At 39.9% G+C, this 72,089-nt stretch overlaps 1 protein-coding gene across 1 annotated transcript; it reads right to left on the reverse strand.

Moving 5' to 3' along the window:
• Positions 1-4,159: 4,159 nt before the first annotated feature.
• On the reverse strand, positions 4,160-56,738 carry LOC139713725 (beta-galactosidase-1-like protein 2). Its single transcript, XM_071625430.1, has 18 exons — positions 55,205-56,738; positions 54,197-54,265; positions 33,965-34,060; positions 33,010-33,118; positions 30,225-30,317; positions 28,998-29,082; positions 27,718-27,782; positions 21,187-21,274; positions 19,939-20,076; positions 19,346-19,438; positions 17,683-17,789; positions 17,137-17,289; positions 16,091-16,165; positions 14,825-14,915; positions 10,613-10,700; positions 9,398-9,515; positions 7,641-7,757; positions 4,160-4,993 (listed from the first exon to the last, which is right to left on the reverse strand). The coding sequence occupies exons 1-18, from the start codon at positions 55,489-55,491 to the stop codon at positions 4,880-4,882; spliced, it is 1,986 nt and encodes a 661-aa protein (XP_071481531.1). The 5' UTR covers positions 55,492-56,738; the 3' UTR covers positions 4,160-4,879.
• Positions 56,739-72,089: the final 15,351 nt, after the last annotated feature.

The following is a 72,089-nucleotide window of genomic DNA, read 5'->3' on the forward strand; positions in this document are numbered from 1 at the left end:
AGAAAAAAAAAAATTGCTAGATAATAATGGCATAAACCAATGGCATGGCTGAACATATATTAACTTTGGTACAGGGGCAAATACCAATTGCAATTAAAGATGAATATGCATCAAGTTGACATACATATTTTCTAAGTACTGTATACAACTGTATCTGACCTTTGTTTTTTTCCGGTTTCTTTTCAGTATTCATGGCAGTTCAACAGATTGTAACTGTCAAAATATTGGTTTTCGTCGCTTTCAATGTGAAAAGCATTACCTGTGGACATGCCGTCATGTCAAAAAGCTTCATATATTAATCTGTTCGCAAATCTTTAGCACCTTTTACTTGTATGAACTTCAAGACAACTGTACCTTAACCCTAACTTACCTGGGCTATTTAGCGAGCTTGAATTCCTGGGGGGGGGGGCATTATGGCCCCCCCCCCCCCCTTCAGATCTCGGCCGTTGATCGCGCGATCGCCGCAAAATTGTGCATGAACATAAAGCCGGATGTAATCTACAAGACTGCTCAGTTAAATTTTCAAAAAATTTGCACTTTCTATTTTAAATCAATTAATTATGCAAATATATGCAAAAAACCTCATTTTCGTCTGTAATTGGCTTATAAAAGCTTATGGAATGCTGATTTTTGGTGTAAATATTCCTAGTGACATTCCAAACATTTGTGTGTAAAAAAAAATTCAGTATCAAAATTAATTTCTTATGTTTTTTATTGTTTTATCAATTATTTATGTATTTCTTTGTTTTTCCAAACTTTTGTTTTTGTTGTTTTTTTCAACGGAATTTGTCATACACATTTTTTGAAGCATAATTATACTAAAATAAATTGATTTCAGCCATTAAAATTAAAAATACGAATCTTTATATGAATTAATTGAAAAAACACAATTTGTATTGACTTTGTACACAAAATCACGTTTTTGAGCAATTTTGGGGTTGACGAAAATTTTTTAAAGGGGCGTGGCTTCGGAACGGTACGCCCGGGCGCAACAAATTTGGTCTCAAAAGTTGCGCGAGACTTGAAAGTAAAAAGTCAATGAGCGGCGCGGTCAAAAAATTTTGCGCGCTGGAATGGTCGCAGAATTTGTCGAGGGGGGGGGGCCATTATGGCCCCCCCCCCCCCCCCCCCCCCCAGGTAAGTTAGGGTTAAGATAATACACTTTCCTAACCACAGCACCTTAAAGTTGCCACACACGGCCAAAGTTGGGATGACACATCACTTTTCAAAATGCAAATTCTCACCTACATTGTATCATTTAACATTTTTACTGGACCGTCCGAATGCATGCGAAAATCTGAAGACTTGAAACCCTTGGATGACTACAGTATCAATAAACCTACATGTATTATATAAACTCGGTACAGGTTGTATATCAGATCAGTAAGAAAACATTTCATGAACTGAAAAGATACTGGATGATATGGCCAATGTGTACACAGCATCTATAAAAGAAGTTTTTTTGGTTTTTTTTCTAGTCTGCACCTCATTTGGACACCTCACTTTAATAGCACAAGTCAGTTGTTGCCTCCTTTGATATGAGAATCACAGGAATAGAATAGTGAGGCAGCGATGTATTTTGATGGGTTCCAACCACTTTTCTCCAGCTCCAGATATTAAAGCAAAAGATGGTTCCCAGCACTGTTTGTTGAATGTCCAATTTATGTACACACAATGAAGGCACTTTTCCGCATGGGAAAGCAAAGCATTACTCTGATTGCCATGCGCAGGACAAATCCAGCAAAAAGACATCCGCAAACATCACTAATCACTTGGCATTAGTTAATCTTGTTTCAACACTGTCAAAAGGTCAACCTTGTGTAAGTAAAACATTGTTTAGCCAATTTGGTATCACTAAATTTGGTTGGTGAGTTTGAACCCTGCAGCTAAATCATAGTAAAAAGTCCCAAAACAGAATGCAAGGACTCCAACTCCCCCACTTTGAGGCAATTTTTGCAAAATACCTTGCTCCCTCACTTGAGTTTCATTTTGGCCTGCTTTAGCTGTGTTTCCTTATGCAAAACTAGCTTTCTCTTGCCAAACTTTTTCATACATGTTACAGAAATAAGGCTAAGACAGCACCAGTGTGCTACAAGTAGCTTCCAGGGCCTTAAAGCAGAACCTGAACGCTAGCTGCACGGGACATCACCCTCATAATTTGTCAAATTGTGCATGGGGAGAGTCTCAAGGTTGCTATTAAGAGGTCTGCGTGGGAGAGTCTCCCATTTAGATGCAAGAAACCTACACCTCCTTCATCAACATGATTTCTCGGTTTAGCTCAAATCACGACATGGTCAAAGAAAGGAATACAAAATAAGTGCCACGAGGAAAGTACTTGGTGAAGTTTACTCCCAGCATATCTCTTGAAGTACCAAAAACAAGAGCTACATGTACTACTGACGTGTGAGCTTGCAAACAACCTGCGAGCCTCCTTTTAATGTGTCTACACAATGTGCACAAAGGGAAGTTTACTGTACAGTTGTTCCTTCAACAACATCCAACTTCTCTAAGAGCTGGGGCCCGCTCATAAAACTTGTCATCAGTGACAAGTTGTCATAGATGTGACAAGCTACTGAAATCCTTGCATCTCATTGGCTGAGAGCAAATTTGTCAAAGAAATGTGGCAGTTGTCACTGATGACAAGCTTTATGAAACGGGCCCCTGGTTTACTTCATATTGTATTACACGCAATTTACAAACAGAGAGCTTGTCACTCGAGTTGAAGGAATGATAATTGGCAAATTTGATTTGTGAGGAATAACAATATAAAATTAACACAATAATAATAATAATTAACATTTTTACCGCACTTGATACAAAGTTTCTAAACAATGAAACAAAAGCAAAACTAAGATGGCTTTTGCATTATAAAAGCAGCTAAAGTTTAATAGCATTTCTGGGAGTGCTTCACAAGTTTTAGCCACTAATGAACATACGAAAGACATAACTCTCAGCAACAAAGATTTAATGACCCCAACTCTGTGAGTACTGAATGCATAAGTTAAAATAATCAATCTTATGTTTAGCCTGCTTTCAAGGCTGAGAGCTGCTTTCCTCTCACATCACGCTGCCAGTCTACTCCATGTGTCACTAAACTAATTCAGTCAAGGGAATAGCTTTCCTGGTAGGCCTATAAAGCAATTTGCTATGCATTATTTTCTTTTTTATACCATTGCTACATAATCTATTATGCAGCAGTTTTCTTCCGTAGAAGTGTACAGGATATCATACGTATGAAATGCATGTATTACTCATCAGCTGAAATTGCTAATCAAATTTGAGCTTACAAATTATTCGACACGGTCTGACACAACCTGGATACAAAGAATCTTCAGGGTTGATTTCACTGCTGACTTTGCAGCTCTACTAAAATATGGCAGTGTAATACCTCGAGAGAAAACGATCCATTATGTCACAGACTAAAGATTGATTCAAGATCAGAGTAACTTTCACATCATGAACTTCACACATTAAACTTGATGAGAAGAAATGATGCCTTACGCCGTACACTTACACTCAAAATCAAAAAGCTATGAAAACCTGCTACAAATGATTTTGTTTCCCACTTCATAAGGTTTATGTGTATACTCCTGAGAATAATGATTGCAGATATTTGCATTTCTTTCGCTGTACATCAGTTTTCAAACTTTATAAACTACTCAAGGCACTTTAATAACATAATCTCATGTGGCTCCTCGTTAGAGACATCAGACTTAACTAGACCTTCTTAAATATAACAAGGTGATTTTGCAGGTCCAAACTCATTTGTCTGTTTCTGGAATCTCAATGTAGTGAGAAACCTGACATAGCTAATGAAAATATCATCTTGTTCAGGTACGTCTTCTTAAAGGGGATGGCTAGTAACTGATCAGTGGGAATCAGAGGGAATGCTGAGGGATGATTGTTCCAATCCTTGTGGGATTCATTTAAGAGTACATTATATATCTATTGTTGAGTGAAAATGATTTGCTTCAGAACGGTCTCATATTCAAGTAATGTGCAGATTAATGCCCCGTCACTGACCAGGCATGCTAACCTGGAAACATTAATCTGCACATTACTTGAATATGAGACAGTTCTGAAGCAAATAATTTTCACACAACAATAGATATATAATGTACTCTTAAATGAATCCCACAAGGATTGAAACAATCATCCCTCAACATTCCCACTGATTCCCACTGATCGGTTACTAGCCATCCCCTTTAATGAGGTTCCCCAGCATTTGAAATCTCGCCCATGTTGTAACATTCAAATTCCTACCAGGTATCTATTCCTACCAATGGAACGTGAAGATTATCATAGAGGTGTCTTGCTGAATGTCTTGGGCTCAAACCTTGAACCCTCTAGGAGACTAAGCTATTCACACCCTTTAGACTGCGAGAGGTACATTGAGCAGAGATTTGACTCACGGCAGTTCAATGCCTAATTACAAAGCAATACTGTAAACCCAGATATTTTAGCGTAGCACGAAACTTTTCATAAATTTTGTCAGGCACAGATTTGCAAAAGTAAAATGCACCCCAAAAAGTTTTGGTCTACACAATGCATGGTATGCCAGTGGCAAGATCTGCAAATGTTTCACACCACGAATGATTCTGATTTTAGAGTAAATAAAAATAATTATATTGGAAAAAATGTTCATAAAATAACGGGATGTTCTATGAGAGGACAGTCCTGGCTTTTGAAGACAAAAAGCCAAAGAAGGCAAAGAGGTGAAGGGAGCAGATGTGAGGAAAGGCAGCCCAAAGCCTGGAAACCAGACTAATGCTTACATTGAATGATTGTCATTCACTCACAAAGAACACATAAGGAAGGCATGTTATTAGGCTACATTTCAGTCCCTCTCTGCTAGAGCAGAGGCCGCCTCTGTGCGGGGTCACAGCGCTGCTTCGATGTCATCATCGTTGTTGATGTGAACCGTTTCACCAAGATCTGCTCTGTCATCGAAGCGAATGGTGTCTGCAGCCTGGTGGAGCTCAAAGATGATAATCTAGGAGGGGGAGAGTAGTTAGTAAATACTGGAAACACTTGACCATCAAAGGAAAATATAGTCTATTTAGCAAAATACTGATTAAAATCACATCTTTGTGAAGACCTTTTGCAAAAGGTCCTACACTATGTTCTTTTTAATTTTGATCCTATTTCTGTAGAGCTGTACAGACAATCTGGGGAAGTCTTTAAAACATTAATCATAACTGCATAATTAACAAAAAAAAAAACCCACATACAAGTTTTGTATTGCAAGTTTTGCAGATACTTCCATTTCATTTTATATTCCACAGGACATCATATACTAGCAACTAAAATTTCACAGCAAAATCTTTAAAATTTTCACAATCAAATCACAGACTCACAATAAAAGCATGGCACATTCTGTACAACAAAATAAAACTAGAAATGTCGCTATGGCGACTGGTAAGCCTCCGCCATAATGCATGGTTCTCCTATAAATGGGTCTATAGTACAATGTCTTGACAATGTATTTCACATAACAGTTTCACATAATTGGCAAAAAATCAAAATGACAGGCGATGAATGTTCACTTTCCGTGAACTAGGTTTTGCTATATTGTCTAAGAGTGCAGGTACATGTATTTGGGGATTTGAGGATTTTTACTTGACTTTTAACCCATTTATAAGTTTGTGCATTGAGTAATTTTCAAGGTATGAAGAAAAAGAGTAATTTCAGTATTAAAGAGAAAAATTTTTACATTTTAGCCTGGCCTTTGACCCTGACCTTTGACCGTATTACCTTAAAATTCCCAAGAGAATCACTGTCAGGAAGAACATATATTAATATGGACTAAGTTTCACGATACCTTAGGCGCGGTCAGACTGGCAAAAGATTGAGAAGTTTAAGATCGCGAAGTTTGGGCCTTTGGTACTCGCACAAGAAAGAGTGCGCCGTCCGATGGCTAGTGATTGTGACGTAACAATGCACATCTGTACATGACAATGGCCTCGCGCTTCAGAGACACCGCCCGCAAACAGATCGAGAAGTTTCGTAGGAAGTTTGCGGTCACACTGGCAAAAGTTTGAGATCTGAAAGATCGCGATCTTAACCCTTAACGTGCCATGGTCACCGAACGGCGACATTAGTCCTGACGTGCCGTGGTCGCCGATCGGCGACTAAGAAGAGCGAGAAAAGCACTGATCATTTAACTTCTTTTGGTACCGTAATGCGTTACACCAAGAAACTGCCAATGATATGTACTGGTAGCTAATTAGCATAGCCATCGTTTCCACTAAAAATATGAGCATGCTTACATTGGAAAATTTTGAGTAAATACATGATTTTTCAGCTAGATGTATTTTTTTCGCGTCGGGAAAATCCGCAGTGAGCGCACCCTCTGCGAGATGTGTATGGATCAAAAGTCTCATTGCTAAACCACGCGTGTGTATGCTATTGAATCTGCGTGTATTATCTATGCGGTTCCACTCGCATTGTTCTGCTTGGACGCTGTCCCGCGGGAAGCTGCTTTGATTTTGTCCCTCAAAGAGGGTAAGTTTAGGTTCAGCTTAGGTCAGCTAAGGTTCGTCGGTCAAGTCTTTCATCCTTTTGTTTTGGTGAACTTCACTAATTGTCCCCACGCTAGCCTATAAGTAATTGCACGCGGACAAAGGCCTGCCGATTTCAATAGAGTATCCCCGCCCGCGGTTCGGTTAGACAAAAGGAGGATTAGTAGGTTCTTCCTTTTCAAGTGGACAAAAGACACTCTTGAAGGGCCCGGGACAATTACTTTAGTTTCAAATACAGGATCCGGGACTAAAGGACTCAGATTTGGGAATGTATTACTGAATCAGAAAGAGAAATTGCTAAGACAAAATAAACTGCTAGAATCTTTAAAAACATACAATTCTAGAAGGCAATTTTGTTATCATTTTAAAGAGGAGATGTTGCTCTAAAACTTTCTCACAGAGTCAAGGGAGCGTTCTATTGAAGAAAAAACATGACTGACTCTTTTTTTTTCCATAATGCATAAAAATTTACAATAATTTTTTTATGTATCAATTATTTCTGCAATATTTCAGGTTCAGATAGATATTATGGCAAACTGACTACATGACACGAAAGAACAAACATTTCTTGATACATGTTGTGTAGAACTCGATTCAAAACAGTCAATAGTTTCAGAAATATGGCGGCTTTAAATGTCATTGTCAGTCCAGTTTCGAAACGTTCTGACGTTAGATAAAAACCTCTGGCACGTTAGGGGTTTTGGGCCTTGCACATTAAGAGTCAAACTTCTCGATCTTTTGTCAGTCTGACCGCGCCTCTTGAGTCACCTTTCAAGATATGGAGGAAAAAGTGAAATATATTATTCGGCTATGACAAAATTCTGGGGCCCGTTGCATAAAAGTTACATTCAATGGTAACTTTGTCATCCAATGGTAACTACCATGGCAACAATACTCAACAGTCAATCAAAATCAAGAATTCCATGGTAGTTACCATTGGATGGCAAAGTTACCATAATAGTAACTTTTATGCAACAGGCCCCTGATATAATGAAAGAAAACTGCTGGTCAAGAGTACTTTGTTGTAACGGGAACTGCCTGTAGTAACTATCAAGCGTGTTTACTCGGTGCATTGTAATGTGGACATTCCAAGAGACCCTTCACAATCCTGCATCTTACCTCATTCTTGCCCTGCTGAAGGAGGGGACCAGGCAGGTAATAGTTACGCTGAGGTCCAATATTCCAGTACCTCCCGAGGTTAAATCCATTGACGAAGATCACTCCTTTTTCCCATCCCTGCCATCCACAAGAGAGTGAAAATAAGTAATCACATCCAAGGTGAAGTCATTAAGAAAAGAGGGCATATCATGGCACATTATAAAATGATGAAGCAAATCCTAATCAAATGAATGGTTGAAAGCATGTATGTGACCATACATGTACTTTGCCTATCACATAATGACTGATATCTGATGACCCCCAGCGTCTCAGATAAATTATCTTCAAGTAACAAGTTTCATATCTCGTTTTGCTTCTGATTGGTCATTACAATTAAAGTAAATCACATCACGATGGCGAGCGGGCGAGATTTCATTATCTTATTTACTCTGGAAATTGGCTGCCACTTCATCGTGTCATAAAACAGATAATGCAACTCATTTTGTTCAGGCATTAGTACATTTACCTATAAAACTCAGTACTCCTGAAACAGTCCAGATGCCTGTGGCTACCGCCTCAGGCATGTTAGACTGTTCCAAAGGTACCTTGTGAGGGTAGTTCTTACTACAGCCCTCACTGATGGATGTGGATCTGTATAATAAAAAATACATAATGGGTAGCAAGAATCCTGCGCTCTCATTGGTTGAGAACTGTGTGGAGATTTTCTACTGGCCACATGCTGCCTCACAGTGGTAAACATGTCATCGCGCACTCGTAACAAAGGTTCGCGCAAAAAGCAAGCATTCGTGTACTCAGTACGAGATGCCTATAGGCTGAAAAATCATGCATCCAGTACTTTTGCCATGCATTCAGTTATGGCTGAATGCATGGTTTTGAAGTGCAGGATGCATGACTTTTGGGCTTTCGTCTATGGCAAGCCAAAAGGAAATGCATCCAGTAAATTTGCCATTGGGTAATATGACCGAAAAATAGATTTTAAGCAAGAAAATTGTCCCCATTCTATAACACAGATGATGCACATGTCTTTTTGCACGTCAGTCAGAATAGTGTACATGTGGTAACTATGAAATTTAGCCTAAACCCACTCGGCTTCCCCTCGGGGGTTAAGCATTCCATAGTTACCTCGTGCACACAATTCCAACTGACACACTCAGACCTGTGCGTCACTTGCATACTACCAAAGGTTCTTCTCTATCTCCATACATCTTTCTATCTATCCATCTTTTTATTTATCCAACTTTCTATCAATCCATCTATTTACCTATCTATCTACTAGTACATTGTATTCCTCTCTCTCTCTCTCTCTCTCTCTCTCTCTCTCTCTCTCTCTCTCCTGCACAAAATCATATGTGACAGAACAGCTTGCAAAACTCCAGAGACTCCAACCCCAAGCACCTTCTGATCTGGAGATTCTCCCGCCTGAAACCTCTAGCAAATGGAGACTCCAACTTGATGTGCACGAAGCGCCAAGTTCCTAGGGTTCTACATGCTCTCTTGTGCTATCTAAGGCTTATTTTTTAAACATACAATAGCAATAAGTAAGAAATCCTTTCCAACGGGAGACACAGAGCCAGGGCGGGAGAAATTAAATCTCAAGCGGGAGAATGGGAGATTTTGCAAAAATGGGTTTTTGGCGGGAGATCTCCCATCGAAAACGGGAGAGTTGGAGTCTCTGAAACTCTTCAAAACCCACTGCACCAAATATGAAATTCCCCTAATGCATTGAACTCCATGGGATGAAGAGAGCTCTGGTGTACCTTCATGTTGATGAATGTGTCCTTTGGCTGGCTGTCTTGAATTTCCAGAGTTGCCCTGTAGAGGGCAGGCTGCTTTTCATGACCACTGTAAGGGGCCCATTTTGGCGATGAAGAAACACTACGAACCACACAAAGGGAAATAAAACAAAACAAACCAAACAAAAAGTTGTGAATAAGATTAGAAGTGGGAAGTATTGACCAGGAGGGGACCATAGTCATTATGCTTGCTGCTCTGTAGTTTTCTTGCCAGAGTCCCACTACTGAGGCTTCATCAAACCAGCTAAATGGGACAATTCTAGCTGGTGTAAACTAAAGATACCATTTCTGGGTGAAACCAAAGATCCTACACACTACGTAAGATGGTCAACTCTCAGTCAAAAAGTGAAATGCTGCCGCTTGGAATTGTGGGATTTTTAAGGAGTGCGTCAACTAGCGTTGAGCGGGAAAAGTTTCCAGGTGAGCTGAACTTTCTTGATACGTTTGTGTAGGACCAAGACAAGCTAAGACGAGAAAGAAGGAATTTTCTGTAAAGAATCACGAGTAAATCTAGGAATTGGTGCAGTGCATTAAACTGCATCACTAGCTACACCAAGCCATCATCAGGTTTATCATTATTTCGATTTTCAAAAGACTGTGCACACCGCATTTTCGTCTCACCTCCCTGGTCACAGCGAGCGGTAGACTCGCACACGGCTCACCTCGCAAGTCGCTACACTCACTCTGACTGTGCACATCCAAATTATTGCGAGCTGCCTTTGCAAAAGGCTAATGCTTGTTCCATCTTTACCCGCTCAAAGCTAGCTGGCAGCAGCCACTTCCGTTTCACCAGCAGCCGTGTAAAATCGGAAGAGTTGAGCATCTTATATAGTGTGTAGGATCTTTGGTGAAACTAGTAATATACACAGTTGTACATGTACTGTGTACATACCCTCTCTCTTATAACACTTTTCTTTCTTTCTTTTTATTTTTACGCAATAGAAACAAACAGTCACAGAAGAACAAATAGATAAAGCAGGGACTTGGTTTTAAGGATTAAAATGTGATACAAAGACGAGAAGCAGAAAAGAAAATACATAGCTGCTGAACCCTGTTCATTTGCTTTTACAAATAACATCCCTCTTCAACATATGTACACAGGGCCAGATCAAACCTCTTATTGTATACAATGCTATGATACTTTCAAACTCATTTGTTTATCAGTATTCTCTTCCTTACGCCTCCATGAAGTGGGTCTTGAATTCCAGTGGGTACATCTCCCATTTCTCCTGCTTTTTCCCATCGAGCAGAACATCGCCCACCAGTCCTGTCAATGCAATAAACACAAATTCCATCACAGTGAAACATATCCATAGACGTTTACTTTGCTTTACATTTGAGGAACTGCCTCTAATGCAGAACAGTCACATTGCATATCAAAATGCCATGTGAAATTTTCATCCCTTTTTTATAACCTATTTCTTATTCTTATGGGGACATGGCATACCAGGTCCCCAAAATGTAGATAAGAGTTCTGCATTCTGGCCTAAATTCATGTTTGTTTGCATAACGCTGACCAGAAAAAACAAACAAACAAACAAACAAACAAACAGAACCAAAAAACTCTGATAAAAAGACTAGGACGCTTCTTCTATCAAAATCTATTAAGTTTTGGTATCAAAACTGAGTACATTGTTGTCCAATTTACCTTCTTCCAGGGTAGTAAAGCACTTGTACAGCTATCAAAATTTTGTAAAGATGTATGTAGCCATCAAGGCTGAGCTCACTCAATTTTGACTGTCACTGACCCCATTTTGGTACCCATGTAGTGTATGAAAAAAAAAAAGTTTGCGAGCCCATCAGTGCATGCTCTACAATTTGCTATTCACAATCTACAAAGAATATGGCAAATTTTGTGCTTTACTGGGCATTTCATTTAGCTGTCAGAACTTATTTACACAATTAACTGCATCTAGACAAGTCAAATTACACATTGTATGCAATGGTATACTTGCCACCCAAATAGGACCACAGCAAAAAAAAAAAGATACCAACATTCTTGTTGGTATCTATTACTCAACATATAATAATACACTGTCATTGGATCATGGAAGGAACTCCCCCATGGAATAAAAGAACTAGAAATGTCGCTAAGGCGACTGCTATGCCTCCGCCATAATGCATGATTCTCCTAATAGGTCTATAGTACATGTGGACAATGCATACACTAATTACATTTTCACAATATTGGCAAAATATCAAAATTACATGTTTGTCACAAATGTGTTGAATGTTCACCTTCCTTTACCTAGGTTTAATTAGATGAATAGGAGAGCATGTATTTGGGGATTCAAGGACTTTAATTTGACTTTGACCCATTCATAAGTGTATGAATACTGTAATTTTCAAGGTATGGAGAAAAAGTGTAATTTCTGTATTGAAAAGTACACTGTTATCATTTCCTTTTGGCCTTTGACCCTAAAATTCATAGGATAATCACTGTCAGGCAGAACATGCATAAATATGTAGTACATGTAAGTTTCAAGATAACTTGAGCCACTTCTGAGATATGAAGGAAAAAGTTAGTTTAGCACTTTCCCTTGATCTTTTGATCTTGATCTTGATCTTTCCTAAATCATCACCCATTTCTCCCAATACCATAAAGGTTGATGATGCAGAAGTATCGGACGACGCAAGTATTGCTGAAGCATTCAACAATTTTTTCATATCTAATGCTACTAAAATTACAAAAGACCTGCAGAGGAATACTTCGCAAATGATATTTGATGAGGACAAAGGCTTTGTTCCATCTCATTCTCAATTTAATTTAAGTATGATAACGAGAGATTTTGTATTGAGACAGATCGAGCTTCTTGGCATAGATAAAGCAACCGGAGAAGATCACATCGGCTGCAAACTTTTAAAGATGACAAAGAATGTTATTGCAGAATCTCTTTGCGATATTATCAACAAATCCCTGTCTACGGGAGTTGTTCCACGTGAATGGAAAAAGGCTCGGGTAGTACCGATATTTAAAGCAGGAGATATTTCTTCGTTGAATAACTACCGCCCCATCTCAATCTTACCAACAGTGAGTAAAATTATCGAAAGGGCCGTACATCAACAACTGAGCGAATTCATGAATGCGAATGATTTACTACACCCTAATCAATCTGGTTTTAGACCATTTCATTCCACATCAACTGCTCTTGCAAAACTTGTGAATCAGTGGTCTTTGAATATAGATAATAATCAAATTTCTGGAGTTGCCTTCATAGATCTTCGGAAGGCATTCGACACTGTAGATCATGACCTACTTTTACATAAATTAAAGTATATAGGGTGTAGTAAGACGACTGTAGATTGGTTTAAATCCTATTTAAGTGACAGACAGCAAGTGACGCAATTCAAAGGAGCCAAGTCCCACCCTTCAACTATTAAATTGGGTGTACCTCAAGGGTCAATTCTTGGTCCCCTTTTATTTTCAATATATGTCAACAGTCTACCCGAGTGTACTTCAGAAGGTGTTATAGATATGTACGCTGACGATACGACCCTCACTGTCAGTGCTAATGACGCAACAGTTTTAGAAGAAAAGATAACTGTTGCACTAAATAAAGTAATGGGGTGGATTAAGAAAAATCGGCTCGTCCTTAACACTGACAAAACTTCTGTCATGATTATCGGCTCCCGTGCTAATCTCGGGAAAATTGAAAATTTCAGTATTTCATTAGATGGTAGTCGGATTAAAAGAGTTCAGTTCACTAAATGTTTAGGTGTTTTAATAGATGAAGAACTGAAATGGTCTAAACAAATCGAAAATGTATGTAAACGTACCCAAAAAAGTGTCTGCATGATAAAGAGAGCGAAGGCCTTTTTGCCCCAACAATCCCTAAAATTACTTTATAATAGTCTAGTGTTACCACAATTTGATTACTGTTCTGTTGTTTGGTCAAACAGATTTCAATACCATACAACTAAGCTAGAAAAAATTCAAAAGAGGGCAGCAAGAATAATTTTGGACAAAACATATGACACACCGTCGGCTGATTTATTCAAAAGTCTTAAATGGATGACACTAGACAAACGTTTTGATTTCAGCCGCGTTATGATGATATATAAATGCGTCCATAACTTAGCACCTTCGTACCTTCAGGTGCACTTAGTTAAGCCTAGTGATGTACATGAACATCATACAAGGCTAATAGACAGTGGAAATCTATGTGTGCCAAGATTTCGCTCTGATTGTCACAAGTGCAGCCCAATCGTATCCTCTGTACTTGAATGGAACAGGCTAGATCATTCAATTAGATCAGCTTCTTCCATATATTCATTTAAGAGATTGTTTAAGCAAAGTTGCTATTTGTAAGTAACACACGAAATTCATTCTGGGCTTTATCATTCCTGTATAATAGCGTTTTTAATTGTTATTTCGGCATTCTGGTGAACTCTTGCTGTGGCATGTACTTTTTATGTTACTTTGCAATGTACAGTATGCTGGTATGTATCTACACTGTATTATGTCATCTTCTGTATATACGTTTTGCTATTTAATGTACATATGTTCATCAATATTATTCAGGGCTCCATGGAAGACCACTATTTATTGGTGAATGGACTACCCTGACAAAAGATTAGAAATAAATAAATAAATAAATAAATAAAATCTTTGACCTTTTGACCTTTGAGGCAAACCCCCCCCCCCCCCCCCAAAAAAAAAAAAAAAGAGAAAAAGAAACTTTCCAGATAATCTAGGTTATACATGCATACACCAAGTGTAAAAAAAAAAAAAAAAAAATTGCTGGCTTTACCCTAGATTCTCTAGATAATAACTGCCAGTCAGTACATGTTTATATACTATGTTCCATGAAGATACCTTGAACAATTTCCAAGGTACGGAGAAAAAAAGCGAAGTTTTAATATTTTAACTTGACCTTTTGACCTTTGACCTTTGACCTCATGACCCAAAACTTTCACCAGAGAATCTTAATTGGGTAATACATGTATACACTAAGTTTCAAGAAAATATCTTCAGGCATTGCATAGATATGGAGGAAATAGTGAAATTTTACGTATTTGACCTTGACCTTTTGACCTTTGACCTTGACCATGTGCACCCAAAAGTTAATAGGCACAACTTCACCCCCTAATACACATACATGCCAAGTTTCATTAGGATACCTGAAAAGGTTTTGATAGTTACCCTGTCCACAAAATTTATTACGGACGGACGGAAGGACGGACGGACGGAAGGACGCTACGACGGAAGGACGGACGGACGGACGGAAGGACGGACGGACGGACGGAAGGACGGACGGACGGACGGACAACCCGAAAACACAATGCCTCCGGCACCACTTCGTGGCGGAGGCATAAAAAAAAGCACATGAAAAACACAGACAGGGCAAATATTTATACCTGATTAAAAAAAGTGTGTATTAGCTGACATACCTTTACGCTCATGCTGCAGAGTTTGATCGTAGTTTATTCTGCCAAGATTTTCAACGAGAATATCGAGAACATTGTCGGATCCTTTTCCCTCCTGTTGATGCAAGAGAAGGCGTTGAAGAAAGAAAAAATTATACATGCTACAGGTTACATGCAGGAATACATTCTGTCATACATTGAACTCCGCTTATGCAGATCGTGTCTATGTCAAATAATCGGCTAAAACTCAATGAAAATATAAAACGTCCCTTCCCACATTCATGGCCTTTCACATTATTCCTCTGTACCTGCAGAAGTGAATTCAGTGGAAACTCAGTATTACGAGATCCCTAGGACCAAGACAGTTTCTTTTTTATCTAATTTCAGATATTTTGTCATACCAGTAGTCAATAGAAATATAAAACAAAGGAAATAAATTCAATATCATTATTCATAAATTAGTTTTATCAGATCTCTTAATATCGAGTTTCCACTGTATTGTCAAAGACAATTTGTTTTCCATCGTCTCATCGATATCAATTTAGGCAGAGTTGACTGTACAAAACAAAAAAGGAACCAATAACAACTATTTATATTAAATTAGTCCCTTGTGATTAATGACTGTGGAAGGAGATATATCTCAACATGAGACTTTTAATTTATGATTTCAATGTCTGACAAGATAGACATAGGCAGACATTGCTCCCACAGCCCCCAGAAGACAAGACGTAAATCAAAGACTACACTAGGGAAATGTTTCTGTTTACAAAGTCCTGCTGTAGCTTGCTCCATTCCATAATGTATCATTACATGAAAGTTACAAGGAGGAAACACAAGGCACAATGCTGGACAGCTTTCAGGGAGAACTAAGACCAATTAACCGTTACAATATTAAAAGATAACCAAAATTTCATATCATACAAGCATAGTACCATTTCTCTTTCCTTTTCTTTCCCATCTCTTTTTCTTTTTTCAATCACACATGAAAAATTGATTGAGCACTGTAATATTACCATAGAATACAGTGGCAGTAACCTACTATGCATATTAACCCGCTAAGCAGATTATGACTTCTAAACTCTATCACAGGAATGCTAACCTTGTAAATAGCATTGTAGCATTCTGAGGGCTAAAAAGGCCTTAGAAGGAAAACAGTATTTTCAACTTTCCTGCAATAGACATGACATCGTGTAATAATACAATTTGAGAAAAACAGTACTTTCCATGAAACCTGCAGTATTTTTGGGAAAAAAACAGAGTATAAAATACTATAAAAATGTAGTGACTTACACCAAACTCCACTTCTCTGTCCTCTGTGTCAGTCTTCCTCATTAACACGCCTATTTCTTCTCCATTCCACAGAACCTTGGGCAAGCAGAGAAACAAATTTGGGAAAGTTCAAACTTTGTTAGTGAGCACTGATTTAATCATCGAATAACCCTTTATGCTTCTTCATCAAAAGGTTTCTATGTAAGAATGAAACTCTGGTATGCAGAGCTGTAAACCATTTCATATATCAACAATCATGGCTCTCCTACAGCCGGGGGTTGCTTCAATCTTGTTGTTGTTGTTGTTTTATAGAAAGAAAGAAGAGAGAGAAAAATGCTTCAATCTCGCGGTAAAACTCTGCCCATGGAATAAGAATTTGGTAGTCCCTGTCTGCATTTCGTAGGCGGCCGATGCATGCACATTCATACAACTCACAATTTTCCTAAAGGACTGTTTGAAGTGGTGACATGGAGCATGTTGCCACTGTAAAAAAGTTGGACTGTAAAACATTACGCCTGCTTTTACTTTACAATGTACCTGTTGCGATGCGACTTATTCCACCACAGTTGCTCATCACGACATGACTCTAATACTTATGGTACAGAATACATGTAACAAACAAAAGCCATCATAGAGAGAAGGCAAAAATTAACAAAAGACACACTGCTATAGCAAACAGAAATGCAAAGTACCACATATTAGATATTTAGAATTTAAATTACCTGCTTTCAGGGTTTTTGTTTTGTTAATCCTTCATTACTTATGATACTTTTTAGTCCTAGACAGTATTCAAAGTCTGAAAGATACATCTTTTTATCAGAAGCAATCATTATGTGATATGCTAATTAAAGCACACTTGATCTGTTAAGGACACTTATTTTGCTATAACACCAATTTTCCATAGACACCTGCCGGAGCACACATGTACTCGGAACTTGTGTTCAAAAGGGCAAATGCATATTGCACAGATTACATGCTGCATTCATTTGTTTGTAAAGTTGACATGGACACTGCAGTTACTCAAGATTATATGCAACCTGGAACTCACTGTGAATACTCATTCTCACCTGGGCCCTGTCCCTTGGCGATATGGTCAGCTTCAGCTTGGCTGGCTTGGAAGGGACCCGAGTCCTGTAGAGCAGGAAACCGTAGCCCTGGCCACCCCCGTTATTGATTGGTAGCTTCTCCATTGCCTGCACGTCATCATTGTAGATGGGCTTCTGCATGGTTGAGAGTGGGGAGGAGCATGTGTACACAAAGAGGGTGACTTGAGAAGGAAAATGTCTCACAGGCAACAACACACCCTGATGCTAAACAGCTTTATGAGGTGAGCTGACAATGGAGAGAGATTTCAGTATAAGCATGTATCTACATGCCTCCCTACATCTAAATATTTCATACCAAACACTCTCCTGATGATACTAGGATATGACAACCAGTTAAATGTTTTGTGAGCCAAACAAACAATGACTTTGGATAAATATTTTGACAAAAGAGATCTTCATTTAACACCACATGGCAGACAAGGTATGAAAATGAATGAGATTTAAAAGTGTAGGAAATAAATGAATATGACTGATACACAAATATATATTATGTACATGAATACTCACCCCTACAATTTCCAGTACTGATGGAAATGAAAGACTCTCTTGAACTTTGACCTCTGGATACGCCACTTTACCAATGGCCACAGGAAGATCCGGCAAGTGACTGGGAACTATAACAACATTTATTGAAGAAAAGTTTTGGAAGAAAATGTGCATTAAACTCAGTGCTCAGCATCTCGAAATGAACTAAAAGGTGACCTCATATTCTTGCATCTACTGAGTACAGAGATATCATTTGATATACCTGAGTTACCAATTACAAATATCATGCTCCACGGCACCCTGTTGCATAAAAAGATGGAATCAAACGTAAGTCAGAAAATCAAACATACATTAGGTATCAGTTAATCGGAGTTGAGTATTCAGAGACCTATGTTTGATTTTCTGTCTTCTGTTTGATCTCAACTTTTAAGCAACAGGGCCCTGATTATTGTTCTTCAAACCTGTGATACCAAAACATGTATTAGATTGATGTGTTGAAGACATAGACTATTCTTGTGGACACAAAACACTGATATTGCTGTGTATTTAACCCCCCCCCCCCCCCCAAACCTGGTCACGGGGGTCATTCTGTCTGCTGACAATTGGTTAATGCAACAATAAGTATCAATGGTACTTCGTATTGCTATTCATGATATGCAAATATTAAAAGCTGGAGCACAGATTGTTGAAATCAACATTTTCATTGTGAGGGCAACAAAGACAAAACTTGTCACAGCTGCTGCAAACTATTCAATCTGCTCCTGCACATCAACATTTAATGAAAGCAATGCATTCATAGTTTTCTGTGCAAAGAGAGCAATGGGTTCACTTTTACCTGATCTCAATATTGTGTACAAATGCACTCATGACTCTTGATGTAACAACAAAATTTTACAGTCTATAGTCCAAGTCTAAAAATTAATTTACAAAAAATACTAATAAATAACTTGTTAAGTTTCTCTTAATACTAATGTCATCTTCAAAATGATCAAATCATTATCAGTGCTAACAGGAAATCTACAAAACTTAATAACTGTTTTTTTTTTCTCTCTGCCTCTCTTTCTTGGGCCATGAGCATCTTTTCATGATGGATACCGGCGCATTACAAGTGTTCATATTATTATTATTATTATTATAACAATTTTTTTCTGTCCTCACAGAGCATTTGATAGGTACATATCTCTCTCGGCTGAATAGAGCTTTTCCCACTCATTCATATTTCTTTTATCTTGTTGTCTTTCCATTCAGCCATCCATTCATCCATCTATCCATCCATCCATCTTTATTATTCATTAATCAATCTATCCTTCCTCTATCCTTGCCTCAATACAATTCAAAAGCTCTTGTACAAGACAATGTACAGGAGGAATATGCCAAGTACTGAGGTCTGAGAGTACTTGCACACAAAAAAAAAGTCTAAAAAAATCCCAAAACTTATGAAAAACAAAAAGGTCTCAAGTGCAAAAAACTGAACATTTCAATGTATTTGAATCGCTAAAAATCTGCAAAGTGGGTTTGGGGCCGAGGAAAAGAATCTGAAATCAGATTGAACTCTCACATCCCAGTAAGTAAGACTTGATAAGTAAGACATGCTTTATCATGCATGTGATAAACATCAACCTTGACCCATTCAGACTTGCGTTCAGCACGGTGCTGAGCTGCAAAAGTGCAGAGCCACATATACCTCGTCCTTTGCCAGTGTATTTCTGGATAATCTCCTTGAGTTTGAAGAACTTCTCGGTAGTGTCCCCTGCTTCAGATAATGGAGCATCATAATCTAGAGGGATATAAAGAGTAGAGCATATCAACATTCAGACGTAAAGGAAATGCACACCTCATTTACGGCGTACAATTCATCAAACGTATAAATGTGAATTCAGTGAATGCAGACAGAGCATTGAAACATATACACATAGTGACAGTTCATAGGAAATCAAAAACAAAAGTTGTCCAAAAGTTTATTACAGCTGTAATTCTTTCTTCCGCTCTTATAAATCAAAACAGTTTTGATTTACGAATACCAGTAAGACGACAAATTTGTATTTAACCCTTCGCGTCTTTGCACATCTTGCTAATTTCGCAAAACTAAAAACATCACAAAATATTCAGCGTAGTACAGGTAAATTATGTGTAAGTCTACGGGAGCGCTGCAGTATTGTAAGGATAGGTTGTATCAATTCTGATTTTCTAGACTGAATATTTATCTTTCTATCATCTCCAGAGTACAAATGATTAATATTAGAGCAGAGTTCATGACATCTTCCATGCATAGCTCACCATAGCTGGTAATAGTAGGTTTATAACCTCCATCATAGTTGCCGCCATTCATAAAGCCAAAGTTGGTGCCACCATGGTACATGTAAAAATTCACTGATGCACCTTTCTCCAAGATGGCTTTCGTCAAGCCAGCAAGTCCTACAAAGAAAAATAAATAAATAAATAAATACATACATAAATAAATAAATAAATAAAGACAGAATAAACTGACCAGAAAGAATATAAATTATTAGTGGAAAAGTGAGCAAAGAAAATGGGATATAAATAAATACATACATAAATAAATAAATAAATACATAAATAAATAAATACATAAATACATAAATAAATAAATAAATAAATAAATAAATAAATAAATAAATAAATAAATAAATAAATAAATAAATGAATATATAGACTTGTCAATCACACCATCTTACAAGTTTCTTGAAAGCTTGCTAATAATGATAACAGTGATAATGGTAACTGCAGAGTACATAGGAAAGAATCATGCAATGAAGATATTAGAGTGAAGTCTGGTTGCACACTTTTTTAAAAGCATGTCAATTTTCCCAGTGGCAACTGTGATGTTCAGTGCACCGAATGGAAAATCATCATCATTAATCAAGCTTAAGTACAAGCATAGCTAACAGTAAAAGTAATGCAATGTATTAGGCTGTGGGGTAGTAAGCCTCCTATTCATTAAAGACATCTCTACAGATAGAAAGGCAACCACTGTAAACAATTAATTTTGACAGCAATAATAGCATTTTCCTTGTATGTTATAATTAGTAAATTTTTTGGAAGAAGTGTGGCATTTGTTTGGGAAACTGAGGTGCACTTTCAATTAAAATATGTCTTCCTACAGCTGATTTGAAAGAGGCAGTTGGCTCTAGATCTCTCTACAAAGAAGTAAAATTGTTTCTACACAAATACAGTATCTGTTTGTAAAGACAATTAGTAAATTTGCATGCCTAAGAATTGTCATGAAAAGGACAAGCTGTACGCATGCCATGATGCCAACTGCTGTGTCCTATCTCTTCTGTCGTTTGTGCACTGTTTCCAATTTTTCTTGTTTCTTTTTTCCTTTTTCCTTTGGGGGGGGGGGGGGGGGGGGGGGGGCAATAAGAAGAAACCCAAAGCTTCCAGCAAGCCCGGACTGATATAAAGTCCAATGCAAATAACCACTGATTAGCTGAAAAATCAGTGCCACACAATGCCATAAAAATAAATCAAGCTGAAGTTGAGAGCGTGGACAGTGGGGAGTACCTTCAGGCTCATAGATGTGGTGCTTCTCACCCCAGTGGTCAAACCAGCCTGACCAGAACTCCATGGCCATCAGCGGCATGTCATTCCCCTGAAGGAGGTCCAAATCAAACAAGGGTCATGGTGTAACAAGTCTTCTTTTTGAGACTAGTTATATAAGCAGGACTACCAACAGTCATACCTCAAAGTCAGGGAGGTTTCGAAGAGAAATCAGGGAGGTATATTGAACATTACATCCTTGTGCAGAGATGCCAACTTCTTGACATAAAAAAATAAATAAATCAAATATCCTAAAAAAGCAGATTTTGAAGAGGAAAATCAGATTATGAAATCTTGACACCACCACTAGCTTGTTGGCCCTGGGCCCCTGGTGAAATGTCAGAAGAAATGTTTCCCTGGTAAGAACGGGCAAGTAAAACTCATCATCAACATTGATGAGAAAATTGTTAAGTATCCCTTATTTCCTTCGTATTTTCACGAAGTGTAGGCCAGCCATTCAACATTTTAGTAGGGGTTGTACTGTAGGTATTTACAATTGTAGTAGTGCATCTTTCTATGATAATGTGGTTTTCTATAGTTTTCTGTGGTTTATATTGGCTTTTTTTTTATTTCAAAGATGAAAGGTCATATTTTTGAAGAGGCAATATCGTATTATTGTATTTCACTGTTTATAGTACTAAATACAATAAAATTGTATTGGCTGGCATATCTGCTTGTGTACCCTATGCATCTCAAAAGCATTGAAAAATGATCCTCAAAGCAAGCTTTTATATGTCAATATGTGACATTCACATTGCATCACAAAACCAACAAAAAGCTGCACACCTCTTGATTTTTAGAGGACTCAAAAAAGGTAAAACAGGTCAACAAGTCAATTTAGAGTTTTCCATATTTTCTGAAAGAACTATTCTTCTTCTACGTTTGTCTGGAGTTTGGGATCATAAAATCTGCGACTGATACAACTTCCTGCCAGAGAAAATCAATATTTCAAGCCCAAACACAACCTGTCAGCCGGACATTGCATGCAGTCTAAAAAGGTGATGATTATGACAATTATCAAAAAGAGGAATTTGAGTGAAAACTGTTGTATCAATGTAAAACAACAACAACAACAAAACAAAACAAAAACTAGAAATATCACTTAAGGTGATTAATACCCCCGCCCCGTGACGACAGTATTACCCAAGGAATGATCTTTCCTTGATCTTCTGCCATTTAAATGCCGTTACCATGGCAACGCAGCTTCCGACACGTCCGAAAAATATGTCTTGCACATCTTCCCATCAAGACTATTGTGTGTGCCACATTTCATACGCTTTTGGCAAAAACTGAGGAAATAGTTCAATCCACAAGATCTTTCCTTGATCTTCTGCCATTTATATGCCGTTACCATGGCAACGCAGCTTCCGACACGTCCAAAAAATATGTCTTGCACATCTTCCCACCAAGACCAATGTGTGTGCGCCATTTCATGAGCTTCAGTCGAATACAGAGGAAGTAGTTCAATCCGCAAGATCTTTCCTTGATCTTCTGCCATTTATATGCCGTTACCATGGCAACGCAGCTTCCGACACGTCCGAAAAATATGTCTTCCACATCTTCCCACCAAGATCAAGGTGTGTGCCACATTTCATAAGCTTTGGTCAAAAAACTGAGGAAGTAGTTAAATCCGCAAGATCTTTCCTTGATCTTCTGCCATTAATATGCCGTTACCATGGCAACGTACTTTCGGGTACTGTCAAAAAATGCGTCTTGCACATCTACAACCAAAGGCACACATCTGTACCAAGTTTCATGGAAATTGGGCAAAAACTGAGGAAGTAGTTTGCAACACAAAATTTTCCATCATTTTGGCTCATAATATGTGAGCTGTTACCATGGCAACATACTTTTTGTCACTGTCAAGAAATGTGTCATGCTGACCTATATCCTAATAGTGGAGCGGCATAGCTTGAAAAATTAGAGGAATTGTGCATTTTATGATAAAAGCACCAAATTTCGCACACATGTTGACAATTACATTAGAAATAAATTCAGATATTGGGCCATCGAAAATAGCGCCCTCAATGGCCATGGCAGCCATTTTTCAAAAATGGCCGCCATAAATGCCATTTTTCGTAAAAATTGACAAATTTCAGAAGGGAAAATCAATAAGATTTTGCAAACGAGTGGGAAATAACATTCAAAATAAATTTAGATATTGGGCCACCGTAAATTACGCCCTCAACAGTAATGGCAGCCATTTTTCAAAATGGCCGCCATAAATGCCATTTTTCGCAAAAAATTACAAATTTCAGAAGGGAAAATCAGTAAGATTTTGCAAACAAGTGGAAAATAACATTTAACATAAATTTAGATATTGGGCCATCGAAAATAGCGCCCTCAACGGCCATAGCAGCCATTTTTCAAAATGGCCGCCTTAAATGCCATTTTTTTAGTAAAAATTTACAAATTTCAGAAGGGAAAATCAATAAGATTTTGCAAACGTGTCAGACATAGCATTAAAAAAAAAATCAGATATTGGGCCATCGCAAATTGCGCCCTCAATGGCAATGACAGGGATTTTTCAAAAAGGCCGCCATAAATGCCAGTTTTCATAAATTTTACACATTTCAGAAGGGAAAATCAATAAGATTTTGCCAACGAGTGGGATATAACATTTGAAATAAATTTAGATATTGGCCAATCGCAAATTGCGCCCCCTAAAGGTCATGGCAGCCAATTTTTCATAAATGGTCGCCATAAACGCAATTTTTCGCAAAAAAATCAAAAATTTCAGAAAGGAAAATCAACAAGATTTTGCAAACGAGTTGAAAATAAAATTCGAAATATATTTAGATGTTGGGCCATCGCAAATTGCGCCCTCAGCGCCAACGGCAGCCATGTTTAAAATTGGCTGCCATAAATACCACCTTTTTCTCCGAATTTACTAATTCCAGAAGGAAAAGATAGTGAGATCTTGCACTCAATTTAAAATTTTCGTTTGAAATATATCTTGCGCCTATGTATTACATTATTGTAAATAGCGCCCTCAATGGCCATTGTAGCCATTTTCAAAATGGCCACCATGGATTCCATTTTCTTTTATTTCCTGATTTCACAAAAGGAAAAGTCCATAAGATTTTGCACACAATTTGAAAATTATGTTTGAAATGAATATTTGTATTAGATTATCATAATACTGCCCTCAACGGCCATGGCCGCCATATGCCAAAATTGCTGCCATTGTCATAATCATTTTGTTTTAAAAAATGGTAATTTCAGAAAGAAAAGTCAACAAATGTGTACATAAATTAAAAATCATGTTTAAAATCAAACAATATCTAGATTGCATTAACTCTAGAAATTGTTCCTTAGCAAATTTTCAAGAAGAAAAAAAAATGCTTATAACGGTAATTGCAGCCATTTTCCAAAATGGCTGTCATAGATGCCATTTTTCTTTAATGAAGATGTCATAATGCCGGAAGAAGACAGTAAACATTTTTTTTTTTTTTTTTGGCGCAAGTTGACAATACATATAAAGAAGTTTAGACATTGGGCCATCATAAACTTTGTTCTCATTGGCTATTCCAGCTATTTGTCAAAATGGCTACAATACACTTTTTTTTTTGTCTTGAAAATTTGCTTTAACTTCAGAAGGACAGGACAGTAGAATACTCACAGAGACATTATATCATCTGAAATATTGTGTTACGGAAATCATTTGAGGAACATTTGAAATAAACAAGGCAAATGCCTAGCAATTATATCTCACCAATGATGAATGCATATTTTAGGTGGCAAACATAAAAGAGTAGTATGAATATCCAGGGATAATGGCGCCATGTGTTAACTTTGACAGTAACACCATATCATTGAATATATGGGATATATGACGTGTATCTATTCTAAAATGTAACTTCCTAAATATTCTTAAAACAGAAACGAAAAAAATGGCCTTTTATTTTACGATAAAAGTTAATCTACTTGCTATGTTGCGATAAAACACATACCTTTGATATCCATACTGTTAGCCGTCACACACGAAATACTGCAATTAGGACTAAACTGAAAACATGAATTTAGAACTAACCCATCAATGAAACCTTTTTTAAAATTTAAATTTCTTTGAACACCAGATTGCATTAGATATAATGGCTGTTTAGCAGTATTCTATTGCTTTCTCCTTCTGGAATAAGCAAATAAGAATAAGGAGTGTGTGGAAGCCATTTTGCCAAAGAGCTGCCATAGCCGTTGGGACAATGTTTAAATGGTGGCTCAATATCTTCATTTCAAATTTAAATTCAAATTCAAACTTGAATTTATTTGAATGTCTTTTGTCAATTTGCACAAGAAGTTATATTGTCTTCTTGTGACATTATCATATTTTCAAGAAATAAATAGCATCTATAGTGGTCATTTGGAAAATGGCTGCCATGGACGTTGATGGTGCCATTTGTAATGAACTCATATATTATTTTCTTTTGAATATGATTTTAAACATAAAGGTATGTGCAAATTTCATTGGTTTTCTCTCTGAAATTAGCAAATATTTCCAGAAAAGAAAAGAAAAAAGAAAGAAGCAGACATCCATGGCGGTCAGCATGGCCCTTGAGGGCGCCTTCTAAGAAGACTTTACACTTAAATTTATTTCTTGAGCATAATTTTCAACTTGTTTGCAACGTCTTATTGACTTTTCCTTCTGACATCAGCAAATTTTTGCAAAAAACAAAGCAAAACAAGGGGGGCTGCTATGGCTGTTGATGGTGCACTTTTGGATGGCCTATTATCAAATTCAGTTTGAATGTAATTTTCCACCTTTGGGGAAAAAAAAAAAGACATTCATGGTGGCCATTTTGAAAAATGGCTGGAATGGCCATTGAGGAGGCAATTTGCAATGGCCCAATAAGTTTACTTTTGAATGTACTTTCCCATCTGTTTGCAAAATCTTGTTGGCTTTCCCTTCTGATTTTAGTAAATCTTTTCGAAAATATAGCGTTTATGGTGGCCATTTTGAAAAATGGCTGCCATGACCGTTGAGGGCACAATTTCCGATGGCCCAATATCGATATTTATTTTAAATCTCATTTCCCATTTCTAACCAAAATTTCATTGACTTTTCCTTTTGAAATTAGCACTTTTTTAATGAAAAAATGGCACTTATGGTGCCCATTTGAAAAAAAATGGCTGCCATAGCCATTGAGAGCACAATTTTCAATTGCCCAATATCTGGATTTATTTTGGATGTAATTTCCAGCTTGTTTAAGAAAAAAAAAGACCATTGGCTTTCCCTTCTGAAATTTGCATTTTTTAACAAAAAATGGCATTTGTGGCAGCCATTTTGAAAAAAAAAAGGCTACCATGGCCGTTGAGGGCGCAATTTCCGATGACCTAATATCTAGATTCATTTTGAATGAAATTAACATTTATGGGAAAAATTTTAGTAACTTTTCCCTTCTGAAATTTGCAAGATCATCGAAGAAGTGGCACATTAGACAGCCATTTTGAAAAATGGCTGTCATGGACGTTGAGGGCGTAATTCACAATGACCAAATATTTGGATTCATTTTGAATGTAATTTCCCACTTGTTTGCAAAATCTTACTGGCTTTCCCTTCTGAAGTTAGCAAACATTTTGAAGAAATGGCATTTATGGCGGCCATTTTGAAAAATGGCTGCCATTGCCGTTGAGGGCACTATTTCCGATGGCCCGATATCTAGATTTATTTTGAATGTAATTTCCCATTTGTAACCAAAATCTTATTGACTTTTCTCTCCTAAAATTAGTAAATTTTACGAAAACATGGCATTTATGGCAGCCATTTTGAAAAATGGCTGCCACGGACGTTGAGGGTGCTATTTACGATGGCCCAATATCTAAATTTGATCTGAACGTGATTGTCAACCTGTGTACGAAATTTGGTGCTTTTATCACAAAATGCACAATTTTTCGGCTATGCCGCTCCACTATAAGACAAACATTCAATATGAATTCCATGAGAATTGGAAGAACACTGATGAAGCAGTTTTGCCATGAAGCATTTTGCCCTATATTTTACCAATAACATGCCGTTACCATGGCAACGCACTTTTTGCCACTGCGGAAATATGTGTCTTGCACATTAACATATTCAGATGAACATCTGTACCTAATTTCATAAAAATTGATCAAAAACTGTGGGAGGAGTTCGCGACGCAAGATTTGTACCCATTTTTGCCCATAATATGCCGTTACCATGGCAACGTACTTTTGGGTACTGTCAAAAAATACGTCTTGCACATCTACAACCCAAGGCACACATCTGTGCCAAGTTTTATGGGAATCGGTTGAAAACTGAGGAAGTAGTTCGCGACGCAAGATTTGCAACGGACCGACCGCCCGACCGACCGCCCGACCGACCGCCCGACCGCCCGACCGTCCGCTGATTCCTATATACCCCCTTCAAACTTCGTTTGGCAGGGGTATAATTAGCTATTGTTATTGCTGATTCAAGTTTGGCATACATTTGTAGAACGTACTGTACATCCTTTTACACACTACTTATCTGGAACTAACCTGAAGGTCTATCAAGTTCTGGAAATGTTTGTCCACATTTTCCTGAAAGTTGGCTGTCATTAACACTAGAAACAAAAATACAACAAAAACAAAATTACAGGAAATGGAGGACAGCTGCATACAATACAGAAAACAATCTGAACTAAAAATAGCCATCATCAATTCCATCCCTCCTAGAGTGGCAGATTTTCACTGGGTGCCATTTATTTGCCAGTCTGAGAACAGATGTGGTTAGCTTGCAAAAAGTATCATTTTTAATATATTTTAATAATCACTATTAATATCAACATCATTATTGTTTGTAGTGTCATGTAATGTACAATGATATAAAGAAAATATAAAGATCATTCCACAAAGTTTGATTTTTTCTTTTTTTAAAGTACACATTCCCTCAACTTGCCAACACAAGTTAAGGGTAATATTGTTTCTCCAGCTTTCTAAAGAGGCAAGTCCAGCACTCTTTTATTTTACCAGATATATGGAAATATGTTGAAGTCTACTTTTTCTTTTTATATACACGTATCATGTGACATCACAAACTAAAGTCGTCTTCTCATCCAAGGACAGCAGCACAGAAACTTGATAAATTCATAACTTTTGAACGAATTGTACAATTTTCCTTAAACTTTCACTGATGCATTCTACTAATAATGCTAAATTCACTCAATCCAAACATCTATTTTTGTGAACTTGCCCTTTAAAGGTAGGGAATCCCATTTGCATGCCTTAAATGAAGAGTTGTATAAATACAGTGGTATGTTGAAGAGAGTATCATTTTAGAAACTCCCATAAAGTATCGAAAGTGGAAGGTAACATTTAGTACACTTTTTTGACCGTTAGATTTTGAATTGAATTTTTTTCGGGGCTCACCGTAAATTCCAGTACTTTACTAGGCTACCTTTGCAGACCCATGCACTGCATGTGTGTCCATCATGTATATTTTGTGAAGAAAGTTCATCAAAACTTACAAACATTTCTATATACATTCTTGCCACACACTCTATATGTTATTACATCAGCTCTTATACTTTTAGATTTGTGTTTATAGATAAAAAATACAGTTCAAGACTGCAACAAAAAGGCTTTGTGTGGCTGACACACAGAACTACTGAGTAGTTGAGTTTTGTGCATTATTCAAATTGTAGATAACTGTTGACTTCCAAATTTCTCAGCAATGGCCTAAACAAGTCCCCTGAGGTTCATATTTAATGTTTTGCTGCATTTTGGGAGGTCTGTAAAAGGTATCCCCTACCTTTAAGACTGTCCATATACTCACTCACCTCCTGGTAATCGGCCATTTTCCATATGAGTCCTGGTATTGTCAGAGGTTAGCAGAAGTTCTGTTATACCACGCATAGTAAGTCCCTGCATGAGACATAAAGACAAGGTTGTAATCATGACCTTTTCACCATTAACACATTTATTGCAACTGATTGACAAATTGCCCTACACTGACATAAGTAAGCGCAGAATTATTATTGTTGTTTTAGTAGTAGCCATAACAAAAAATCATGGGCATTCATACTCGGGTAAGGTTTTTTTTTTTCTTTTTTTTCTTTTAGACCTATGCCCTCCTGACCATTGGACATGTTCTGAATCCCTGACAATTTGAATTGCATGCTATAGGGCTTTATAATAATCAACACTGACTGTCGGGCGGAACCTCACTGGTCTAGTGGATAAGACACCTTTCCGGTGATCAGGAGGTTGTAGGTTTGAATCCTGTCCAAGTACGTATGCCCGTGATTTCTTTTGTCATGGCTACTTCTAAAACTAAAATGATCATATTTGTACATTATATGTCTCTGGAACAGGTTAATGATATACTGCATCTTACATTCATTTTATGAGCACACTGCTTGTAAAGTTGTGCTCTATAATCAAGACTGGATGCTGGAGACTGGAAGAGACGTAGTAGCAATCTGTGCTGACGTTTAATGATAAGATGCATCTGAGGAAGTAAAAAACAAACCCATAATAGCAGTATGCCTGCTTTCTTGAATTCCCGGGTTTTCAAATCACATCTCCGAGCTAAAGATATCAAATTGATAGGATTTTATATATTTAATAAACTGTGGAACAATTTACCTGAATGCTTGAAACAAACAGACTTGGTAGACAAATTTTAATCCATGTTAAAAACTTATTTGTTGATTGAGTAGTTCTATGACTATCACTCATGTCTTTAACCCGTTGAGGAAGGTTTGATTTTGCTACAACACGCATTTCCCATAGACGCTTGCCCGAGTATAGTCGGGACTCGTCCTCAACGGGTTAATAACGTCTCTGAAACTGTACCTTTTTCTTCTTTCTTTCTTTCTTTCTTCTTTCTTTTTTTCTTTCTTCTTCTTCCTCTTCTATTTTTTTTCCTGTTCCTTCTCAAGAAGAAGATGAAAATGTAAAAAGTTTATGCACAACGGATGACGGATGCCAGACGAAGAGCGATCGCAATGAAAAGGGCGTGGGATGACCATCATACTTTACGAGTTTCGCATCTCATAGCTCACCTCCTTGATGTTTTCCATGTATGCTGTCTCTTTGCCAAATGATCCATACTCATTCTCCACTTGAACAGCAATGATCGGCCCACCTCGGTTGTGCTACAGCCGAGCAAATACAGAACAATATGTAGCAAGTCTTATATTATTTACTTTACCAAGATTAACAAAAAGTACTGGCAAACTGTATCAAAAAGAAGTCATATAATGTACTGAAATTCAGGCATGACAAAAGTGACAGGTTAATTTAACCCTAACTTACCTGGGGGGGGGGGGCCATAATGGCCCCCCCCCTCGACAAATTCCGCGACCATTCCAGCGCGCAAAATTTTTTGACCGCGCCGCTCGCTGACTTTTTACTTTCAAGTCTCGCGCAACTTTTGAGACCGAATTTGTCGCGCCCGGGCATACCGTTCCGAAGCCACGCCCCTTCAAAAAATTTTCATCAACCCCAAAATTGCTCAAAAACGTGATTTTGTGTACAAAGTCAATACAAATTGTGTTTTTTCAATTAATTCATATAAAGATTCATATTTTTAATTTTAATGGCTGAAATCAATTTATTTCAGTATAATTATGCTTCAAAAAATGTGTATGACAAATTCTGTTGAAAAAACAACAAAAACAAAAGTTCGAAAAAACAAAGAAATACATAAAAAATTGATAAAACAATAAAAACATAAGAAATCAATTTTGATACTGAATTTTTTTTTACACACAAATGTTTGGAATGTCACTAGGAATATTTACACCACAAATCAGCATTCCATAAGCTTTCACAAGCCAATTACAGACGAAAAGGAGGTTTTTTGCATATATTTGCATAATTAATTGATTTAAAATAGACTAGAAATGTCGCTATGGCGACTGGTATGCCTCCGCCATAATGCAGTGTTCTCCTAATAGGTCTATAGTACATGTGGACAATGTGTGATTACATTTTCAAAAAATTGGCAAAATATCAAAATGACATGTTTGTCACAAATGTATTGAATGTTTACCTTCCTTGACCTATGTTTAATTGGATGAATAGGAGAGCATGTATTTGGGGATTTAAGAACTTTAACTTGACTTTGACCATTTCATAAGTTTATGCACTGAGTAATTTTCAAGGTATGGAGAAAAAGCTCACTTTCTGTATTGAACAGTAAATTGTTATCATTTTCATCTGGCCTTTGATTTATAATAGAATCACTGTCAGGCAGAACATACATACATTCAGCGTGCACTAAGTTTCAAGATAACTTGAGCAACTTCCGAGATATGGAGAAAGAAGTACACTTGTAAGTTCAGCACTTTCACTTGATCTTTGACCTTTTGACCTTTGACCTTCTTGGCAAAAAAAAAATCCCAGAGAATCTCTATTGGGTTATACATGCATACATCAAGTTAAAAAGAAAATAATTCTGCTGGCATTGCATAAATATAAGGAAAATAGTAAAATTTTGAAGTATTTTCCTTGACCTTTGACCCCTGACCTTTGACCCCATGAACCCTAAATTCCCTAGATAACCACTGCCAGTCAGTAGATGCATATGTACTATGTTCCATGAAGATACCTTGAACAATTTCCAAGATACAGAGAAAAAAGTGAAATTTTAACATTTTACGTGACCTTTTGACCTTTGACCTTTTGACCTCATGACCCCAAACTTTCACCAGAGAATCTTAATTGGGGAATACATGTATACAGTAAGTTTCAAGAAAATATTTTGAGGTATTGCATAGATACGGGGAAAATAGTAAAATTTTAAGCATTTGACCTTGAGCATGTGCACCCAAAAGTTGATAGGCACAACTTCACCCCCTAATACACATACATGCCAAGTTTCATTAGGATACCTCAAAAGGTTTTGGTAGTTACCCTGTCCACAAAATTCATTACGGACGGACGGACGGACGGACGGACGGACAACCCGAAAACATAATGCCTCCGGCACCACTTCGTGGCGGAGGCATAAAAATGCAAATTTTTTGAAAATTTAACTTAGCAGTCTTGTAGATTACATCCGGCTTTATATTCATGCAAAATTTTGCGGCGATCGCGCGATCAACGGCCGAGATCTGAAGGGGGGGCCCATAATGGCCCCCCCCCCCCCCCCCCCAGGAATTCAAGCTCGCTAAATAGCCCAGGTAAGTTAGGGTTAAATGATTTGAGTTTCAAAACTTTTAATAGAGAAGCAATGCCAGTCGAAATCAAATGTACAAAAGTAACTTTTTAGATCAATGTGACAACTATTGTTTAACTGGACAATAGTACCAAACACAATCACATCCTTCTTTCCATGACTATGTAGAATAATTCCAGATTACCACCTGGTATATCATATGCTAGCATAGTATTGTGATATGAATGCAATCATGATACTCTGACATTTTCTAGGAAGTACTATTACATTTTGTATGTCCTGAATACTGCTTGTATGATTGTGCAATGTACAACGACAGCATAATTGAACTTTTCTCCAACAAAAGGGAAGATCATTTCATCATAGAAATGCCCACAAAATCACATTTCCCCCTCTATTGAAGTATACCAATCAAAGAAGAAAATATACCCAGGTCTCTACAAGTGACACTGCAGTATGATAAACACAGCATCTGTAGTCACAATTTTCACATCGTTTGCACAGTTGTAACTTCATTTCCTATTAAATTTAACAGGAGTTTGAATTTGCCTGTCCTCCTTCAAGTAATTCTCTCAATCAAGGGAAGTGTTCTTGAACTCTCCAGCGAACTGCAATCTTGACTGATCAATTTCTGTGATAAAATCCTCGCTGTTGAATCTTTTTACCTGCAAAGGAACAATCCTGGGGATGAGTTCATCAAAGTACTTGGAGACTGCCTCGGTGAAGAGAGGGTAGGTTGTCCGCACCTTCATCTCATTGTCAGACAAAAGCCAGCTATGAAACCATGAACCACAATCAAAGCAGAGGTGAAGAAAAACGATGAGCACATATGCATACAATCCAGACAGGAAGTGTTCTACTAGATCCTACTCACAGCACTGAACAAGGCAGCACAATATCATGTAATCATCTACGATTAATTTGTCACACCTTACATCAGCCCCCCATAATGTTTTCCCCTTGTTTCATTTATTCATTTAAAAAAAAGGAATATTGGTACTTCGCATGAAATGTACATTACAAAGTTCAATTTTAAGCAACTTTGCTAAAACTCCACATCACACCCTGAAAAGAGCTTCTTTAAAATCAAGGACTTCATTAGAATCATGTTTGTAGGGCTTCTTTAAAATCAAGAGTTTCATTAAAATCATGTTTCTCTCTTTTTAATGAGATGAGTGAAACAACAGAAAAGTGTTGCCTTTCTTTTGCCATGTGTTTTAAAATCTCTCAAATTGTAATTAGGGGTGCTGCTACAATGAAATTCAGTACATGTTTATTCCCTCCCCCTTTCTCTCTTGCAAGTTGAGTCTTCAGAACTGTTTTACAGCAATGACTGCAATGAAAGTTACATAAAAATCTTCATTCTTTTTCACATTAGGACTAACTCTCAAACAACAACAGCAACATGTTGCCTTCCTCTTTACCTCCCCCTCTTTATTTCTTTCTGTCTTTCTAATATCTAGTCTTTTTTATCTGTTGTAAGGGGTGTTACAACAATGAAGCTCATTTTCCTTCACTCTAGATTTCTTCCCTTCTCACATGTCTTATCTTAAAAAGCTGCTGTGTACAAGAATGACCACACATCCGTTACTATCAGGTTTATGACCTTGACTACTGTACCTGGGTAGACCACCAAAGTCCCACTCAGCACAGATGTATGGTCCTGGCCTAAATATGACATGAAGTCCAACTTTCTGGGCTACTTTCAGGAACTCTCTGTGTGGATGAAAACAGGAATCAATAACAGATTTTTAAAAAAATCAATCCAAAAATTCAATTCAAATTCAAAAAGGATCTACTGCTACATGTACATGTACCCACCAAATTGAGCTTTCCAATATCTCCCCTCTCTCTCTCTCTCTCAAAAAAAAAAAAAAAAAAAAATATATATATATATATAATAGATTACAGTCCAACACAACACACATACAAACCAACACTTAGTTACAGTGTGCAAACCTGCTGGAAGTATCAAACAAGGAAAAGTAGAAATTACGCGGTGTTTGTATGTCCCCGCCGGAAGTAGCATTTTGTAACAAAATGTGCAATATAGGTAAAAAATCAAGGTCAAAGGTCAAAGAAGTCAAAGGTCAAAATTCTGTGTAGAAGTTTTGAAGCCCTCACCTAGTGCCATCACATAAAGCAAATGGAATCGAAATTGGGTTAGAAATGGCGGAGTAGCATTTTGTAGCCAATGTACAATATAGGTCAAAAATCAAGGTCAAAGGTCAAAGAAGACAAAGGTCAAAATTCTGTGTAGAAGTTTTGAAGCCCTCACCTAGTGCTATCACATAAAGCAAACGGAATCGAAATCGGGTTAGAAATGGCGAAAAAGTAGCATTTTGTAGCAAAATGTATAGGTCAAAAATCAAGGTCAAAGGTCAAAGAAGTCAAAGGTCAAAATTCTGTGTAGAAGTTTTGAAGCCCTCACCTAGTGCCATCACATAAAGCAAACGGAATCGAAATCGGGTTAGAAATGGCGAAGGAGTAGCATTTTGTAGCAAAATGTACAATATAGGTCAAAGGTCAAGGTCAAAGGTCACAACTGAAATTCTGTGTTGAAGTTTTAAAGCTCCCATGTAGTGCTATCATATAAAGCAAACAGAATCAAAATTGGCTCATAAATAACAGAGAAGTAGCAAATTGAACATTTTGATCACACACGGACGCACACACGGACGGACGGACGCACAGACACACACACGTACGGAGCCCGTTTCATAGTCCCCTGCTCGAACTCGTTCGGCGGGGACAAATTATCAAAATACCTCCTCTACAACAAGCACACATACAGTATCATTGATAACTTAAAGGGGATGGCTAGTACAATTTGTACCTGATCAGTGGGTATCAGTAGGAATGCTGGGGGATGATTGTTCTAATCCTTGTGGATTCATTTAAGAGTACATTACATCTAGGCCTATTGTTGTGTGAAAATTATTTGCTTCAGAATGGTCTCATATTCAAGTAATGTGCAGTTCAATGTTTCCAGGTTAGCATGCCTGTACAATGTCGGGGCAATCGTTAACAGCCTGTTAACGATCACCCGTCACTGTACAGGCATGCTAACCTGGAAACATTAAACTGCACATTACTTGAATATAAGACCATTCTGAAGCAAAAAATTTCCACACAACAATTTATTGATGTATAATGTACTCCTAAATGAATCCCACAAGAATTGGAACAATCATCCCCCAGCATTTCCACTGATTCCCACTGATCAGTTACTAGCCATCCCCTTTATTTCTTTGGGAGAAATTAAAAAAAAAAAGTTTTGAGAAATCCTCACATACAACCCTAGTACAGCTGTAACTTCAGTTCTTTTCATGTTCATATAGATAAGGGCACCACAAATTGCATGACATGTACATATTGGACTATGACTTCCAGGCTAAAACTTACATACTGAGATGTCAAAGTCTATATCTTTGACATGCTAAAAATAATCCTTCAACTCCCACCTTTGTACTTTTAAGCACAAATTATCAATGCCTACTTTGAAGGTTATTTTGTTCTATTGTTGCCAATAATGTTGCTATGATATCACTGCATACTTGGCATTCATCAGTTTTTCTCCTGTATGCTAAATTCTAGGATGCCATTCAGGGTGGGGGTTGCCAATGTTTAATACAAAGTTATGATTATAGAGAAGGAAGCGAGTTACTACCATCACACAAACTGCATTACATGGACAGACTGTTTGAGCTGAAAAGGGCATTGAAAACATATTGTGTGTTATACGGACGTATTAAAGAGAGACTACAATCAAGTCTGTTATGTTTGACAAAATATCCTTGCAGGCACGAGACAAGGTGTTGGCATTCATTTCCTTCTGTATTTTGATAACTAAATCTCACAACACATTTTGACACTATACCTGGATGCAATGTATGGATTGGAAAACCAAGATTTGCACTAGCCAAGTGCAGTTCTGCACAACAGCAAAACTCATTCATTAAAAAAAACCAAGCAAACAAATAAACAAACAAATATGGGCTAAGTCCATGTCAGAACTTCAAGCCATTTTTTTCCTAGCAAATTTGCACAATGAATATGATGTACATTGAAATGGTTGGGAGATACTACATGGATCGGCATATTTCTCTTCACAAAAAAAAAAATAATAATTAAAGTACTTCTGATTAGTGAGAGATCAGTTTTCCAAAAAAAAAAAAATTTATAGTTGGAACCACACAAATACAAATTTCAAGGTCTTAATATTCTTCATGATGGCTATACTCAAGACAGGAGAAAGGCATTAATGAGTGGTGATTGTGATATTTGCTAAAACTTACAGAGTTGTAGAGCTATATATTTATTCTACCTCCTGCAGCAATACTTGAATACAAACCACGTATGGGTGTAGAACCAAACACAACCGCACACATACACTGTACTGTACAAGCTGAAATTTTCGCGGTGGTTTTGTTTTCGCGAATTTCGCGAATCGCCTTTGAACCGCGAAAATAACAACACGCGAAAATAACAGCGCGCGAATAAGTAAGTTCAGTTGGACCCTCGCAATCGCGAAATTAACAACACACGAAAATGTCCTCCAAGTAGCAATTCGCGAAAATATCTGTACGCCAAAATTTCAGCTCATACAGTACACACGTATGCATACACAGAGGCAAATACATTGTATGTCCTTACTCAATATGTGAAAATTGCAGAGCTGTTAATATCAACTAATTTCCAAACTACAGTGTATCCATCTCTGTTTGCGGATTTTACCCAAAATATGCAATTCACCATTCACTCGAAATACAAGAGATTCCTTGGGGCACACAGCAGCAGATTACAATCTATTTTCCTTTCATTCTTTCTCCTCACAGAAAGCAATGACTACACCAAAAAGACAAACAATAGATTAAAATCAATGTCAGACTGAAATATGAAAGCATTTGGTGTCATGCATAGAGAACTTTGTGTGTGTGCATGTGTGTGTGTGTGTGTGAGTGTGTGTGTAAATGGCAAGAGTTTAATATAGGCCTCTTTATCTGTGAGAGCTGTGTCCCTTTCGGGTGTATGATGTGACTAACTAGTGTGCATCTAATTTCACTGTACCAATGCAGCAACACAAGAAGCCACTTTTTATGGACATTACTGAATTCTCCACGTTACCAGCACGACCTGAAATATTTCAGAGATCCCAATTTTGCCACGTGTTCTTCCCTAGGTTGTGCTGCTGGTGGTGGTGGTGGTGGGGGGGGGGGGGGGGGCAATGTGTATGCAAATACAATTTTACAAAGTGTGTATTATGTACATTTAGAGCTCAAAGCTCACAGCAAGGCTGGCTCCAATACAAATGTTTGACCTCTGCAGCAGCTGTCTTGACTTCCATCCAAAAGCTTTAATCAAACTTTCCCCGAAAGGCAAATAAATCTTAAAGGTCCATGCAATACAGTTTTAATTGTACATAATCACAGAATAAGAAACAACAACAAAATACACATTTTTCGGTAGACCAAGAGTAATGAAGATAAATCAAACCAAACCATGAAACAGTTTACACACAGACCCTTACTATGTATGCCTTAATTTTCTGAAGGCTATGTGCAAGTCTGTTCTAGCACCCTTCAATGCAGATTATGATTAATATGTCAGGGTCAGAACTCATCAATTCTTTAGACTATAAAATGAAAAGAGTATTCATTGTCAAATTTTGGCACTTCACTGCTCATTATTTGAAGTAGCTCTCAAAATCACAGAACAAACAATCTACAAAATGCTTGTTAAATCATAACGTAAATGAAACACTACCATAAACAAAAGTGCTTCTAGAGACAAGGCATTTCTCACAAGATAGAAGAATCATTTAAAAGAATGTCCGATTTGGAAGATGTACTTCTGAATTGGATTTCAATAAAGGTCCCAAAGTAACAACTTCTGATTTTAAAAGTTCTTTTTTTATTTTTCATCTGATTCCAAATACAAGCTTCCATGAATTTTATGATGTTCATTGTCAGTATCATGCATAATCATGTCTCCTTTTATTTCACCGGTCAATATCTCATCATTTGTAGAAATATAATGCAGAATAAACAGAGCTGTAATACCGGTAGTCAGCTTTCAAAGCAATGTGTCCTCTTCCTATTCTGGCAGCGTACTGTAAAAACCAGAAATGTCTGCATGCATTTTGATTTTGCAAATGTTGTGACAGCCTAGATTCACAAATTAAAATGCATGCAAAAGTTCTTCCACATTATACACTACAGGTATGTGCATTGAATGCCAGTGGCAATTCACGAAAATTTCATGCCACAAAAATATCTTGATTTGCAATGCCTTGGCTACGTGGTTTGTACAGTGAGTGTAAGAAAATTACAAATAGAAACTAGAAATGTCGCTATGGCGACTGGTATGCCTCCGCCATAATGCATGATTCTCCTAATAGGTCTAGATAGTACATGTGGACAATGTGTGATTACATTTTCACAAAACTGGCAAAATATTGAAATGACAAGTTTGTCACAAATGTGTTGAATGTTCACCTTCCTTGACCTTGGTTTAATTGGATGAATAGGAGAGCATGTATTTGGGGATTTAAGGACTTTAACTTGACTTTGACCCATTCATACATTTATGCATTGAGTAATTTTCATGGTACCAGTATGGAGAAAAAGTGCAATTTCTGTACTGAATAGTAAATTGTTACCATGTTCATCTGGCCTTTCACCCTAAAATTCATAAGATAATCACTTTCAGGTAGAACATGCATAAATATGCAGTACGTTTCAAGATAAATTGAGCCACTTCCGAGATATGGAGGAAAAAGTTACAAATGATAGTTCAGCACTTTCACTTGATCTTTGACCTTTTGACCTTTGAGGCAAAAAAAAAGAAAAAAAAAAACTCTCCAGAGAATTTCTATTAGGTTACACATGCATACACCAAGTGTAAAAAAAAAAAAATAATAATCCTGCTGGCATTGCATGAACATGAGGGAAATAGTAAAATTTTGAAGTGTTGCACTTGACCTTTGACCCCTGACCTTTTACCCCATGAACCCTACATTCTCTAGATAATCACTGCCAGTCAGTACATGTATATACTATGTTCCATGAAGATACCTTGAACAATTTTCCAATTTACAGAGAAAAAAAAAGAAGTTTTAATACTTTTACTCGACCTTTTGACCTTTGACCTTAGACCTCATGACCCAAACTTTCACCAGAGAATCTAAATTGGGTAATACATGTATGCACTAAGTTTCAAGAAAATATCTTCAGGCATCGCATAGATATGGTGGAAATAGTGAAACTTTATGTATTTGACCTTGACCTTTTGACCTTTGACCTTGAGCACGTGCACCCAAAAGTTGATAGGCACAACTTCACCCCCTAATACACATACATGCCAAGTTTCATTAGGATACCTCAACAGCTTTTGATAGTTACCTTGTCCACAAAATTCATTACGGACGGACGGAAAGACGGACGGACGGACGGACGGAAGGACGGACGGACGGAAGGACGGACGGACGGACGGACGGACGGACGGACGGACAACCCGAAAACATAAAGCCTCCGGCACCACTTCGTGGCGGAGGCATAAAAACTGTAGGCACACTGGGACTGCCAGAAAATGGAGTGGAAAAGAGATTGATCACTTCTATCTCACCCCCTCCCCCCCCCCCCCCAATCAAAGCTACACGTATCTCAGATTGCTATAGGTGTTACACCTCTCTCCCTCTCTCTCCAAAATTATGTCAGTATAGTGGGGCTGATGAAGTCAATACAGCAGAAACTATTATCACTATTATAAGCAAATACAAGTGCTGGTACTATAAAGAATTTGAGCACTGAATTAACAAGAGACCCGGGGGGTCTCGCGCTCACCTGAGTATCACAAGTTCACCTTCCATGCATTCTAGCATACGGACTCTTATCTGAGAACATTTGAAGCTTGTGGTGGGGAGTAACTTTGAGAGCTGGGGGCATAGTGTCCATTTGTAATGTATAATATATTCCATCACACTGCTCAATCACTTCTGATTCTAGAGAAAATAAAGATTCCTTACTGGAGGGTGTGGGTTGTTGGACCCCCTGGGGGCCCCCAGGTGGGGTGTGGTGCCCATTTGATGGAATTAGGATTCTATCCCCCTAGGGATGCTACCTGCCAAGTTTGGTGGAAATTCATCATAATGGCATTTTCAAGAAAAAGATGAAAATGTACAATTTGGGCCCCACTAGGACCCCTCCTCACCCCCTCCCCTGGGTCCCAAGGGGGGCACCCCTGATTCTGCCATGAACAAACTTGAAACTGCAGTCATCAATGTACTACATTGTAACTATTAACTTTATTAGCTCTATCACTTCTGGTTCTAGAGAAGATTTTTTAAGATTCCTCTTTTTTTTTTTTTTTTTTTTTTTTTTGGGGGGGGGGGGGGGGTTTCGGCCCCTCTGGGGGCCCCCAGGTGGGGCATCGGAGCCCATTTGAACAAATTGAGATCCTATCCCCCTTGGGATGCTACCTGCCAAGCTTGGTGAAAATTGGTTATGGGGTTCTCAAGAAGAAGATGAAAATGTAAAAAGTTGTAACGCACAATGCACACCGGACGCCGGATGAACAGCGATCGCAATAGCTCACTTGAGCCTTCGGCTCAGGTGAGCTAAAAAGGCATGTACATTTTGCCCACTAGTATAGCATCATAGCATATGATAATACAAGTAGGCTGCTGTACCTATTCCCCATAGGCTACTGTGCATAGCTTTAAATCTAAGTGGCTATGCAATAAATACAATGTAAATCATATTTTGTCTCGTCTGTTGCACTTATAACATTTGTTGAGTGGACGAACACTTGCTAGCTATTAAGGAGCTCTTGCTACAAGCACACAAACTCATTGCTATAATACGAAGTCCCTAACTATTTAGTACACAGGGGTCTTCTTTAACGTTTAGCAACTAACTGCCTTGTAGATAGTGATTATGAAAAGGAAAGACTGTATGGCTTTATTTCAAGAAAAACCAGAAAAATAGGACCAAAATTCCCTTGTATTCATTCATTGCCAGGAATATAACAGGACTAGTCATGTATAACATTATTGATAAGAGGAATGTATAATACATCATTACAGGTGTATCTGATGGTATTGAATTAATCAGATACTAGTACTTGACACTATCAAATCAAGCTGAATTATAAAAAATGATAATAATAATAAATAATAATAATAATAAATTGACAGCTCTTCATTTGATTATCATAACACAAGTAAACAATCACACAATATCTGGCAAGATGGCTACTAGTATTTCTGGCTGCACTAATATTCTTGTTATTAAACATTGTGAACTATTCACAATATCAGACATTGAAAAAAAAAAGAATTATATTATATTGGATGGCTATGAATGGGATACCAGGAAATATTGGCCCTAATGAGTGCAATATTCCCTGGTATTCCATAAATTAATGTCATCCAATATAATTACTATCATCTATAATCATTATGTAGAAAGCATTTATAAACTGCACTCGTCTTATTGAAGTTGACTCAGTCCTGAAAAGGGAGTAGCCCCTACCTACACAATACTGTAGCGAATTTTGGCCTTACGGGGTTGATTGTAGGCTCGTTTTCACAAAAATATATCGTGATCTTGCACATTACCATCACACCCTCACTCTGCACTCCGCACATCACTAACCATAAACACCCATCACAAACATCGCACAGCAGACAATCAGCGACAGTGCTTACAACTACAAAGTTGACATCAAAGACTGAGTCATGGAGAATAACATACCGTTACTGTGTGTTTATTAAGCAGAGCCTGTGCAGTCGTCCTCCGAGAAGGCGGTATTACAAGCAAAGATACAAGCAATGTGTGCGATAGCAAGCCAAGCCACCAGAAAGTTTGGAAAACATATCTCCCAAACAGCTCTATCTACACCCCAGGGCAGAGCCCTTCTCCCTACAGCTCTGTGGCTATCTACTTTCACTATCTACTACTCTAACTCTAACTCTCCAACTATCTATCTCACTCTTCCCTCTCCGAGCAGGGTCCTTTTATACCTCTTGCACTTAGACCTTTGTACCCGCTGCGTGTGTCCCTTGACATCGTCTATACCCCGTACACACTTTCGTGTGCACACACACTGCACACCCTGGGTTGGTCCATTATCTTGAAAGGGGTGTCTCTATACCAATTTTGTCACATTACCCCCAACCAAGTTTGAAACGTCCCTGTTTCAAAGAAATACAAAAATTATTAAAGACAAAATTGAGAACGTTATACGCAACAAAACGGAAGAAAACAAAAGGCTATTTACGTCTCCTTTCTTCCGCACTTCTTATCTGTAAAATGATCAGTACAAGTCATATAATATATACCATTTTCAAAATTGACGAGTATAATGGCAAGTACTCCGAGGCTAAGAAATGTCTTTGGCAAGAGCTTCCAAATTTATATCACCAAGAGTTACACTTAAATATAAAACACCTAATAATACAGAAGCATAACGGTTTTGAAGAACAAAATCCAGTGTTGTGCAACGTATAACTTGTACGTGTAATAGACTATAAAGCATATATTCTAACATGCACATACACAAACATTATCCATTTCTATATTTCTATAGAAAGGTACTGACATGCAAATCAATACGAAGGGCAATTTCCTTCATCTCGTTCCTCTTCGAATACAATTCCTGTTACATTATACGTACGCTTGATTACATGAAAAAGAGGTAATAAGCAAAAGTAGGTATAACTACTCATGTTACTTATTAAACAACACAATGACAACAGAAACTCGAACTCATCTATTTACATAATGAAGACAGCAATTATGAACATCTGAGGTAACATGTCTCTTAACCTTAATACTGTCGCGGTTACAAAGTTGAATGTTTAGTAAACCTTTACGGCAAGTAGCATCTGTTATTGCATTTTTTTTCGATTGTCGTAACAACCAAAGGCAAGTTCGAGTTCACAGATTACCTAAATGAAAGTATTGCAACTTCAGTTTGTTATTAAAATAGGCATAATGCTGTACTTTCCTTGCAAAGATATAACACAAGCGGTCTATCAATCTTACAGCGAAAAAATACAATTAAATCATCATAAAGCTGCAAATGAACTTTGGTCAAAGAATTTTGTGTACTGTACAATGGCATGAATTGAATACCATGGTTTGAATCACACACGGTGTCAGTAAGGTGAATTGCCTGCGTTTACTGTCGAGGAATGCGTCCCAACAGCATAACAACTTAATCTTCAAAATGCTAGAATACAGTATAATATCATATTTGTTCTCTTTCACGGAAAACAACATCAAGGTTCAAAGCGAAATAACACATAAATTGAATCATATCAAAACAAGCAATATGCAGAAGTATACATTAACATACTTCATTCATTAATCTCAAATTTGTACAAAATAAGTGACAATGTCTATTTCCTTGTCACTATAGCCTACTTTGGCCAAAATCATTCATATAATACCTATCATACTTGGACAATCGTACCAATATATTGATGTAGCATATACGCATGAATACAACTTTATTTGTTTCTTCTTCTTTTTTTTCTTCATGATCGTATGTAATGATAGTGAAACAAAAGCACTCTTGATTATAAATTTACCTACCTCATCAAGCATTGTTTGTGCTTATCTTCCTTGAAATATTAAGAAATGTATTACCAACTGATTGCTGACCTTATCATTATATGCAACCAAGAAAACAACAAAATATTCCCTTAATCTTTCATTCCATAATTGCATGGGACTGACTTATTCCAGTCGGCTGGAACATATACTGGATATGTATGAGTTGTTTCAAATCGCTTAATACAAATATTGCCAGAAAAATACTCGATTGTTTTGTGTTCGACAATGGATACTAATATTTTATTCTCACATGCATTTTCATCGGTTTTCCCGTTGTCATGGCGATCATCTAGTTCTGGCGAGGAATCTGTACCCGGTATTTGGTTGCTGGTTGAGTCGTCGACGGTAGGCTTGGGTAGGGCTGGTGGTGGGGAGCCATCCTCGTCGGAAGAGCTGCCTGGGTCTGGTTCCACACTACTTAATTCGTGAAGCATCATTGCTAGGGGTTTTCCCGTCAGTGGTGGCGACGTCGAAATGGGGGAGCAGTCCACAGAGATTGATACCGGGCTGCTCTGTTTCTCACTTGGCAATCTGATGGTGGTTGGTCGTGGCGTCCGCCGTGGTGATTGGGGGGACCTGCTCCTGCCTCGACTGTGGAGATCTTCATGCACATGGTGGATGTGCCTCCTGAGATTACTGGACTTAGTTGATGAATAATTACATTGACGGCAGTCATAGCCACCCTTATTGTGGTGGCATTGCCGCAAATGACGATACAAATCCTCCCTGTTCCGGCACACTTTATCGCATTTGCGACAGGTAATCACCCTCCCGATGTGGCGGCGATCATTATAGTCAGCCATCTGACAGGGATAAACAAATAGTAATTCCTTCCAGTCACTAGCAAGTCACTGCAAAGGCTTTAACCTACTATTTTACAAAATCTATTTGCGCATAGCTCACATTACTGGTCTACGTTCGTATCAAAATATTCCGGCCTTCTTCTGAGGCGTTTTGGATAGCGACGATTTTCATCAACATTGCCATTGTTCGGTTGGGAAGGAGTGTGAGAGGGAATGTCGACTGTATTTGATTGCAACTGTTCTGGAATCTCATTGACCTCCGGAATCTCAGTGGCAGTGTCCAGCTCATGTTGGGGTGATGACGCTGACCTGTCTTCGTCTCTTTCAGTGGCGGATTGAGGCCTTTCCCAAGTCCATGCAGTCAGTTTCTCACCTTCATATGGTTTGAGTCGGTCGCTGTGAACCACTGTAGGTTTTGCTCGTGGGGAGGATTGTATACGAAAAACTACATCAGATAACTGAGTAATTATCAGAAACGGACCTTTCCAGCGCAGTTGTAGCTTAGGTGAAACACCTTTTCTTTTGGAAGGATCGTACAGCCAAACAAATTCACCCTCCTTCAGTCCAGGGGAGTTGGTTCTTCGGTCATAGTTTCTTTTCTGACGCACTGCACTTTTGCCCGTGCATGCTTCTGCACGGTCATGAGCTCTCCTCATTCGTCTGCGCAGTGCAGCTGCATAATCCTCTGGTTCCTCTTCATCCTCATCTCCCACTGTGATGGTGGTGAGGTCGATGGGAAGTCTTGCTTCCCTTCCCAACATCATCATGTTGGGGCTCTCACCGGTTGTTTCATGAGGCCTAGAACGGTACGCAGATGTTGCGAAAGGCAGTTGCACATCCCACGTTCTCTGAGAGTAGTCCTGCTCAATTGAGATGGCTAGCATGTTGACCAGAGTGCGATTAAAGCGTTCAATCATGCCATCAGATTTGGGGTTATACGCCGTTGTGCGGGTTTTCTTTACCCCAAGGAGTTGGCACACTTCCTTGAATAACTGCGATTCAAAGTTTGAACCTTTGTCCGAATGGATCTCAAGTGGAATCCCAAAACGGCAGACAAATTCCTCTACCAACTTCTTGGCAACCGTTTCTGCCCTAGCATCTGGTAGAGCGTAAGCTTCTACCCATTTAGTGTGGTAATCACCCACAACAAGGATCCACTGATTCCCTGCCTCTGTCTTTGGCAATGGTCCCATCAGATCAAGTGCAATTCTCTCCATAGGCGCACCCACCCTACTCTGTTGCAGGGGCGCTCGGCGTTGCTTCGTAGGGGATTTCCTTCTTGCGCACAAATTGCACATTCTAATGAACGAGCGTACATCAGCAGCCATACCGCTCCAGTAAAATCTACTCTTCAAATTTGCCAGCGTTTTCCTCTGCCCGAGGTGTGCACCCAACGGGCCGTTATGCACATCCCTAATAGCATCCATCCGGAGCTTCTCTGGCATAACAAGTTTCCTCTTGATGGTTCTCCCGTCGTCTGATTCCCATCGACGACATAGTACCCCATCTTTAACTTCTAGCTGGCTCCACTGGGCCCAGTATGTTTTCACTGCTGCTGATTTCTGTGCAATCTCTCCCCACTCTGGCCTGGCCTGGTCCTTTTCTTTCAGTTCTATTATCCAGTGCATGGAATCATCAGCAAGCTGAGCTTCTCGCAAGTTGGCTGTGCTCATAGACGGTTGAGTAGCGATACCTCTGACACTTGATCCTGCCTGCTCCTGCAAGGGAGTTGCAAGTTGAGTGTTCAGGATTCCAATATCGTCTTCCTCTTCCTGTCTTCCACACTGCTTACATCTCATGCGAGACAATCCATCCGCATTGGAGTGGTTCCTGCCTGGTCTGTGTTCGATGTGAATGTCATACTCGGCGATCTGTTCAATCCATCTAGCCAATTGCCCTTCTGGGTTACGAAAGTGAAGGAGCCATTTGAGAGAGGCATGGTCAGTCCGTACCTTCACCTTCCTACCATACAGATACTGTCTGAATTGTTTCAGACCAGTTATGAGGGCTAACAGCTCCTGTCTGGTTACGCAGTAGTTCCGTTCAGCTTTATTGAGCTTCCTGCTGAAATACGCTATGACTTTTTCCTGCCCATCCTGTACTTGGGACAACACAGCTCCAAGCGCCTCTGAGCTAGCATCTGTATCTAGCACGAAATCATCCTCTGGGGTGGGGAAAGTCAATATCGGCGCACTCTGCAGTCGTCGCTTCAAATCCTGAAACGAACTCTCACAAGCTTCATTCCATTCGAACCTGGCTGACTTTGCTGTAAGTTTGTGCAGGGGGGCTGCCACTTCTGCAAATCCCTTAACAAAACGTCGATAGTACGAAGCCAGTCCTATGAAACTCCTCACTTCCTTTTTGCACTGTGGTCGAGGCCAGTCAACTATGGCTTGTACCTTTGCAGGGTCTGTTGAAACTCCATCGGCTGATACCACGTGACCTAAATATGTCACTGACTTGCAAAACAAATGACACTTGCTGGGCTTTAGTTTCAAATGGGCACCTCTCAGCCTTGAGAATGTCACATTCAGACGCTGAATCTCCTCTTCTACAGTTCGGCCATACACAATGACATCATCCAAGTAGATTAGAAGTATCTCCCATTGGAGTCCTTTCATCACTTTCTCCATGAGGCGCTCGAACGTAGCTGGAGCATTGGTGAGCCCGAACGGCATCACTTTCCATTTATACAATCCATTTCGTACAATGAATGATGTCTTGTCTTGTGCATCGGGGTCTAGCGCTACCTGCCAGTACCCTGAAGATAGGTCAAGTGTAGAGAACCACTTGGCAGAGCCTAACGCATCCAAGGTTTCGTCTATTCGGGGTATAGGATAGGCGTCTTTGATCGTCACTTCGTTCAAATCGCGGTAGTCGACACACAACCTTTTTGATCCATCCTTCTTCTTTACTAGTACGATGTTCGCTGCCCAAGGACTCTCTGATGGCTCAATCACGCCACGGTCTAACAGGTCTTGCACTTGCCTGTCTATTTCCTGCTGGTTGCACAGCGGGAACCTCCTTGTTTTCTGTTTCACTGGCTTTGCGTCCCCCGTTTTGATACTGTGTTGCACAATGTCCGTGCAACCGATGTCCTGACTGTTCTTTGAGAACACGTCTGCATTCTCCACAAGACACATTTTCACTTGCTGATGGTATTGTGGATCTAAATTTTCGATACTTCGCTCATAGAGGTCCTGTACATGGGGAGGAAGTTCATTAGAGTCACAGCCTTGGGTTTGCATATGTTCCACATCCGCAGATGTTATCATTCCAACTGTAAGTCCTTCTTGGACTTCACACGTTGAATCCCCAGGATTGAAAACTCTTACCGGAATTACATCTTTCCCTGCATCCACCAGGGTCCTGCCAATTATCACTCCCTTCGATGCGACTTCTCCACCATTCTCTAATGGTTCAATAACAGCCGTTCCTGCCATACTCAAACCCTTATCAATTATCCGTCCAGGGACAATGGCCTCATGCCCTGCAGGGATGGTTGTGGTGCTTGCCACTTTGACTCGTGCAACAAAGGTTTCGCCTCTCTGCGTGGTGCATTGTATCTCTTCGCCGTGTATTTGAAGGATGCGTCGATTGAAGTCCAAGATACCTTGAGATGGAAGGAGGAAATCCATCCCCAGGATTCCTTCGCTCTTAATGTCTGCAAATAACACTTTAACTGATTGAATTGTTGTTCCGATTCTGATATCTACCCATGCAGAACCCAAAACATGTAGTGCACTCCCATCCACTTGCTGGATTCTTCCCATGAATGGAAGAAGCTCTGGCTGGCATTTCTTGTCCATTTGATGGTAAATGCAGGCACTTATGATAGTGTCTGTAGAACCGGTATCAATCAAGAACCTGCATTTTGTTGACCTTATTGTTCCACTGACATACAATCCCTGCTTTGCACCAGACACTATGTTCGGGATAATGTTACTTGGATCTTTGTTTATTGGTTGCGTTCCATTGTTGGGTTTGTTTTCTGCTGGCCCTGTGGGTTTTCGAGCCTGCCATCGGGTCTCCCGGCGGGCTGTTCTCCGTTTCCCTGTGCCTTGTCTTTTCTTTTCTTATGAGGACAGTAGCGAATGAGATGCCCTATCTCTCCACACTTAAAGCATCTCCTCCCTTCTCTCCACTGGAGGTTATCCGAATTTCCGTTAGTTGAAGGGGAGGGTGGCTGATTGGTTCCTGCCCTCTTCTGTGGGGCGTTCAAGTTCACATTGGCAAACAATCCCATTATTTGATCTTGCATGCGATTCATTCGCTGCATCATCATCTCCTCCAATTGCTGAAAGCGTACATCTTCCTCATTTCCCAGGCCTCGGGTATATCTTCCAGACCTGAGACGCTCGTTCCTCCTTTGCATTTCAATCCTTTCAAAATTCTCAGTTTCAAGCGCTGCTTGGATGGCTTCATCTAAATTAGATGGTCGCGCTCTGTGGATTCCTTCGCGGATTGTTTGACTCTCCACCGCGTCAATATAATGGTTTCTCTCCAACCTCTCTCGTGAGTTTGCTGGAAGTTCTGGGTATGCTTTTATGGCAAGTTCATGTATTGCCTGTCCCAGTTCTTGCAAGGTTTCTCTTGCGCCTTGCCTACGATGCCTTAGTTCGGCTAAGAAATTCTCGGCTTGCTGACCTGTGCCAAATCTGCGACCCAGTATTCGCAGCAGCTCATGGTATGAACATCTCACTCTACTGTCCACACCACTAACACATCGGAGAGCCTCGCCCTGCAAACTTGCCATCAAAAATGAGGCTGCCTCGAAGTCATTCCATCCATTCACTTCCTTGCACGCTTCGAAGTGATGTTGGTAATCCATCCATGCCGCTTTTCCATTGTACCTATCTGGTACCAAGAGAGGTCGCTGTGGTTTAACATGTCCTTGCATGCCATATGGAGCTGCATGTGACATCATGGTCGACATTGGGTGCGGATTGAATTCAGGCAGCATTGATTTGTTCAGGTCCAATTGCGCTGCGTGCAAATCTTGGGGAGTCGATGAAATAGGGAACAACTGCTGTTGCTGTGGTGCAAAAGTAACATTCCTACCCATTGGAACTGTCGACGCATTTGAATCAAGTCCAACAGTTTCTCTTTGAGCATTGGGAGTACCAGGTACATTGAATCTAACCTCAGAGTCCGTGTCATGACACTGAACCTGTGTCAACGTGTCAGGCCTTCGTGGACTTCCCACGGTTCCTCCTGAACACTCTGGGTTCATTTCAGCACCACCTTTCCTTCCCAACTCTTCCTGAGCTTGCACTTTCTGCCACTCCAGCAGTTCTTTTTCAAGTCGACACTGACTGATCTTTTCTTTTAGTTCAGCCAATTCCCTCTCAAGCTCCTCCATATGCCCCGTTTTCTTGTCCATTTTTGTTTCAATTCATATGAACTTTACAACATGTATAGCTTTGAAACACATCAAGCAAGTAAATTATTGGCTATCACACAGTGTCCACTTTTACCGACTTACATTGATAAATGCATTTTGGCATCCATCCAATAATCGAAACATAAATCAACACTTCCAAATTCATTGGTGTCCATTAGGGGATTTAGCGCACCACACTTTGCACACTACCCACTAGATCACAAGCTGTCAATAATTTGATCCTGTAAACAACCAAAGTTGAAAATCAAGCTTGCACAATAAGCTAGCAAATCGAGCTCATAATTCCAGCTCCATATTTCAGCTCACAAATCGAGCTGACAAAGTGAGCTCACAAATTGAGCTCGCAAGTCGAACTCCTTGATCAAGCTCACAAATCGAGCTCACAAATTGAGCCTGTCAAAACGAGCAGACAAATTGAGCTTGCATATTGAGCTTTGTCATCCAGCTCACAATTTGAGCTGCAAAATGAGCTCACAATTTGAGCTGCGAAATGAGCTCACAATTTGAGCTGTGAAATGAGCTCACCATTTGAGCTGCGAAGTGAGCTCACAATTTGAGCTGCGAAATGAGCTCACTATTTGAGCTGCTAAATGAGCTCACCATTTGAGCTAATCAATCCAGCTCACAAATAATCACTGTTGCACTTCGAGCTATTCAAACGAGCTAATAGCTCACCAACTGAGCTCTGACGTTGGGGTAGCTCACTCTACACATCGCTTGTGATATTGCATCAATTAGAGCCATCTATAGGCATCTTTCAGAGCACTTTGCTTCACTTCTGAGCACTTCCAATTCCATATCATATCCTTGTCGCAATGAGCTGAGGTACATTTCAAGCATATCAGTAATGTATAAAGATCCCACCGCTGCCACCATTTGTAGCGAATTTTGGCCTTACGGGGTTGATTGTAGGCTCGTTTTCACAAAAATATATCGTGATCTTGCACATTACCATCACACCCTCACTCTGCACTCCGCACATCACTAACCATAAACACCCATCACAAACATCGCACAGCAGACAATCAGCGACAGTGCTTACAACTACAAAGTTGACATCAAAGACTGAGTCATGGAGAATAACATACCGTTACTGTGTGTTTATTAAGCAGAGCCTGTGCAGTCGTCCTCCGAGAAGGCGGTATTACAAGCAAAGATACAAGCAATGTGTGCGATAGCAAGCCAAGCCACCAGAAAGTTTGGAAAACATATCTCCCAAACAGCTCTATCTACACCCCAGGGCAGAGCCCTTCTCCCTACAGCTCTGTGGCTATCTACTTTCACTATCTACTACTCTAACTCTAACTCTCCAACTATCTATCTCACTCTTCCCTCTCCGAGCAGGGTCCTTTTATACCTCTTGCACTTAGACCTTTGTACCCGCTGCGTGTGTCCCTTGACATCGTCTATACCCCGTACACACTTTCGTGTGCACACACACTGCACACCCTGGGTTGGTCCATTATCTTGAAAGGGGTGTCTCTATACCAATTTTGTCACAATACGTATGAAGCAACTACTAGTATCAAGATGTTTGTGTGTGTGTGAATTGTAACAAGATTTTGCACACTAGACTTAGCAAGCGTCCACGCACTCAGCAAGCGCTCGTGCAACAGACAAGACAAAATAAGGTGCATTACTGAACCATTGTAATAATGGTAGCCTATGGAAAATTAATGTATTGGCCCCTGCATTTCGTTCAATACACTCTCATATTGCATGGTAAAACTTGAGTGGAAAACAATACGCATTTTTACTGCACCGCTAAAACGTCCTATTGGGACCTATAGATGGATGACAAGAAATATTGCACGTTGTAACAAAAATTGGACATCAAAAGAACTGCACTGTAGTAATTTAACTTGAAATCTACAATTCTACATGGATACATGGAGGTTTGCATTGTACCAAGCTAGAACAAAATCTTCATTGTATGATTTGCTAAATAGCATTCCAGCAATAAATATACCTGACCAACAGGAAGCAAACCCATCATGTACGAAGCTCAACTAAATTTTAGTGTTACACAGCAGGTGGCATATTGACTTTGAATTATGATAATACTGCCATCTGGCATTGAGCATTGTCACGCTTGAATCAATGTTATATTGACACACAGCTGTGGACTGTTGGCAACAACAGACTTGGTCTGAGACTAAAACAACAACCCCATCCCCCATCCCCCCCCCCTCACCCCTGTCTGTCCTTACAACTACAATTGTGTACTGTACTGAGTACCTTTTCCTTAACTTCTACTAGATAGGTCTCACTTTCCTGCTGCTACTTACACGTGTAGATGCTGTAGAATGTCTAGTGCGTATACATACAGCCAACAAAACCATTATAATGAATACATTTAAATGCACTGTTTAGCATTCACTTTGCATTGCTATAGACACAATCAGTCCCTTTCATTTGTTCGCAGCCAGACACACATCAATAGAGAAGTCGTATACGTATTTGCAGTTTGAACTCCACTTTGTCCTTATTGTCCTTATGGCAGAGTAGTAAGTACTGATGGGAGTACTTACATGTATTATAAACTGGCCAGAACTGACATGGCATGCATGCATTGTTCTCCTCTCCATACTCATAGTCCATCACCAAAGTTAGTAAACCCTACACTTTGTAGTTATGTAGCCATGGATACTATCTGGTAGTGTGGGAAGTGTAGCGCCGAAGTATGTACAACGTTGTACAACTGTACATTTCTCAGTCACATCAGCCTATAAAAACTTCAATACTGACGCTGTTTGTATGTGAAACTCTAAAATTCAACTAATTACATCGAAGCCTGATTCTGATGTCAAACTTCCCATTCTGCTATTGATTTCATCCAGTTTATCAACTGTGTGGAATTGTACTGTTCTGAGAGAAGGTATAATTTGCTCATGGACTGAAATAATGTTTTGAAGTGTAGATTGAATTTGAATGGATTGAAATAATATTTGGACATTGCATGTTCTTCATTTTAACAGTTCAATAACGTTTGTACTTGAGCAGACTGACCTTTAACAACAGTAACCTTCACAGGGTGAGAATATAGCACCAGTGTTCTTACGAGCATTTTATGGCACGATATCCAGACTTGAGACTAGTCGCGATAGATTTACCCTTTGATCCCGCAAACATAAGGTGTATTCTTCTCAATAGGCTGACAATATATCTTGTTGATAGCTCCCACAACCATTCTCACAAAACTATTGTGCCCAGCAAACACAGACGTGTAAACACTGTGACACAAACACACACATGAAATAATAACTCGGGTTATTAGACCTTACCACACCTTAATCATGCATGGGTCTCCTAAAGTGAGCTCAAAACTCAATTCTCATTCCTTCATACCTCTCTTTGACATGTGTTCAATATTACTTCTCTAAAACACTGGAATACCACTCTTCAATTATCCTTCTTTTTGACCTCTAAAGTATCTTGTTGATGCAGATTCTTGGCCATGAAATAATGGATTTTGTGAATACTAAATCCTGAGTTCATTTTTTTTATAATTAAGATATCTGGTTCATAAAGGATGTATGTTATTTCACCAGATTCCCCGTGAAAGCAATATCATTACTGTTTACATAGCAGTACAATGTACCCTGTCCTATCCATGTTTGTTTTGTATTTGAATTTTTAAATTCAAAATCTTTCAATTTCCTTAGGACTGCATGAAGACAATTCCTGACCAGTGACCTCTGTGACAATTTTAAAAGACTTAAAACCCATCAAGTTCTGGGGAAATTTTACTCTTACCACCCTGTCCTCCTTAAACTGGCACTCCTGAATTTTAATGGAAACAGAGTTCAAACGCACCTTCGAACAGGGAAAGATTTTTGCCCTTGTAAGAACAGCTCCCAGTAAAGTCAACTTTCTCTGAAGCATAAATCATCATATAGTTTACCAAAACACTGAAAAGAACTCTTCACAATTTACAAAAGACATCAATGGGAGTTTGTAGACTTGAAGTCACCACTATAGGCAGCTGACAGAGACAGGCAAGTTAAACATCTAAGAAACTCACACAACATCGAGGATGCCAGTAAAGTCAAAGTCACCCCGAACTTGTTCGTGGAGATTCCAGGGAACATACCTAAAGAAATAAATAAGAGATTTTAATCAAAGTTACATCAACATCATCAACAATGACATCAACAACAAAAACCCCACATAATTTAGCAGCACTTCAATTTCCTTTCAATAGCAAAGCTAAAAATACTTTGTGAGGACAAACTTGGCAATACTACGGACTGCTTGAAAAGACTTCCTACTATTCATTTCTACAAATGCATGACTTTCTGAATGATCAACAGTGGTTCCAATGGTACACTAGTACATACAGTACATCTATTAAATTGAAAACTGAATGGAGTTCACCAAGTGTCTTTGGCTCTAGTAATTAATCAGTCATCAAAGAACATGCAATCAATATTGTTATTGCTTTTGCACAAACTGCAATCAGGAAAGGCATTACCTAGACAAAAACAAATGAAAAAAGACTTTGAAGAGCTTTTTTCTGACTTTTGTTGTAAATGAGACATGTCATTGGTGAAATTCGCTCCATAGCCGTCAGCTGTCCAAACTGTGATTGCACACGCTGCTGTGCACTTGTTGGATTTACATTGGCCGAGTTATTCATTGCATGTGCCTTGATTTCATACTGGAGTCACCCAAAAAAAAAAAAAAAAAAAACATTCTGAAGGGAAGAATTACATCTGGACTTGTTGATTTAAATAAAAACATTTTTTAATGAGAATAAATCTGTGAAATGTTAAAAAAGGCTCTTAACACCAATTATAAATGCTAACAAATGATTGGAGGAAAATGATTTAATATTCATGAATGATTAATTTTGGAGTAGAGTTTTAGCTGAATCCTTGCTGTGAGTACATGTAGGTCCTACAGCTGCAGAACGAAAGTCACACAATAATCAGATACACTCACTGTGCAATATAAAGTCATCAACAATGACTACGAGATTGAATGGATTTAGTGACTTGATACTGCTTTTGCAGAGCTGAGAGGAACTCACGTGGTAACTGTATTCAGCCCACCACTTTTCATCTTCATCAGTCTGTCCTCCCAGTACTGGGGCACGACCCGGAAGTAGTGCAGACTCCCGGACAGTATCGTAATCTTCTCGCCATCGAGCACAAACTCTCCTCCTTCTAGTCGCACGCTCGGCTCCTGCAAAGATTTCACGTAATCCAGCTGACGCGTCTTCATTCTTTGCCAGTACCACATGACCATGATGGCACCGAGGCCGATAATGACCAGCCACCGCACGAGGTGGACTTTCCGAATGGAGACCTGTGACATGTTTTTCTCTTTTTTGGTGATGATGCTGTTTTCGACAGTCTCAACAAAAATACACTGTCTACAGTGTGATCTTTAGTGTGAAATAAAGACCAGTGTACTCATAATGTTTCATACAGTGCTGCTGCTGATGATGATGATGGCAATTCCCTCGTTAATCGCATTTCACCGCAGGATAAATTCAGCTCATTCAGCCTTGGATTATTGATTGCCTTCAACCAATGTAAGAAAGGTGAAAGCTCAATGTCTTTCGGTTCTACTTCTGACAAATATCTAGACAATTCCCATGATCATATGAAGTGTTCTTGGTTGGTCATTTGACACATTACACCACAAGCTTCTTGTACCTTACACTTTACAAAACATTAATGTTTATTTGTAAACACCAGGGTTTGAATCTTGTGAAGGAGAATGATCCGGACTAATGAGCATCACACTATGATCACAGTATTAAACTGAACAGTTTTCTTCTCCCGACCCAAAGCTAAACTAGCGTGGTAGTGCTATATACTATAGTACTTCATTATGCTACAGATCAGAAAGGCACTTTAAAGTCCATGTAGAAGGCCTACGGCTAGGTAAATTTGTTTAATACTAATACTAATAGTTTCGTATTTATTTTTTGCTTTGGTCTTGGATTTTGTTGATGGTAATTAATGCTTCTCATCATTCAAACATCAGGCCTAACGCCAAAATATTTACAACCACCGATCTAGATAGTAAGTGTTCTTTTTTTACAAGTTATGTTGTAATAATATTTATCATAATTAATGCCTAATAATGGACAGAGCAGTTGGTGGAATCGGCCATGGAATTCACTCTGCTGTGTAGCGTAGAACATGCCTGTTGGCTGTCTGTTGTAGGCCCTACCATTTGATGTAACGGGATTACCAAGGGCAAGGCCGGTAAGTTGTACCCTTGGTAGGAAGAAAAAAAAAAGAACAATTTCTCCTATCATCGGCCACTCACTGCACTGGGACGAGTAGGCCAGGCCCTAAGTGGGAGTGATAGTGATGGTGTCAAACAGTTAGCCATCCATTGTCAGTAACTCAGTCAGAGATAAATAGCTACATTTGTAGGACCTAACTCATCAACTGTCACTGACCTCATGACCCAAGTCTGAGATTCAATGTCAAAATGATAATGAGATTGAGAACTGAGTAGGAATCTCAGACTATCTGTCTAACAAACTTAGACAATCTAATTATCAACAAAGTAAATTAGTCTAGAAAATAAAGAATGATTTTGTCTTTCACCATCATTTGATGAGCGCTTCGTGGCTGGTGTCTTCAGCAAACGAGAATGAAAAGTGAGCCTTTTTTAGCTTTGAGCAGTGGGAAGGGACTTTGTTGTAGAGGCACTGGAGCTCAGGGTTGGGAGTCACGGCTAGCTGACTGGGCTGCACCGGCTGGCTGTTAAACGCACAACGTAGTTGACTGTAGGCACCTCAAAAATTGCTGCTTCGCCCAGGTCCCACTGTCACCACTGCACTGGCACTCTAAACGTTGTGGCTTGTTAACGGCACGCGATTTTGATATGTAGGCCTATGCTCATACCAAAGTCGATCCCATTCAGTTTCGGTGACACCCCCCAAAAATACTAACGTTACAGTACTATTATCCACAGATTCTATATCCGGCGACAATCGTGCAAACAGCCCGCTCAATCTAGGCATACAGCTTGCCAATGTTATTTGCACTGACCTTCATTCGATGGCCCTTCAGTAAATTCAAGCGATATGACACGAATGCAAAATCGTATCTGGCGAGGTTCCAGGCACAGTCGAAGATTACCAAGTACAGTATTTGCATAGGCCTAGCCTTCGAATCATGCTGTGCGCAAATCATGCCCATGCATCGCATGCACGATCCGTATTTTATATCCACGATATGCCGCGGCGCGCCTCCAGCACTATTCCGACGGTAATTCCCCGCATAGAGGCACCGGCTTCATCAGGCACGGATGGCTTCAAGCATGCACTACGCACAATCACAATGCAGAGCGGATTGAACCAACGCGGTGGGGGCAACCACAGAACTCAAGAGTTCTGTGGGGGCAACCCAGTGGGTAAGCACTATTTGGGCACCCGTCCCGCTTCATCATGAATATTCATCAGGCAGTAAGATACTGTACTAGTAAATGGCAGAACGCTGGATACGTGCAAAATGTATCGCCGGGAAATGTAAAAATCTCGTGAAATTGCATCAACGGGGAATGTTAAAACGTCTCGCCGGGAGATGGAAAAATGTTCAGTTTTGTCGAGAAATGTAAAAACGCTGCCGGGAAATGGAAAAAGTATGTATTTTCACGGTATTACGGATACATGTAGATGATGAATATTCATGATGAAGCGGGACGGGTGCCCAGATAGTGCTTACCCGCGCCTTCTCAACCCGCTCTGTCACAATGCAGCAAACGCCCTCTAACGACAAAAGAAGTATAATAGGATCTTTGGACAGGACTGGTAATAAAAGATCAATGGGTGAAAAAACATCTCTCGTACATCCATGTACTGAGTGTTTTTTTTTTAAATGCAGGATCTTAAATGGTTCAGTTGGGTAGACCTGGGGGGGTGTTTCATCAACGTTTGTCAGTGGACCAATTTCAGCAAAATCCTTGGTTTTGATTGGCTGAGATGCTCTGGTCACTGACTGTTACTATGGTGATTTAAGTTGTCAGCGCCGACAAACGTTGATGAAACACCCCCCTGAAAACGGATACATGTACACTGTATAAAAGTCTTGTCTACTGTATACTGTGACAAAATTGGTATAGAGACACCCCTTTCAAGATAATGGACCAACCCAGGGTGTGCAGTGTGTGTGCACACGAAAGTGTGTACGGGGTATAGACGATGTCAAGGGACACACGCAGCGGGTACAAAGGTCTAAGTGCAAGAGGTATAAAAGGACCCTGCTCGGAGAGGGAAGAGAGAGATAGATAGTTGGAGAGTTAGAGTTAGAGTAGTAGATAGTGAAAGTAGATAGCCACAGAGCTGTAGGGAGAAGGGCTCTGCCCTGGGGTGTAGATAGAGCTGTTTGGGAGATATGTTTTCCAAACTTTCTGGTGGCTTGGCTTGCTATCGCACACATTGCTTGTATCTTTGCTTGTAATACCGCCTTCTCGGAGGACGACTGCACAGGCTCTGCTTAATAAACACACAGTAACGGTATGTTATTCTCCATGACTCAGTCTTTGATGTCAACTTTGTAGTTGTAAGCACTGTCGCTGATTGTCTGCTGTGCGATGTTTGTGATGGGTGTTTATGGTTAGTGATGTGCGGAGTGCAGAGTGAGGGTGTGATGGTAATGTGCAAGATCACGATATATTTTTGTGAAAACGAGCCTACAATCAACCCCGTAAGGCCAAAATTCGCTACAAATGGTGGCAGCGGTGGGATCTTTATACATTACTGATATGCTCGAAATGTACCTCAGCTCATCGCGACAAGGATATGATATGGAATTGGAAGTGCTCAGAAGTGAAGCAAAGTGCTCTGAAAGATGCCTATAGATGGCTCTAATTGATGCAATATCACAAGCGATGTGTAGAGTGAGCTACCCCAACATCAGAGCTCAGTTTGTGAGCTATTAGCTCGTTTGAATAGCTCGAAGTGCAACAGTGATTATTTGTGAGCTGGAGTGATTAGCTCAAATGGTGAGCTCATTTCACAGCTCAAATTGTGAGCTCATTTCACAGCTCAAATTGTGAGCTCATTTCACAGCTCAAATTGTGAGCTCATTTCACAGCTCAAATTGTGAGCTCATTTCGCAGCTCAAATTGTGAGCTCATTTCGCAGCTCAAATTGTGAGCGGGATCCCATAGCTCAAAATTTGAGCTAGCTCAATTTGTGAGCTGGATGGCAAAGCTCAATATGCAGGCTCAATTTGTCTGCTCGTTTTGACAAGCTTAATTTGTGAGCTCGATTTGTGAGCTTGATCAAGGAGCTCGACTTGCGAGCTCAATTTGTCAGCTCGATTTGTGAGCTGAAATAGGGAGCTGGAATTATGAGCTCGATTTGCTAGCTCATTGTGCAAGCTTGATTTTCAATTTTGATTTACAGGACCAAATTATTGACAGCTTGTTATCTAGTGAGTAGTGTGCAAAGTGTGGTGCGCTAAATCCCCTCATGGACACCAATGAATTTGGAAGTGTTGATTTATGTTTCGATTATTGGATGGATGCCAAAATGCGTTTATCAATGTAAGTCGGAAAAAGTGGACACTGCGTGATAGCCAATAATTTACTCGCTTGATGTGTTTCAAAGTTATTCATGTTGTAATGTTCATATGAATGGAAACAAACATGGACAAGAAAACAGGGCATGTGGAGGAGCTTGAGAGGGAATTGGCTGAACTAAAAGAAAAGATCAGTCAGTGTCGACTTGAAAAAGAACTGCTGGAGTGGCAGAAAGTGCAAGCTCAGGAGGAGTTGGGAAGGAAAGGTGGTACTGAATTGAACCCAGAGTGTTCAGGAGGAACCGTGGGAAGTCCACGAAGGCCTGACACGTTGACACAGGTTCAGTGTCATGACACGGACTCTGAGGTTAGATTCAATGTACCTGGTACTCCCAATGCTCAAAGAGAAACTGTTGGACTTGATTCAAATGCGTCGACAGTTCCAATGGGTAGGAATGTTACTTTTGCACCACAGCAACAGCAGTTGTTCGCTAAGATCCCTATTTCATCGACTCCCCAAGATTTTCATGTAGCGCAATTGGACCTGAACAAATCAATGCTACCAGAATTCAATCCGCACCCAATGTCGGCCATGATGTCACATGCTCCACATGGCATGCAAGGACATGTTAAACCACAGCGACCTCTCTTGGTACCAGATAGGTACAATGGAAAAGCGGCATGGATGGATTACCAACATCACTTCGAAGCGTGCAAGGAAGTGAATGGATGGAATGACTTCGAGGCAGCCTCATTTTTGATGGCAAGTTTGCAGGGCGAGGCTCTCCGATGTGTTAGTGGTGTGGACAGTAGAGTGAGATGTTCATACCATGAGCTGCTGCGAATACTGGGTCGCAGATTTGGCACAGGTCAGCAAGCCGAGAATTTCTTAGCCGAACTAAGACATCGAAGGCAAGGCGCAAGAGAAACCTTGCAAGAACTAGGACAGGCAATACATGAACTTGCCATAAAAGCATACCCAGAACTTCCAGCAAACTCACGAGAAAGGTTGGAGAGAAACCATTATATTGACGCGGTGGAGAGTCAAACAATTCGCGAAGGAATCCACAGAGCGCGACCATCTAATCTAGATGAAGCCATCCAAGCAGCGCTTGAAACTGAGAATTTTGAAAGGATTGAAATGCAAAGGAGGAACGAGCGTCTCAGGTCTGGAAGATATACCCGAGGCCTGGGAAATGAGGAAGATGTACGCCTTCAGCAATTGGAGGAGATGATGATGCAGCGAATGAATCGCATGCAAGATCAAATAATGGGATTGTTTGCCAATGTGAACTTGAACGCCCCACAGAAGAGGGCAGGAACCAATCAGCCACCCTCCCCTTCTACTAACGGAAATTCGGATAACCTCCAGTGGGGAGAAGGGAGGAGATGCTTTAAGTGTGGAGAGATAGGGCATCTCATTCGCTACTGTCCTCATAAGAAAAGAAAAGACAAGACACAGGGAAACGGAGAACAGCCCGCCGGGAGGCCCGATGGCAGGCTAGAAAACCCTCAGGGCCAACAGAAAACAAACCCACCAATGGAAAACAGCCAATAAACAAAGATCCAAGCAACATCATCCCAAACATAGTATCTAGTGCCAAGCAGGGATTGTATGTCAGTGGAACAATAAGGTCAGCAAAATGCAGGTTTTTGATTGATACTGGTTCTACAGACACTATCATAAGTGCCTGCATTTACCATCAAATGGAAAAGAAATGCCAGCCAGAGCTTTTTCCATTCACAGGAAGAATCCAGCAAGTGGATGGGAGTGCACTACATGTTATGGGTTCTGCATGGGTAGATATCAGAATCGGAACAACGATCCAATCAGTCAAAGTGTTATTTGCAGACATTAAGAGCGAAGGAATCCTGGGGATGGATTTCCTCCTTCCATCTCAAGGTATCTTGGACTTCAATCGACGCATCCTTCAAATACATGGTGAAGAGATACAATGCACCACGCAGAGAGGCGAAACCTTTGCTGCACGAGTCAAAGTGGCAAGCACCACGACCATCCCTGCAGGACATGAGGCCATTGTCCCTGGACGGATAATTGATAAGAGTTTGAGTATGGCAGGAACGGCTGTTATTGAACCATTAGAGAATGGTGGAGAAGTGGCATCGAAGGGAGTGATAATTGGCAGGACCCTGGTGGATGCAGGGAAAGATGTCATTCCGGTAAGAGTTTTCAATCCCGGGGACTCAACGCGTGAAGTCCAAGAAGGACTTACAGTTGGAATGATAACATCTGCGGATGTGGAACATGTGCAAACCCAAGGCTGTGACTCTGATGAACTTCCTCCCCATGTACAGGACCTCTATGAGCGAAGTATCGAAAATTTAGATCCACAATACCATCAGCAAGTGAAAATGTGTCTTGTGGAGAATGCAGACGTGTTCTCAAAGAACAGTCAGGACATCGGTTGCACGGACATTGTGCAACACAGTATCAAAACGGGGGACGCAAAGCCAGTGAAACAGAAAACAAGGAGGTTCCCGCTGTGCAACCAGCAGGAAATAGAAAGGCAAGTGCAAGACCTGTTAGACCGTGGCGTGATTGAGCCATCAGAGAGTCCTTGGGCAGCGAACATCGTGCTAGTAAAGAAGAAGGATGGATCAAAAAGGTTGTGTGTCGACTACCGCGATTTGAACGAAGTGACGATCAAAGACGCCTATCCTATACCCCGAATAGACGAAACATTGGATGCATTAGGCTCTGCCAAGTGGTTCTCTACACTTGACCTATCTTCAGGGTACTGGCAGGTAGCGCTAGACCCCGATGCACAAGACAAGACATCATTCATTGTACGAAATGGACTGTATAAGTGGAAGGTGATGCCGTTCGGGCTCACCAATGCTCCAGCTACATTCGAGCGCCTCATGGAGAAAGTGATGAAAGGACTCCAGTGGGAGATACTTCTAATCTACTTGGACGATGTCATTGTGTATGGCCGAACTGTAGAAGAGGAGATTCAGCGTCTGAACGTGACATTCTCAAGGCTGAGAGGTGCCCATTTGAAACTAAAGCCCAGCAAGTGTCATTTGTTCTGCAAGTCAGTAATGTACTTAGGTCACGTGGTATCAGCCGATGGAGTTTCAACAGACCCTGCAAAGGTGCAAGCCATAGTTGACTGGCCTCGACCACAGTGCAAAAAGGAAGTGAGGAGTTTCATAGGACTGGCTTCGTACTATCGACGTTTTGTTAAGGGATTTGCAGAAGTGGAGGCCCCCCTGCACAAACTTACAGCAAAGTCAGCCAGGTTCGAATGGAATGAAGCTTGTGAGAGTTCGTTTCAGGATTTGAAGCGACGACTGCAGAGTGCGCCGATATTGACTTTCCCCACCCCAGAGGATGACTTCGTGCTAGATACAGATGCTAGCTCAGAGGCGCTTGGAGCTGTGTTGTCCCAAGTACAGGATGGGCAGGAAAAAGTCATAGCGTATTTCAGCAGGAAGCTCAATAAAGCTGAACGGAACTACTGCGTAACCAGACAGGAGCTGCTAGCCCTCATAACTGGTCTGAAACAATTCAGACAGTATCTGTATGGCAGGAAGGTGAAGGTACGGACTGACCATGCCTCTCTCAAATGGCTCCTTCACTTTCGTAACCCAGAAGGGCAATTGGCTAGATGGATTGAACAGATCGCCGAATATGACATTCACATCGAACACAGACCAGGCAGGAACCACTCCAATGCGGATGGATTGTCTCGCATGAGATGTAAGCAGTGTGGAAGACAGGAAGAGGAAGACGATATTGGAATCCTGAACACTCAACTTGCAACTCCCTTGCAGGAGCAGACAGGATCAAGTGTCAGAGGTATCGCTACTCAACCGTCTATGAGCACAGCCAACTTGCGAGAAGCTCAGCTTGCTGATGATTCCATGCACTGGATAATAGAACTGAAAGAAAAGGACCAGGCCAGGCCAGAGTGGGGAGAGATTGCACAGAAATCAGCAGCAGTGAAAACATACTGGGCCCAGTGGAGCCAGCTAGAAGTTAAAGATGGGGTACTATGTCGTCGATGGGAATCAGACGATGGGAGAACCATCAAGAGGAAACTTGTTATGCCAGAGAAGCTCCGGATGGATGCTATTAGGGATGTGCATAACGGCCCGTTGGGTGCACACCTCGGGCAGAGGAAAACGCTGGCAAATTTGAAGAGTAGATTTTACTGGAGCGGTATGGCTGCTGATGTACGCTCGTTCATTAGAATGTGCAATTTGTGCGCAAGAAGGAAATCCCCTACGAAGCAACGCCGAGCGCCCCTGCAACAGAGTAGGGTGGGTGCGCCTATGGAGAGAATTGCACTTGATCTGATGGGACCATTGCCAAAGACAGAGGCAGGGAATCAGTGGATCCTTGTTGTGGGTGATTACCACACTAAATGGGTAGAAGCTTACGCTCTACCAGATGCTAGGGCAGAAACGGTTGCCAAGAAGTTGGTAGAGGAATTTGTCTGCCGTTTTGGGATTCCACTTGAGATCCATTCGGACAAAGGTTCAAACTTTGAATCGCAGTTATTCAAGGAAGTGTGCCAACTCCTTGGGGTAAAGAAAACCCGCACAACGGCGTATAACCCCAAATCTGATGGCATGATTGAACGCTTTAATCGCACTCTGGTCAACATGCTAGCCATCTCAATTGAGCAGGACTACTCTCAGAGAACGTGGGATGTGCAACTGCCTTTCGCAACATCTGCGTTCCGTTCTAGGCCTCATGAAACAACCGGTGAGAGCCCCAACATGATGATGTTGGGAAGGGAAGCAAGACTTCCCATCGACCTCACCACCATCACAGTGGGAGATGAGGATGAAGAGGAACCAGAGGATTATGCAGCTGCACTGCGCAGACGAATGAGGAGAGCTCATGACCGTGCAGAAGCATGCACGGGCAAAAGTGTAGTGCGTCAGAAAAGAAACTATGACCGAAGAACCAACTCCCCTGGACTAAAGGAGGGTGAATTTGTTTGGCTGTACGATCCTTCCAAAAGAAAAGGTGTTTCACCTAAGCTACAACTGCGCTGGAAAGGTCCGTTTCTGATAATTACTCAGTTATCTGATGTAGTTTTTCGTATACAATCCTCCCCACGAGCAAAACCTACAGTGGTTCACAGCGACCGACTCAAACCATATGAAGGTGAGAAACTGACTGCATGGACTTGGGAAAGGCCTCAATCCGCCACTGAAAGAGACGAAGACAGGTCAGCGTCATCACCCCAACATGAGCTGGACACTGCCACTGAGATTCCGGAGGTCAATGAGATTCCAGAACAGTTGCAATCAAATACAGTCGACATTCCCTCTCACACTCCTTCCCAACCGAACAATGGCAATGTTGATGAAAATCGTCGCTATCCAAAACGCCTCAGAAGAAGGCCGGAATATTTTGATACGAACGTAGACCAGTAATGTGAGCTATGCGCAAATAGATTTTGTAAAATAGTAGGTTAAAGCCTTTGCAGTGACTTGCTAGTGACTGGAAGGAATTACTATTTGTTTATCCCTGTCAGATGGCTGACTATAATGATCGCCGCCACATCGGGAGGGTGATTACCTGTCGCAAATGCGATAAAGTGTGCCGGAACAGGGAGGATTTGTATCGTCATTTGCGGCAATGCCACCACAATAAGGGTGGCTATGACTGCCGTCAATGTAATTATTCATCAACTAAGTCCAGTAATCTCAGGAGGCACATCCACCATGTGCATGAAGATCTCCACAGTCGAGGCAGGAGCAGGTCCCCCCAATCACCACGGCGGACGCCACGACCAACCACCATCAGATTGCCAAGTGAGAAACAGAGCAGCCCGGTATCAATCTCTGTGGACTGCTCCCCCATTTCGACGTCGCCACCACTGACGGGAAAACCCCTAGCAATGATGCTTCACGAATTAAGTAGTGTGGAACCAGACCCAGGCAGCTCTTCCGACGAGGATGGCTCCCCACCACCAGCCCTACCCAAGCCTACCGTCGACGACTCAACCAGCAACCAAATACCGGGTACAGATTCCTCGCCAGAACTAGATGATCGCCATGACAACGGGAAAACCGATGAAAATGCATGTGAGAATAAAATATTAGTATCCATTGTCGAACACAAAACAATCGAGTATTTTTCTGGCAATATTTGTATTAAGCGATTTGAAACAACTCATACATATCCAGTATATGTTCCAGCCGACTGGAATAAGTCAGTCCCATGCAATTATGGAATGAAAGATTAAGGGAATATTTTGTTGTTTTCTTGGTTGCATATAATGATAAGGTCAGCAATCAGTTGGTAATACATTTCTTAATATTTCAAGGAAGATAAGCACAAACAATGCTTGATGAGGTAGGTAAATTTATAATCAAGAGTGCTTTTGTTTCACTATCATTACATACGATCATGAAGAAAAAAAAGAAGAAGAAACAAATAAAGTTGTATTCATGCGTATATGCTACATCAATATATTGGTACGATTGTCCAAGTATGATAGGTATTATATGAATGATTTTGGCCAAAGTAGGCTATAGTGACAAGGAAATAGACATTGTCACTTATTTTGTACAAATTTGAGATTAATGAATGAAGTATGTTAATGTATACTTCTGCATATTGCTTGTTTTGATATGATTCAATTTATGTGTTATTTCGCTTTGAACCTTGATGTTGTTTTCCGTGAAAGAGAACAAATATGATATTATACTGTATTCTAGCATTTTGAAGATTAAGTTGTTATGCTGTTGGGACGCATTCCTCGACAGTAAACGCAGGCAATTCACCTTACTGACACCGTGTGTGATTCAAACCATGGTATTCAATTCATGCCATTGTACAGTACACAAAATTCTTTGACCAAAGTTCATTTGCAGCTTTATGATGATTTAATTGTATTTTTTCGCTGTAAGATTGATAGACCGCTTGTGTTATATCTTTGCAAGGAAAGTACAGCATTATGCCTATTTTAATAACAAACTGAAGTTGCAATACTTTCATTTAGGTAATCTGTGAACTCGAACTTGCCTTTGGTTGTTACGACAATCGAAAAAAAATGCAATAACAGATGCTACTTGCCGTAAAGGTTTACTAAACATTCAACTTTGTAACCGCGACAGTATTAAGGTTAAGAGACATGTTACCTCAGATGTTCATAATTGCTGTCTTCATTATGTAAATAGATGAGTTCGAGTTTCTGTTGTCATTGTGTTGTTTAATAAGTAACATGAGTAGTTATACCTACTTTTGCTTATTACCTCTTTTTCATGTAATCAAGCGTACGTATAATGTAACAGGAATTGTATTCGAAGAGGAACGAGATGAAGGAAATTGCCCTTCGTATTGATTTGCATGTCAGTACCTTTCTATAGAAATATAGAAATGGATAATGTTTGTGTATGTGCATGTTAGAATATATGCTTTATAGTCTATTACACGTACAAGTTATACGTTGCACAACACTGGATTTTGTTCTTCAAAACCGTTATGCTTCTGTATTATTAGGTGTTTTATATTTAAGTGTAACTCTTGGTGATATAAATTTGGAAGCTCTTGCCAAAGACATTTCTTAGCCTCGGAGTACTTGCCATTATACTCGTCAATTTTGAAAATGGTATATATTATATGACTTGTACTGATCATTTTACAGATAAGAAGTGCGGAAGAAAGGAGACGTAAATAGCCTTTTGTTTTCTTCCGTTTTGTTGCGTATAACGTTCTCAATTTTGTCTTTAATAATTTTTGTATTTCTTTGAAACAGGGACGTTTCAAACTTGGTTGGGGGTAATGTGACAAAATTGGTATAGAGACACCCCTTTCAAGATAATGGACCAACCCAGGGTGTGCAGTGTGTGTGCACACGAAAGTGTGTACGGGGTATAGACGATGTCAAGGGACACACGCAGCGGGTACAAAGGTCTAAGTGCAAGAGGTATAAAAGGACCCTGCTCGGAGAGGGAAGAGAGAGATAGATAGTTGGAGAGTTAGAGTTAGAGTAGTAGATAGTGAAAGTAGATAGCCACAGAGCTGTAGGGAGAAGGGCTCTGCCCTGGGGTGTAGATAGAGCTGTTTGGGAGATATGTTTTCCAAACTTTCTGGTGGCTTGGCTTGCTATCGCACACATTGCTTGTATCTTTGCTTGTAATACCGCCTTCTCGGAGGACGACTGCACAGGCTCTGCTTAATAAACACACAGTAACGGTATGTTATTCTCCATGACTCAGTCTTTGATGTCAACTTTGTAGTTGTAAGCACTGTCGCTGATTGTCTGCTGTGCGATGTTTGTGATGGATGTTTATGGTTAGTGATGTGCGGAGTGCAGAGTGAGGGTGTGATGGTAATGTGCAAGATCACGATATATTTTTGTGAAAACGAGCCTACAATCAACCCCGTAAGGCCAAAATTCGCTACAATACTTTGTTTCATTGGCAAAATCCAAATTTCAAACAAACAGAGTAGAACATGGGTATTTTACTTATGTAGGTATAATGGAGGGGCAAAACAAAACAAAACAAGGCGTAATAAACAATCATGAAATGCGTAATATAGTAATTGAGTATATGAATATAAGAACGACCCAAGTCCATTGAAGATCATTTGGAATAAACTAAAAAAAACTTCATATCTTTTTTATTTGTCCAATAATGTTCTATTCAACTGTGATGGGAAGGCAACATTGTATATACAAATTAGAACATATATTATTATGACAATTAACATTTACATTAATTGTGGAGCGGCCATTTTGTGTGGTGGACTTGGGTCGTTCTTTGATTCATATGGACTTGGGTCGTTCTTTGATTCATATACATGATATTCTGCTATAGAGATGGGAGAAGGATGAGAGAGGGCGCTATTATATGAATGTAAGAATGACCCAAGTCCTTCATTCTTACATTAATATAAGATTTAACTCATTCATTTCAGGCACTTCTGGGGGTAATTAGGATTTATCATTTACACACAAGATGAGTCCATGCATAAGCTATACAATTTCCCAAGTCAAACTAAATTTGGCCAAAAATTGGACTTGGGTCGTTCTTATATTCATATACTCAATTATAAGTTACGTATACGGCGTAATTATAATTTTCTGAATTTAATATAAAAATAACATATTGGTATATAGGCCTACATGAAAAATTGTGAGGGTTTGACATCATCACCTCTCTCGTTTGAATATTCATAAGAACTGGTCAGGAAATGTTTTCCGAACAAATATGAAATTTCGAGAAAAATGTTATGCCCTGCTGGTTCTTATCGGATTGATGTCATTTTTATATCGTTCTATAAGTAGTAGAGAAAATTTCTCTTAAAGTTTATTTTGGGAGTGAATTTCGCGATCTAAAGGCCCTGTCACAACTTTCCATGCAAGCCTTGCATGTGACTTGCGAAGAACAATTTTGCTACCAGAGGTCTCCGCAGATGGCCCGTACCTGACAGCATATAGGCCTACCTAAGGCACGCATCTCGCCCGTATACAGGAGTTGCGCACGCAAGTCCTATTTACCCGCAGGCAAATTAAAGGGATGATAATAAAAAGGGACGGTTGTAGGCCTTTTGGTTCAGGTGGGGAGTCAGCTAATTTTATTATTTTTTTTTTTGCAAGATACATGTACTTAGAAATCGCTTTATAAAATACATTGTACAATATCATACTTTATTTCCTTTAATGAAAGCATGTGATAAACAATCGTATAGGATACTACCTGCCCACAGGCAGGTAAGTACAAGGAAAGAAATACAGTGGACCCGGTCCATCACACCACAATTGCCAGTTACATGCAAAATATATACATGTATACAAGTACATTTACACACAAACATAATGCATTAACAGCTGTTTCAGGACGAAAAGAAAAAAAAAACAAAAAAAAATGAACTTATATCAGCATAGTTACATTTTAACCTAAGAAACACAGAAAATAACTCTAATCATTCGTTCAATTATACGAATCTACCGAAATTGACTACCAATAAATTGCATTAAATCCATCCAATATAATCATAATTATATATCCAATATAATTATGGAAAAAACGGAAAAATATAGAACATACAATAAAAAGGAATTAAAAGCTTATTTGAGGAAAATCGATTTTGAAATGGCCGATATACTTTTATTCCAAAAATAAAGTAAAACAAAGTGATCTTAATAAAAGGTGTGGCATGCCCTTGAGCGCATGGTCGAAACCTAACGCGGAGTTTCCCCGCAGAGGTGCACGCAGAACACCAGTCTATTATAGAGAGGCTCGTAGACGGCCGCACCTCGCAGGCAACTCATGCGCAGGTAACACGCAGTTGTAACAAGGTACTTCGCTGCGGCAGCGCCCGTATGTAACGTCCATGAAGGCCGTGTCACACCATCCCTGCAAGCTAACCGGGCTTGTTGCGAGGAGGGATTTTCCGCACGCTGGAGAATTTTCCGCTGGCGAATGTTTGCGAGTTTCGCACCTGTTTCTTACCTACTAGACACAGAAAATGACACTGAGATGTACCTGCGTTGAAGCTGCCTGCGAGGTGCTGCTGGTAAGGGTCTCATATAACTGGTGTTCTGCGTGTACCTCTGCGAGTGAACGCCCATAACTCACTCGGAACAAGTTTTGAGCGTGCTCAAGGCCTTGTTATACTGTATCAGGGGAAGTTTTTGCGGGTTGACTTTCGGGGAAACGAATTTGCTACCGGATCTCTCCGCAGTTGGTCCGCACCTGACAGTACCCAGCACGTTTCTCGCGTTTAGTTGCCGGGAGGTGCGCACGCAAGTCCGATTTAACTGCGGCCAAGTTTTGAGAATGACTAAAATTTTTCTGGGTGAGTCGCGGGGGTGCACGGAGATGTCCCGTATGCAGCCAAGATGACATTCTGTGGGATTTCTGTCATTCCTTCAGAGGAATTCCTTCACTGAGTTGTCAGCCGCCACGCGACTGGTACAAAGGTCACACAGTATATTCGCGAGTAAAATTTAAGTAGAACGCGTCCAGCAAGTAAGACACATGCACTGACTCGCCAAAATCCTTGTCCGCCCTCAGAAATGGTCCCGTATGCTGAAAAATCCCTACGTAGACGCAACAAGCCCGAGTAGCCGCTGCCCGGAAAGGTGTGACAGTGCCTAAACATGGTTGTGGGTTGAAAAAAAAAATTCGTGCGCACCTCCTGGTGACTACGGTTGAGATACGTGCTAGGTACGTACTGGCATATTATGTGCGGATCATACGGGGACCTCCGGGTAGTCAAAATTATTCTTCGCAAGTCGCACGCAAGGCTTGCCCGGAAAGGTGTGACACGGCCTTACCTTCGCGTCCAGCAGGCCGCTGGACGCACGCGAAACTAGCCTAAATCCTTGTCCACCTGCAGAAAATTATTGCGCGATGTTTGAAAATCCATACACGCAACAAGCCCGCTTATAGCTTGCCGCCAGCGAAACGTGTGATCTTGAGCCGGCTGACCACGCCTATAACAGTACGGTTACAGCTCGTTATTCCGAAGGTTCGTTATTCTGAAGGCTCTTCAGTCTGAAGATTCCTTATTCCGAAGGTTCGTTATTCCGAATTTCATTTTCGGATTAGACTACTTTCGGATTTAATCTTCGGAATAGCGAACCTTCGGAATAACGCCACTTTAATGTTCGGATTAACGATTTTTATTTTCGGATTAATGAACCTCTATAGGTATAGGGAATTTGTGTGTTTCGGATAAACCTGCATAATGAACCTTCGGAATAACGAACAGCACCCAGCAAAAGATATGGGGAGAATGAGAGTAAATATTTGTTTATAGATGCAACTTCTCCTCTCTTTTACCCGTGTGACCGTATGTAAGAGACTACCACATGCGAGGAGAAAGACGATAAATAGTAACAAGAGAGATAGAGTGTCTACGAGCCCGAAATTGTAAAAGAGAGGCGGGTAGCGCAAGTGCAATTTGCACCATCTCTCTGTCTGTTACAAGCACAACAAACAAACAAACGATAATACTCCACATTGGGTGGGGTGGTGGAGTATAAGACCCAGACGACTGACCCAAATCATACTTCCTTTTAGGATACGACTCAACATTTTCCGAAATACAAAGGCCTATTCATTGAGTTAATAGCTTATGATGCGTGGTATAGGCGTAAATCATATTATGTACAAAACAGAGGAATGTTTCGGGGAAACTCAGTACAATGGCGATTCTTTCCCAAGCAGTGAACCAAAATTATACGGGGTCATCCTACGAGACCGATACCCACGAGTCGTACGGCCCACGAGACCGATATGAATAGGTCCATGGGTCATACAGCCCACGAGTTATACCGCTCACGAGTCATACTGTAACAACAGCCCATGCATGAGTTCGACACTAGGCAAAAAATAAAAAATGAATAAAAAAGGTTCATGAGACCGGCACTGCTATTAACGCATAAACAAAGACCACGTTCAACGACCAACGGGACACAG

Source organism: Diadema antillarum, unplaced genomic scaffold (assembly GCF_040938485.1).
Source record: "Diadema antillarum isolate AM-2024a unplaced genomic scaffold, OU_Dant_1.0 seq00002039_RagTag, whole genome shotgun sequence".
In the NCBI taxonomy this organism is placed as follows: domain Eukaryota; kingdom Metazoa; phylum Echinodermata; class Echinoidea; order Diadematoida; family Diadematidae; genus Diadema; species Diadema antillarum.

What these genes read in the sequence shown, in the direction of transcription:
- LOC139713725 (XM_071625430.1), bottom strand. Translation starts at nt 55,491, where the DNA reads ATGTCACAGGTCTCCATTCGGAAAGTCCACCTCGTGCGGTGGCTGGTC. An exon ending in AAATGGCCGATTACCAGGAG is followed by an intron (nt 27,783 to 28,997) that starts GTGAGTGAGTAT and finishes TTTTGTTTCTAG; the next exon opens with TGTTAATGACAGCCAACTTT. An exon ending in CCACATCTATGAGCCTGAAG is followed by an intron (nt 20,077 to 21,186) that starts GTACTCCCCACT and finishes TTTTCTTTGTAG; the next exon opens with GACTTGCTGGCTTGACGAAA.